Raw genomic sequence first — 72089 nt, 5'->3', positions numbered from 1 at the left:
CCCCTTTCAAAACAAACAAATCTACACAATATATTCCAAAAACTAACTAAGCCGCATTACTTTCATAAGAAAAGTAGCAGCCGTACTGATCGCACTGCCATCTATGTTGTCATCCTTCTCGGGAACCAGCTTCTTGGGTCGTTTTCCACACTACGTTATTCAAGGCGCTGTACTACGACTCTGCATTGGACAGAAAGGAAAATTGTATTTTCATTGCCACTATATCTGAGACTAATTGTGAGCAGAGTAGAAATTAAGGAGAACCGAATGTATGTTTCAGAAGAGTGCCGAGAGGACGCACCGGCATTACCACTAATTGCAGCAGTGGCGTTATTGGACAGTTAAAATTAATTATGCAAAGATGAGAAGGGAGTTAATATCTCTGTTTGATTGATTGATTGATTGATTGATTGATTGATTTATTCAACTTTACTTCGCTGTTTGCCACTTTTGGCTAATTGCGAAGATAAGGATGAATATTAACAAGATTAGATGGACCAAAAGGGCAAACATATATGGAGGACACAACACAAGCCTCACAGAGGATTATACTGGCTATGAGTTCAGACGCAAGAGCCTCGAGAGTCTGCAAAAGCAGTCCAGGGTGTACTACTACGTGGAAGGGAGGTTGACATTTGTTTCAAAGAAATCTTCAAGATTTTAGTGAATGTCGTATTCTTAAGATTACTTATAGCTTACCTTTCATATAAAATTTATCTCTCACCTTCTGTGTATTCAAGTCTTCAATGACGCAATATAAGTCGCACGTTGACACCACGTAACATTGATGATGTGGCGAGTGAGGTGTGTTTTTTAAAAAAAATACATGATAGTATTAATTAATCTCAAACGAGAGATGCTCCTTTCGCCACTCGCTACTGTTATCGGTGCTGTTAGCCCCAATCCCCACTTTTTAACTTAAACTGCAAACATGGACGTCCGCAGGATTTTTTCCAGGGAGGGGCAAGGAAGGTATTTTTTTCCAGGGGGGGGCCAACATGACATATTTTCCCCAAAAATAGTGTGCATCCTTCAAAAAACATTGCTAAATTTGAATTTATCATGTTCGGGCAATAATTAACACACATTATTGAGGCTGAAATTAAATTATATGTGTGAAATATGTAATTTTTGGTTGACTTTCGTTTTCCAGGGGGGGGCCACGGCCCCCCCTTGCCCCCCCCCTTCCGGACGCCCATGACTGCAAATATAATACTTGGATGCAACTTGCACGTACTACCGCTTCAAACGGTAATGACTTTACTTGAAACTTGTTGGCACGTTGGCAGAGTGGTTAAATTTCACAAAATATGCAAACATCTCTTCTCTGGGAGGGGTTTCGGGGAATGAAATTAAAGGGTCTCCATATCTTTATTTCTATTTCAACTGCAGAAGTCTTTCACAAAAGGGGAATGGAATATGTCGACCCAGGACAAGTTTCCTTACCACAGTCTATTCTATTCTTTTCATCTTTTCTCAATTTAGGTACATCGTAAAATCCACGAGCGCGGGATGCGAAACACGTCAAATTTGGTGTCTCGGCTTCAACACAAAGGCTCTGTCCGAAAGGTACGAAGTACGTACTTGAAGCATGGTTTTGGCGGAAGTGACGTCACCTAGTACAGTTCGAAAGCGCCAAGTACACGAGTACGCAAGTGCATATCTCGCAGTGCAGATGGAAGCTGACTCGGTCACGTGATTTCCGCACTCGTTGTTCGTTTGTTTAAAATCGCGGAGGTAGAAGGTCAGCAACACAGGTTAAATATACGTTATGGGTTAGCAAGTTGTTGGTTAAAGTGCTTCTAATGTGTGGAATTGTATGTGTACGAACATTTGAAAATGCAACGTGATTTCTATGGTGAAAAACAAGTGTTTATAACGTGGGGAAAACAACGAGTACTCAGCTTTATCTACTGATTGTATTTGGCGCTGCAGTCGAAGTGCAATTCGAAAGACTTTCACTTCCAGTCCACGACTTCAAGACTGTACTCCAAGACCATACCCGGAGGATGATCGCTTCAAGTACGGTCTTGCACCTTTGGGACACGGCCAAAGAATCACGTTATGGTGTCTGTACTCTCTCGAATAACGGTTTATGACAGGATATCGTAGAAAGTTGTTACTTCGAAAAATTTCTTTTCGCAGCACCTTTTTAAACTTCGGTTGCCTTTTTGTATAATACGTAAGCTGATTACAGATGGAGTTAATGAATGTTAAATTTATGTCTTTTCTTCTATTCTAATGGGATCGCGTTTGCAAAGAACCATATTTAGACGGAAGCATTTCCTTTAACATATTTGCTACCATAAATACTATGTAAATGATTCCAATTGAAACAACTAAAATATTCTCTCATACGTGCACTGTTTACGTTGTAAAGTATGTATTTAAGCAGCGCCATTGCTTTGTACCTAAAAGACAACATTTTTAAACGTTATTCCTCTCGGTTGATTAGTTACCGACTTTTAAAAATGCTAAGAGATACATTGTTTACATCTCACGCGGCCGCCATTACATCTGCACTCGTGACCCAGAGGTTGCTTCTGATTGGTTATGCTACGAAAAATGCTACAGAAATAGGACCGATCCTATACTTGAGAAATGTCATGAAATATGCCACGCCATCTGAAATGCCATAAGATTTTTCAATGACGTGCGGTGAGGTCGACACTTGGGATAGCAATCAGTGGTGTTCTCAAGGGGGGTTGATGGGGGTCAACTCCCCACCTTTAGGGCCCAGTATTTCTAAAAAAAAAAAAATAACGTAAAAGGCGGGAAAATATTGCAAATTGACTACTAAAAGAAAGTGCATGTAACCCCCCACCTTTCGAAAATAAAAAAAAAAATTGATTTGACTACTAAGCCAGAAATTCCGTGTTCGAACCCCGACCTGGGGCATGGGTGTTCTTTGTGTATGTCCCTTCATCAATTTTATGGCATCATCTTCGCGATTAGCCAAAAGTGACAGAGGAGCCAAGTAAAATGAACCAAATCAAACAATCAATTAATGATTTGATTGGATTTTTGTTACTTTGCGTTGCTTTTTGCCACGTTTGGTTAATCGCGAAGATGATACGATAAAATTGATGAAGGGACATACACAAATAACACCCATGCCCCAGATCGGGGTTCGAACCCGAAACTCCTAGTGTTGTAGCGGGCTGTGATAACCACTCCAACACGGTTGATTGATTTGGTGTTTTATGTCCAATTTATGCACAGAAAGGCTAATCGGGACTGGACCTACAGTTTAAATTGGGATCCGAACCACTATGTCTCTCCACCGGGTACCGATCCGGGACCACTTGCACTCCCCCACGGAGGTTGGCCGACAACAAAGACGAGAGGAAAGCGCTAACCATTCGGATACGTCGGTATCGGAAAGTAAACTGCATTTTTCCTCAGTGGTATTTTTCAATTGGATTTGTGAAACACCATATTTGTATATGATTAATGTTTTTTTTTCTTAAATTGCTTAACTAGATATCCCTAATTCCTCCATCTCACGATGTCGTTACTGAAGGATCCGGGTTCGAGTCCTGGCCTGTGCATGAGTGTTCCTTTTGTATCCACCATTCATCTGTTTAGTTGAATCTACGTTCATCGTCATGGCAGAAATTAGGTAAAGTGATGGAAGAGCAACGTTTAAAAAATTACAAATAATTTCTTCCCAGTGCATCTGGCAGGGCACTGCAAAATCAGGAGTCCAGAGTTCTCTATCTCTGTTCATAATTGTACCTCATGACTTCCATAAGCTCATTAGCTACTTTTTATCGCGATTAAATCTATATAGCTAGAAAAAGTAATGAGAGGTGGCAAAAATTCAATATCTTAAAGGGGGATAAACTGGTAACAAAATACACTTTTTGTAGTTTCTTCAATAATATTCATTTGGCTGCTTAAGTTCTTGGATACATTTTTCATTCCAAATTATTTCATTATTCACTGAAGAGTACAACACATAGGAACAATAATTCGCGCTCGTCATGGGTTCGGATACCAACCTGGACATGGATGTTCTTTGTGAGGCCCCTTCATCAATTTCATCATAACATTACTCATCATCATTTCCGCGATAACCAAATGTGGCAGAAAAGCGAAGGAAAATAAACCAAACCAACAACAATAATAAGAACTTTGTTCTCTTGCCCAAATAAATATAGAACATTCATATTTATGACCGTTTAGCTTACTTGTTTTTTTTTTTATTGGAGGCCAAGAGATTAGCACATTTAAATAAAGCACTACTTAGACGAGAGCGAGAGAGAGCGTGAGCAAATATTTGTTATTTAATCATTATACCTTACATATTTGAAAAAAATGAAAGAAAGCATAACATTTCCAAGTATTTTTGTCTGCACATAATACGTTCCCATTTCATAAGCAATAAAACTATAATTTTACATTTCACATTATACATACATATTATACAATGTGTAAAAAGTTGTGGTGTAAATACAGAGAATATAAGTACTGCAGAAATTTCTCCCCTGAGCTCTTTAGAGGATTTACAAAGGAATCGAAGGGAAACCAATCCCCTTTCAGTTCCTATACGAGATAGACTGAGGTTCCATAAACCACGACCTTTCAATCATTGCAGCGGGTCGAGGGAGGTAGAGGCAGAAATCTTCCCTTTCCCTTCTGACGGCCGTTTCTACCTGGAACTGGTGAGGCGGAGGAAAAGCCAACTAGAGTAGCTCCTTCCAGCCTTGCAGCTGATCTCACCGAGGGACGAGAAGCGCGTGAAAAAAATATGTATTGTATGTGAACTGTGGCTTCAACAAGACAATAAATATTGTGATTTGAAAATAATTAGAGGTGTGAGATTAATTGATCTATCTCTGCTAGACTAGCTACTCCTCAGTGCACGTCACTGCTTTACACGGTAGCATTTTGGTCATGGCATAAATGTGGGCCTAACAAAAGAGTTGAATATTAATAAAACACTCAACCATATTACATAAATATTTCGGAAACGCAAGGCCCAGTGCCGTGGCGGGCGTCATTCTCCTCGAACGGCGATCCTGCTAACGAAACCCTTGAGCCTGACGAGCACGGCGACAGATTTAGCAACTCAGAAGGACATATATGCTAGCAGCTAGTGTTGCCCACGGGACGAGACGGGACAGGCTTTTAAAAATTCGAGACGAGACGAGATTGATCATGTGTCCCGAGACAAACGAATATTTTCGAGACGAGACAGCATTTCACAGCATTTCCACGAGACGAGACAGGCCAATGTCTCGTCTCGTGGGCAACACTACTAACAGCACCAAACCTGATCTGCCTAACCTACTCACTTAGGCATCTAATAGAAGAAATAAACATGTGAATAGGATGTAGGCAGTCTAGGTTTAGTCCTGTTATAGGTCGTTTCTACTCTTACGGCGGCCGATCCTCATGCTGGCAAGTGAAGTGGGGAGCGGGGAAGCGACCAATTTAGCACGATAAGAAACACAGCAGCCTGTAGAACGAGGCGCGCATAGTACTTCTTACCGCCGCGTCGTAACTCTCGGCGCAACCGCTGTTATCTGGTTGGTCTGCGGCGTAACCCCGCTCCTCACTGCCCTTGCCAGAATGAGGACCGGCCGCCGTAAGAGTAGAAAACACCTATAATGCAGCATGCACATCAGACAATAAATACGTGACGTCATAACAGCCACTGCTGGCAGTATATCAATCCGAAGAAATTTTCAGCTAAAAATGCAGGACTCAGGACTCGAACCCGGGTCTCTAGCATACGGTGCCATTGCTCAAACCACTGAGCTACCGAGCCGGCCTGAAAATTTCCACGTAGTGCATCTCCTGTGTATGCCTAATCTACAAAAATCTACAATATCAATCCGAAGTTGCTAAAGCTGTTTCTAGCTGCTCGTTTGCGTCTGGACTCAAACTCAGTGTATTCCTCTGTTGTGGCTTATGTTGTGTCAAGTCCATGCGAGAGGAGCTAGCAGAAAAGTGAAGTGAAGTAAAACAAAGCAAAAACCTAAGAGACATATACCAGAGAGTGCATACACATATGAGAAACAGAATTAATACGAAGCAGAAAATAACTGAAGAGGAATATTTAAAGAATGGCGGAGATTGGAAAGAGGGAAGACACGAGCAGGTAAAGAATGCTACAAAATGAATGAATAAGCAGATCTAAACGGAAACAAAAACAAAGACATAGAGGAAAGAGAAAGAAATGCAAAGGAAATCTGGACTGTGAAAGAGTTATTTAATCATAACTTACATAATGACACCTGCCCATCCTACTAAATAATATTAGCTCCTTTCCACCCGGTCAAGCCCGACCCTGTGGCCGAGTGGTTAGCACATCGCACTGCGACGCCAAGGGTCCCGGGTTCGAATCCCGGTCGGGCTTGGTTGTTTGTGAATGTCCATTCATCAATTTCATCACTCATCCCCATCTTCGCAAATTAGCCAAGAGGCACAAAATGCGAAGTAAAATAAAACTAAATCAATCAATCAATCAATCAACCACCCGGTCAAAATGTTCTAGCGCCACCCATGACTTCCGCTTCGACTGCAAGATGATCTTTCCTTCCCCCGATGGAAAGAAAAGATCGGAGAGAACGATCCTCTGCAGCTGGAGCCCAAATTTTGGTCATCTTGAACCCCAAATACATCCCACCCCCGACAGAAAATTCCGGATAAAACCCTGCGCTGAAGCGTACACACTGTAATGGGGCTGTTCATTGCCAAACTTTTCATGTGGCGGCGCCAACCCTATTGTGTACCTAAAGAATTTCGTTCGTCATTTGGTTGCCCTAAGCTTTACATTGGAGCGCGATGGAATGACAATTCAAACGTTATTTTCAACGAAGATAAGAATCTCGTGTAATTCGATAATACAAAAATGGGTTTAGGAAAGCTTTAAGATTATGTAGCAAGACATAAGTTTCCGGAAATTACATTCTCCTGAACGTAAGAATTAATATATTATGCACAAAGAGCACTAAACTTGATGTAATTTGGGTCGTCCCTAGCTGCCACAGGTCGATAATACAAGAATTTACACTACGCTTTATGTTTTTATTTCTGGTTGCGAGTATGTGTAATTCAACTGCGGGAGTAGGGCGTCCTCGCCTTGTAATCAAGGGGTCCCGGGTTCGATACCCGGTGGAAGCACAAGTGGTTCGGATCCCACTTTAAACTGCAGGTCCAGTCCAGATTAGCCTTACTGTGCATAAAGTGGAAATAAAACACCAAATCAATAAATCAATCAAATCAACGGCGGGAGTAAGAATATATTTATTATTATTCACTATGCCCTATCCGATAACTCAGTAACGGAGGGTATATGGCAGTGACGTGCACTGAGGAGTAGCTAGTCTAGCAGAGATAGATTAACCAATCTCACATCTATAATTATTTTCAAATCACAATATTTATTGTCTTGTTAAAGCCACAGTTCATATGCAACACTTTCTTTTTCACGCGCTTCTCGTCCATCGGTGTGATCCGCGGGCAAAACTGGCCTAGCTCGCTCTTCTTCCGCCATACCAGTTCCAGGTAGAAACGGTCGCCCGAAGGAAAAGGGAAGATTTCTGCTTCTACCTCCCTTGTCCCCTCACCCCCGCTGCAATGGTTGAAAGCCCGTGGTTTCAGGTCCCCCAGTCTATCTCCTATAGGACAGATAGGGGATTGATTTCGCTTGATTCTTTGTAAGTCCTCTAAAGAACTTAAGGGAAAATTTTCAGCAGTACTTACGTATGTTGTCTGTATTTACAGAACCTTATGGGATGTTGTTTTATTATTTATGAAATGGGAACGTGTTATGTGCAGACAATAATGTTTTGCTTTCTTTACTTTTTTATTTTTTTCTCAAATATGGAATATATAATGATTAAATTACAAATACTTGCTCAGGCTTTCTTTCGCTCTCGTTTTAGTAGTGTTTTATTTAAATATACTAATCTTTTGGCCTCCAACGGATGTATTTATTTGGGCAAGAGAACGCACGTTCGTATTGTTGTTGGTTTGGTTTATTTTAATTCGCTTTTCTACCACATTTGGTTATCTCGAAAATGAGGATGAGTGATGATATGATGAAATTGATGAAGGGACCTCGAACAATCCAGGCCGGGATTTGAACCTGTGATGAGCGCGCATTCTTGTTCCTGTGGTGTACTCTGCAGTGAATAATGAAATAATTTGAAATGAAAAATGTATCTCAGAACTCAAGAAGCCAAATGAATATTATTGATGAAACTACAAAATAGTGTGTTTTGTTACCTGTTTTGTTTCTGTGCATGAAGTGGACTTAAAACACCAAATCAACCAACCGTGGGGGAGTGGTTATCACAGCGCGCTACAACACTAGGAGTTCCGGGTTCGAACCCCGACCTGGGCATGGGTGTTCTTTGTGTTTGTCCCTTCATTAATTTATCGTATCATATTTGCAATTAACCAAATATGAGAAAAGTAACAAAAGTAACAAAAATCAAGTCAAATCATTGATCAATTGCTTGATTTGGTTTATTTTACTTCGCTTCTCCGCCACTTTTGGCTAATCGCGAAGATGATACAATATAATTGATGAAGGGATACATTCAAAGAATAATTATGGTCAAGCCGAGATTAGAACCCAGGATCTCTGGCTTAGTAGTCAAATCAAATCTTTTTTATTTTCGAATGGGGGTGGAGGTTACGTGTACTTTTTTTAGTACTCATTCATCATTTTGCAATATTTTCCTGTTATTGACGTTCTATTTTTAGGAATACTGTGTCCTAAAGGGGGGAGGTGTATGACCCACACCAGCCCCACCCCCTTGAGCACGCCACTGATTTTTACTCCAAGTGTCGACGTCACCGCACGTCACTGATATTAACGAATGTTTTCATTGTATTAAGCAGACATTTTCCCTTTGTATTTTCGTCCTTTCTTTGGGTAACAACAATTTTAAAATTAGAATTCCTGTAAATGAGAAAGCCCTAGAGGTTGCGATACAAGAAACAGAAAATAAAATATTTTTTGTAGTAATTATTCTTCGCGATATATATGTATATATAGAGAGGACCATATTTACTAACCATGCGGAAAAAAAAGTATGATATCACGTAAAAAAAAGAGTCGGTTATTAATAACAACTGTAAAAATAAAAGTACAGGCACGCTGAATTATTATGTATTATTCTTTACCGGATTCACTAGAATAAAGTACTTAATTTTTGAAAATTGCAAGTGACGTAAACAAGTGCTGTACAAATTTTAAGTTTTTCTTAGTTCCAATATATTTTCTGTTCTTGACGATCGTCTATTCAAATATCTTACTTTTATAGCACTGATTATTCATTTATCATGTTCAGACATAATTTCTGAGGTTAAGATGAAATTAAACTTACAATTTAATGTAATTCAGCATAATTTTCCCCATGTATGTAAATGGGAGAACAATTGCCCATCGAAAGTGTGGGAACACAACGGGGGTGCTGCCACCTACAATACTTTGCTTTGACCAGGCCCATTGTTCGTCGCAAGTGTAATTTACCTAGGTATTTGATGTTTCTGCGATAGACCGACTCCCAACCGATCATGCATGTACCCGTATGACCACATTGATACGTTGATTGATTGATTTGCTTTATTTTACTTCGCTTTTTGTGCCACTTTTGGCTAATTTGCGAAGATGGGGATGAGTGATGATATGATTAAATTGATGAATGGACACTCACAAACATCCATGCCCCAGTGGCGACTCGTGGCTTTTTCGGAGTGTAGGAAGAAGTTATGGTAAACCGAGGAAGACTTAAACTTACATTCACACGTCTTGCTTGTACTACCCATTGCATTTAGAATGTTAGCTGCAGGCCCATGCTCAAGGTGTGGCAAGGGGATCTTGCTCCTCACTTTGAACTACAAAATATTTAAATGTGAACCTATAAAAATCGACGAAAATAACATAGACGATATATCATATTTTGCAAGAATTTATATTTTCTTTCCCCTCCCTGTCATGTGGATTGACGATAATAAAAAGTGTTGCTTAATCTTCGAAACTATGCTAAATGCTTCTAAGTTGTGGTAGGATTTATTATTATTATTTTTTCGGATAACTGTAATTCTGCATCTGCTTTTTTAGAGTTTTGAACTTGCGCTACTTATTTTTAACAGTTATGTAATAGTGTAAATCCCCCCCCCCCAAATGTTCAAAATTGTGCAACAAACGACATGGGTTCAACATCGAACATAAAAAGGTTTAAGAAAATTGTTTACCCCAACTTTCTACCGATTTCCTACCATAAAATCTCCTGACGAACTAAATCGGGCAGGATGAAGAAATGACAGAGGATGGATCAAGGCATGGTTGTAAAAAAGCATTCCGCTGGATCGGCATACTCCCTTTCGTTTGAAACATGTCCACTGGTGAATTAGAAATAAGATTTGGACATAATTTTATTTTTATTTCTTGAAAACATATTCCTTTGAATTCAATTTCCCTCTCCCAGGGATTGGCGTTAGCAGATTATGCTAGAAACGGTGCTAAGTGCCAACTGCTGTGTGAGTTTTACTCACACAGCTGCAAAAGGGAAATAATTATGTAAAAGTGTATTTTGGTGTATGTGCTCTGGCCTAGGTTGCTTTTTGCTTGGTAGCCCGGGAAGTCAACGGTTGGGTTTTCTCAACGGCTTCCCCTTTTTGAAAGGCAACAATAGGACCGTGCCCCGGTGGTTGGGGGGGGGTCGTTTGTCGGAGATATAAATACCGGTTCCGACTTGTTACGGTCTCTCATACTGATCATTACCAGTGCGTAATTAGAGATCGGTTAGTTCATTGAAATCTCCAGCCTAATTATTGCCTATTTTTGTGGGAGCAGGAAAAGGTTTATTATCCATTTTGCCTTGACTCATCTCACTGAACAGGTCGCTAGGTGCCGTGGCTTGCCGCGAGTTGATAGCTTCCTGGAGATGAGGCCTTGCTCGAAAAGGTTTATTATCCACACAGAGTGAGCGCCGTAGTGTAGGGACCTCTGCGTGATAAACTGCGGGTGAGGGTTAGCGCTATGGTAAATAGTGCGCTCGTAGCTCTAATAAAGTTGTACTGCACTTAATACGAGGACGGCGTAGGGACCTCTGCGTGATAAACTGCGGGGGCGGGTTAGCGCTATGGTAAATAGTGCGCTCGTAGAGTAAAGTCTTGATAAGTGCAATTCTCTGTGTTATGGGGCAAAAGGCAGCCGGGAGCAGTTGATGATGGATTTGTTATGGAACGATGTATATACGGCGAAATAAATGAATGGCTTATTGCAGAAAGGGACCTGAGTCACATTTTTGAGGTATCGGAGTTAATTTTTTCATCTCCACTGTGTCTAGCAGCATACTGCAGGGGGGTGCATTGAGGGTTGCAAAATTAACTATTCATTATGTTGAATATTTGAGCCAACAACGGCAAATTTCTTTCTTACACTATTAATATTATACGATTTTTCATTGTTTTTCTCAGAATTGTGCAAAAGTGACTCAGGTCCCTTTCTGCAATAAGCCATTCAAATGTATAACCGTAAATAAACAGAAAAATACGCTTATACAATACGGCGCACTGGTGGAATCCCGGCCTGGGCATGGGTGTTCTTTGTGAGTGCCCTTTCATAACTTTCACCATATCATCCTCATCTTCGCGATTAGCCAAACGTGACAGAAAAGCGAAATAAAATGAACCAAATCAAGCAACGATACGGTGTCCACATGCAGCGTAAGAAACACACTTATAATGTTTGGAAAATCGAAAACAACACATTTTAAATTAAAAAAATTGTTACATCATTTCCGATAGATACATGATGGAGCTCCATGCAATGTGCGAAGTTACATCGGACAGGAGGAACATCGTTTCATTGTGATAGTTAGGACAAAATTGGCCCAAAGTTATGAAAAAATAGAGGGACGAGGCCAGAAAGAAAGAAGGCGCGACAAACCGAGGAAGCTTTAAAAGTGATTACACTTTCAAATAGTTTTTGTTATCTATCTTTAGCGTCATACACATTTCCATTTGGAATTTAAATAAAAAGAAATATTAGGTTTGGAAGTTACATGAATAATAGTACTTTTACCTATTGTGACTGCTTTGTTGTTGTCTTTAAGATGCTAATATGACTAGTGCCACGAAGACATTCATAATGGGGACTTCCGGTTAATACATGGAATTGTTTACATCGTATTTTAGAATACTGTTACCAGGTGTATTTTCCTTCAACAGTTTTGTGAATATGCTTAACAGATTTAGAAATGCATTGTTTAATGTAGTTGGAGGAATCGAGCCTATCCCTGAACTTAGGGATTCAGAAACTCGAACCGATGACAAGACGTTGAGCCCCAAATTTCCATATACAAGACCTCACTTCTTGCAGTTTCATACAGATGAAGAAATTCAAGTGTCCGCGGACCATCATCTGCGTCCCATCATCGTACCAAGAGATATATCAAAATTGCCATGGAATAGCGGATATGCTGAGTAAGATATTTTCAGTATCTTGTAAAATGCATTGAATCTTCAGTTTATATTGCACTCTCTACTCTAGCATCTTGCAGAAGTTACTGAAACTATTGAATTATTTTCAGTATGTTCTAAAAATGCCTCGATATCTAAAGTTTAGCTAAACATTTGCACATCAAAATTTGATTTATGTTGCTGTTGTTTTTTGAGTTGCTGTAGAAAGCTGGAAAAGCGGTTTTATTATTTATAATCCACCCTATGGATATGTCACAGTTGATTCCAGGGAATCTGAAATTAAAAGAAGAACACCCTCTTTGAAAAGAGAAACGTAGCATATGCATTTTCATGTGTACTGTACGTTTTCTACAAGTATAAAGAATATCAATGTATTTTCGAATACCATCAATGATTTAACCTTATATCGCCCTTGTTGAGGTTTTGAAATGTCACAATAAGGGGGGGGGGTGATTCATATACACTAAATAATGCCGGATTATACATGTAACCATACTCTCACGCACACTATGATTTTTTTCCAAATCTGCTTAAAGGTGTATGCATACAAGACAACGAACTAATAATCAGGAATCATCATCGGTATTAATTTACTATTCCACGAACAGATTTCTTCATTTTTACACAAGAAACTGCTTACGGTAATAAGTTCCTGTAACATTGTCTAACATCTGGAAGGTGTTTTCTGTCATGTGGGAATGTATCATAGCAGAAATTCATTATTTTTGTTGAAAATTAATTCTCCGACACACAATAGCCTTTGTCGCATACACCTTCATAGATTATTGCGCATCGTGCTTGTTTTGTCGATTGCAGGGTTTCCAACCACGACATTGTTTTCCGAAAAGATGACGTGTCGTGGATGCGTGGTGAAATTCATACCGGGTGTGGAAGACCAGTGGATTTTGTAATTGGGTACTTGAAAAATGGGTAACCCCACAAACCATTGATGGATAGCCCCAAAAACCATTCACGCATATCCCCACGAACCATTTCCAACAAGGTTAGGTTAGGTTAGGCAAGCATAGTTAAAATTTTGTTCGTAAAATAATGCGAAGAAGCTTAAAAAAAATCCACTTCACGAGTATTTTTTGAGTTACGAAGGTTGGAAACACTGCATCAACAAAACACAAGCTCGATTGGCGATGATCTACGAAGGTGTACGCACCATACTGTGTCTTACACAAGTGAAACGACGCAAATAAAGAAGTACTTGTAATGTGAAAATTTGAAATTACTTTCATCAAAAAAATGTGAATACACCTTCAAGGATGTTCCGCGAAGCAGATAGGTAAGTACGAATGTTAAAAGTGACGAAACTAAGAAGTTACATGTGTTTGTGGAATAGTAAATTTTTACCGTGCAATAGTCCTACTTAGTAACAAATAACACAATTAAAAGGTTCATCTCACTAAACATTACTGTTGTTTTTATTACCAAAGACTATTGTACTGTACAGTATGTTACATGTTCGAGAGTGTTCAGTACTAAAACAAAGAATGCTTAGAGTGGGCAAGGAGACAAACGTACGATGTGTACAAACAATCAACTCAGTGGGTGGCAGACATGGACGTCCGCAGGATTTTTTCCAGGGAGGGGTAAGGGTGGTATTTTTTCCCAGGGGGTGGCAAACAAGGCACATTTTCCCCAATAATAGTGTTGTTCCCTCAAAAAAACATGGCTTAAATTTGAATTTATCATATTCATGCAATAATTAACGCACATGATTGTGGTTTGAAATGAAATTATATGTGTGAAATATATAATTTTTGGTTTACTTTCACTTTCCAGGAAGGGGCTATGCCCCCCCTTCCGGATGCCCATGGTGGCACACTATAACCATGCATTCACAATTATCTCGCAAGCGATGTGTGCAAACAATCAACTCAGTGGCGGATCGTAACCAATATTCGCAATTGTATCGGAAATGGTTCGTTTGTGACACCATGTTTACTGAGACATTTTTGCTTCTACTATCAGTACTTTTCACCATTTTAGTTTGCACTACCACTTTTGGTACACCCTGTATTCATGTCTATACACACACACTACATCAACTGGTAACACTTCCGTATAGTGGAAACTGATTTCTTCATTTTTACAGAAGAAACTACTTACGGAAATCACTTTCTGTATCATCGTTGAAGTTCCTCAATGTGTTTTCTTTCACCGTGTAATATTTTTTAGCATGAAATATTTTTTTTCTATAAAAATATCTCTCCGACATGCAATTCCTCTTGCTTCCATTTGCTTCTATACGTCAGGGATGGTCCATGTGTTTCATGACGTAACCTCCTGTCAATGTTTCCAAACACGCCCTTTTGTTGCAAGTTTTTTTTTATTTTTTGAAAATTCAAATCGTGCTTACCTAACCTAACCTTACCGGAAATGGTTTGTGGGACTAACGCCAGTGGTTTGTGAGGCTAACGAGGTATTTGCATAATTTCAAATCTGGCACGAAATTAGGTAATTTTCGGTGAAGAAGGTTGGAAACACTGTATACACACTCCAAATCGACAAAACGCTTCCACAACGTGCGATGAACCAGTACGCTATCGCCACATTGGTAAAACTTCGGTATGGTCCCAACAGATTTCTTCATTTTTACACAAGAAACTACTTACGGAAATGAGTTTCTGTAGCATTTAGAAGTTCGTGGAGGTATTTTCTTTCATCGTGGCATCTATTTCACTGGGAAATCATGTTTTTGAACAGAAATATCTCTCCGACGCACAATTGTCGTTCCTTTCATTTCCTTGCACTACGTGAACCAAATGTTGCAAATGTTTGATGACGTAATTCCCTGTCAGTGTTTCCAACCATGCCGTTTTTTTCAAGAAGATGACAATTTTAACTATGTTTGCCTAACGTAACCGAATCTAACCTAACCTTGCCTTGCATGGTTTGTGGGGCTATCCGTGCATGGTTCGTGGGGATTTTTCGGTTGACAAGGTTGGAAACACTGCATACCCAATGATGATGTACCATGCTAGTCAAGCTGTCTCTCCATATTGTGTCTTACGGAAGCGAAATAAGGAACAACAATAATCACTCCTCATGTCACAAATTGAAATTATTTTGGTGAAAAAAGCAAAATACCACCTTGAAGAATCTTTCGGAATGCAGAATAGGTAAGTATAAATGTTAAAATTGATGAAAGAAACGAGTGAGAGGTGTTGGGACCATACCGAAGTTTTACTGCCACATTCTGTGTTACAGAACCGGAAAAAGGAAAAACAGTGAGTACTCGTAGATTTAAAAAATAGACATTATTTTCATTAGAAATTCATTATTACACCTAAAGAAATGTTCCGCAATTTAGAATTGTACGTTAGCAATGTAAAAAAGTGCGAAAGGAATGATTTCTAGGTGTTTCCACTATACGGAACTAGTACCCATCAACTAAGTGATTACTTACTGTGTTTTTTGTAGAAAATGATTTTCCCCTTTCCGTATACTTCTATATGCATATTAGTTTGCAAGCTATCAATTGTTTACTGTTGTCTTGGATATGACATCTCGAGATGCTTTTATTGTTAGGTAATTCAGGTGTAGAGCTCTTAGAATTAAAGTAACAGTAACAGTTCCGAATGTTTAACAATTTTTCACAAGTTTTATAGCAATATTAGGAGGTGCTTAAGAACACTGGAAATGATTGTGGGACTAAGTTCGAAGCTTGGAGAAACTAATTAGCACAGTTAAAGCTTAAGTAGGTATTAGTTACAGCAGAAATTATGATTTGAAATGTAGCTTGCATGAATAGGCGTTCTTGGTTTCCGATCGACTCGGGACACAAGTTTTTTGCAGATTTTCATGCGAGGCTCAAAGCGGGTTTTGTGTTCAAAGACCAAATACAGTAAAACCTGTCTATCCCGGAACATGATGGTTCCGAGCAAAATTTTCCATCTTATACAGGGTTGACTTTAAATACCGTATAGAGCGCTGCAGGAAATAATAGGAAGACAGATTTACATTTCACATTACTTATAATGTAGAGTACTAATGCATGTACGTACATGAATAAAAATGCGATACATTCATCAATTTCATCATATCATTACTCATCCCCATCTTCGCAAATTATCCAAAAGTGGCACAAAAAGCGAAGTAAAATGGACACTCACAAACATCCATGCCCATGCCATGATTCGAACCCGAGACCCCTGGCATCCTAGCGTGATGTGCATAGAGAGAAAGAGAAAGATTGAAAGATGGAATAAGAGAGGTGAAGAAAGATTGAGATAAAAGTGAAGAAAAATAAAAAAAAAACAAAGAGAGATAACAAGAAAAATAGAAAGATGATGAAAGAACAGAGGAGAAATAGACGTAGAAAGGTGGAGAAAGAGGGTAAGAGATGAAAGAAAGAAACGGAATCGTAACAGCTAGAGTATTGTAGCACATTCTTTCATACCGACAATGTTACCGATAAGCGAGTGACAACAGAGGCGTGTTCCACTTACAGTATTGTTTACTTGCGAGCGAAAAAAATAAAGGAAGAAATTTCAGTCTTATTGAGAATAAAAACATCTTGTTGGTCTTTAAATGGTGTTCCGTTTCCGCGTTAAGGATGTTTCCACTTTAAGCAGGTTATTTTCAGGTATAAAATCGGTCTGTTCTGGGTACTTTTTTTTCCGTATTTACAGGTTTCCTTCTTATAGAGGTTCCGGGATATGCAGTTTTTACTGTATTACTAAACATTCAAGGGTATACGCTTATGTCCTGGTGCCTTTAAATAAACCAGGACGTCAGTTGCTCTGAATTGATGGGTTCCCCTGCTTTTCCTTTCTTTAAATTCTTTATTGATAATATACAATTACATATATACTACAAAAGAAAATAAAAAAAATAAAACAATGTTATACACATAATTTGGTAACGATATATTTTATGTTATAATAGTTAAATGTGTGTTAATATTAAGACTTATTTTGGCATCCAGAACAAGTCATCTCTGTCAGCATGAGGATAGTATGGAATTTGGTTAATTATTGTATGCAAGTTATTTTATGTTATGTTTTTATATTTTATTCTTGGGGGGTTGCGAGTAAGTAAGTGAAATAAACCATTCAGAGATCCAGAACAGTTGTAAATATGTTGTGAATGAATATATAGGTACTAGGTCCGGTGATGAGGTAATTGTTTATTAGTTGGGTTGTGTGAATAGAAATTTGTTTGGTTTACACTTTGCAATAGGGTGTTTGATCCACTCTGGTTTCCAGACTAGGTCATATTTCTAATATTCCGTGTTTGTTTATTTATTTTATTTAGTACATGGAGATGAGTTTTGTGGATATACAAGAACACAAATGTAAGGATACATAAGTAATATGACAGATACATACATGTTAACATACAACAATGTATACTTATAGAATTAATATAATTGTGGAATTAACTTCATTTTTGGCTGTTTGATGTAAAAAAAAGAATATATCTATATTGTTACAAATAATATTAATGGAATCCAATAAGGTGGAAATAGAACTAAGTCGAATGACATTATTATGATTATTTTTAGAATGAAAATTAAATTGAAAGTGAGACTTGAATTGAAAATTAAAATTAAAGTGGTAAATTTAACAAGAATTATAATGATTTTGATTATATTTATTTAACACAAATTCATAGATTTCATTTATTCTAGTTTCATGTTTTTATTTAAAAATTTCATAACCTGATCTGATTCAGGCCTCCTGGGGAACCACTGGTATCCAGCGGTATTCTAGTCTGTCAGTTCGATATTTCTTCATTTACGGTTTCTGATTTTCAAGAGTTAAGCAAGAAACTGTCTACTCTCTCGGGTACTTCTTCCTCCTCTTCCGATCCTTGTTCTTGCGAGGTTGGAGATGGCTCCAGGGGAAGGATCTGGCTCCTACGTCTTGTCGATCTTCTGGGTATGGGTACTTGAGGTGGAGGGGGTGGCGGCATCTGTTGTATCCTCATCTGCCGTCTGTATCGTTGTAATTCCGCTTCGGAAACCAAGTCGGCGAGTTTGTTTAACTTTTGTTTATGCTAACCTCGCAGCAATCGGAAAGTGTTGGTGCCGGCAGAGCTCACCTAGCCTGCACAATTCTCTCATTGGACGTAGGACAGAAGAATACCCTATGTTCTGGCGTGTCTATCTCATCTTGCCATGTGGGACATCTATCTGTTTCCCGCTTACCAAACTTCTTGAAATAGGTGCCATAGGGGCCATGTCCCATGAGGAAGTGCACCCGGCCTCTTGATTGTAGTAAGTCTTTCTGGATCACTTTTTCCCGTGTACTTGGAATGAACTGATGAAGTCTTCTGCCACTGTCCGATGAATTCCATGCCTTGTGCTATTCCAGGTTGACCTTTTTTATTTCTTGGAATGTAGGATAAAAGTTACCCGTTAAGTCAATTATGTCCCTTTTATGCCCTCTTTTAAAATGGTAGGACAGGACCCTTTGTTTTATTTCGTAATCCACTGGCAAGAGGCTCATAATAATAAATAAGGCATGTGTTGGGATGGTTTTGAAGGCACCAGTTAGTCTGAGGATCACTTTCCTCTGTGAGGAACTTAGCTTCTGTACGTATGTTGATTTACTAAGTGATTTGGCCCATGCGGATGCTCCAAACGCAATGACTGAGTTATATATGGAAATTAGGTATGTTAATCATAGAAGCCACAAAGAAACAGCCATGCCCAGGTCAGGAGTCTACCTGGGATATTTGGTGGTGAGTAGGGATCGTACCAAGAAGAGCCAGAGATCGGGCTGTAAAATTCAAGACAAGACCAAGAGAGGCTGTAAAAATCAAGAGAAGACTGAAGTGAACAGTTATAATAATTGAGATTAGAATGAGAGCATTCCCTTCAAAATAGAACTCTGAAAAGTATAGAAGAGACTGACATGTGTCCGAGACTCTCGATTTCATTTGAAACTTTAGTAAAATAATGAAAAAAATCATGTAGAATCTACTTTACTATGCGATTTCCTCGGATAAATAACACATTTTGTGCATAATAATTGCAATGATAATATTCATGGTAATTGTGAATCTCTGGCCGTATTTTTGAAAGTTGGTTTCATCGAAACTATGTGTAAAAAAAAAAGCATTATTAATAAAATAAATTTATCTTAATAACCTCAATATGCTGTGAAAGTTTGTGCTGTGATCTGTTGTACAGGGTGTGCGAAAAGTCACCCGACTGAGACTTTGAACATACGTAACTTTTGTACAAAAAGCGATAGAGGCATGAATCTTACACTGGGTATTAACTTTTTCCTATGTGTATATTTTTGAAACATTAAACAAGAAAATCATGTTCTACATGAACATATGCAGAAAAAATTACTAAGGTGTAAAAAAAGTTTTTGTACAAAGTAAAAACAAGCATGAGTAAATAGACAGATGTGGGGTCGCTTGCTATAATTTTCGATGTGTATCAATTGTCTTGGTGAGTTTTTAATCAAACTGGTAAAACAACACTACATTTTTACTAATTTTATGCATTACAGATGATTTATAGAGTTAATTATGACATATTCATAAAAAGTATGTTTTTTCAAAATTGCGAGATGTGCTTGCAACATTGGTCATGTCAAAAGCTAATCTACTTATCTTTTTGCACAAAAAATTTCAACTCTTTTATTTCATCTGGTCATTGAATGAATAACATAGCCAGATTTCCGGCACACCTGGTACTGCCCTCTAACATGACGAATGTAATTGTAATTTATGTTGCCAGTATATCTCGCAATTTTTTTAAAAAACATACATATTTATGAATATGTCTTAATTTACCCTAAAACTTCTTTTACAAGTTTGATAAATACCCACCAAAACCATTGATACACATCGAAAATCATTGCAAGCGACTCCACAGCTCACTTTTATTCATGTTTGTTTTCACTACATACAAAAATACACTAAAGTTGCTGACCAAGGCAGTTTATTAAAAATTAAAAACACTTTACACGTAACATTTCCACCCTATATCAGCATCTCCTCAGACAAAGAACTAAACTAGAAGAACTTTAGATTAGTTCTTCATCTCAGGAAGACCCTTATATAGGATGGAAACTTTGGAATTTGATGTCATGGATTTGATTAATTTTTGGTATACATGCTTCTTATCATCTGTGTCCCTCATGGAAACATAGTCTTTCTTGCCAGACATTTGCCCGCTAACTTCATCACTGCAGTAAAAACCTTTAACTAATGAGGCTGTTTCTTCTGGTAAAGTTTTACCAGGTCTCCCTTCTTTTGGACGAGTTTTTTTTGCTTTCCTTGCTATGTAATTACTAACACCAAACTCCTTTTCAATTTTTCCTCATGACCAACTTTTGGGCAAAATAGACAAAATCATGAACCTTTCATTTTTATTTGCAGTTTTAAATCTCTATTTAAGTTGCTCAAAGATTTCTGATTCTGAATTGCTACAGTGGCATTTTTCTTCATCTTTATCACCTTCTGCATTAAAAAGGGATTCTTATTTTCTTTATCTTTTATCTGCAATACCTTTTCAAACTCTTCAGTTTCTTCTTACTCACTGGCATTCAAGTAGTTGCGCCCTGTATCAACATCCATATATTCTGAATCTTGGTTCTTCTTTATCATCTGGCTCAGAAGGATTTTCTGTTTTTGGAATGATAGCATGCTTTTCCTTCCCCAACTGCAGTCTACAGGAAGTGCAAATTTTCATGTTTTCTTCAATTCCGTAATTTAAAGAAATCATCCAAGCTGCCACATTCCTCAGATCTTTACTACACCAGTGTCCCTTTTTCTTCAAAGGATTACAACAGTAAATGGACTACTTCTTGCCATCCATATCAAGATTTTTTTAAAAAATGAAGACACTAATTTTCACTGCAGGAAAGGGATGACACACTGGAGCTTTAACTGTCTCTCACTCATGATTCCAAAGAGATACGACCTTGAAATTTTGACTCAACCTTCAGTAGATGTGTACCAATATGTGTAAATTTTTTGCAAAAAACCAAGCATGTTGTATATTAAATGAAAACCCTCTTCATAAGCTTTAAAATGAGATAATGCCCAGCCTTGTAGTTGAAACAGGTCTCTTATAAATTGTATTTAAAGCTCCACCAGTGAGCAGTTTTGGGGCAATTTTGTCAGTTTTCAAATTTCAATAACTCACAAACCAGCAACATGAAAAATAAAAAAAAATTTTTTTTTTCTATATTTCAGATGTTAAGAAACATGTATACCAAAATTTAGCCAATTCCATGACATCAAAGGTTTACGCACTGGTTGCTTTTACATGGAATTACCCCTAGGTCAGCAACTTTAGTGTATTTAATATGGGAACCTCTTGTTCACCAGGTATCTCGATCGAGATAACTTTGACATGTTCGTACTTTTTACATCATAATGTCACTATTATTTGCTGGAATTGCGATTTTCTTCTTTTATATTGTTGTTAACACATATATTGCACCATAAGGACTCTTGCATGTCATGGTGTTCCAAAAAAAAAAAAAAAGGCAGGAAAATGGCAGCTTCTTTTGTCAGCTTTTTCTGAAGAAAGAAAGCATTGTGGCCACCAAAGGCTGGAATTTATGTTCCACTACAATAATGCAGTTGAACCTTGATTTGGGAATCTTTTGCTGGTCGGTAGCAGGAGGTTGCCAAGTACTTTCAGTTTTGGCAAAAAGGGGGGAAGTAAGGGGTGGAGGAAGGAGGGTGCATAACAAAGGAAAGGATCAAAATGCAGGAGGAGAGAGAAATCCTTATACTCGAGTACAGGTGTTCGTCACGTGACTGCAATGTGACCGGCAACGTCCAAAAATAAACTGAAAACACACTTCTAAGAAATTCCGTGGTTCTGAGTCACTCACAATCGTGGTTGTGCAGCGAAAAGTTATTGTAATGCGTGGCTGTGCATTGACACAGTGTCAGTGGCGCACAGACATGTCGTTTGGGGGTACAAGTCTTGTTCTATTACTCATATGATAATAGTGCAATTATTTTCTTGTTCCAAATATGCCTGCGATCATTTCCATGTGTATTTTGACAATGTCTTGTACTTTGTTTTCCAGGGGGGGTGGGGGCATTTTTCTTCATAACTATTGGAATTTTCCGGTTCCTCTCCCCCCATATATATACTCAATGTGCATAAATTGTATATAGTCCGAATCTATGGTTCATTCCACATGTAACGATATATCATTCGTCTGTCTAGGACAATTAGCCTCCGATCTACAGTCATCTTAATAAAACTCTGCATTTTGCTAAAAATTGGCCCCGGTCCCGGATGGCTTACATGTCAAAATGGGCTCGGTAATCAAAAGGTTAATTGTGTTGCATACAAAAACTTTTTCTGCATACTGTACGTTTATGAGACTGCATTAATTTAGAATAGATAAAGAAACTTTCTATTTTATTTTAGGGCTGTAAATGCAGGGAAATCTGTATGGAATGAAGATCAGGCATGCTTTAGACAATACATACTGTATAGACCAGAAGGAAGGTCAAAGGGACCAAGAATGACTCCATCAGATACCTCCGATAATAATCCTGCTTCATCATTATCTTACACATATTTTGGATTATTTGATGGACATGCAGGAATTGGAGCTGCAATTGAAGCAGCACAGCAACTCCATCACATTATTCATGTAAGTTATATTGTAAGTCTCTTGAATGTGAATCTTAGAATACTTGTAAGTACCATATTTACTCATATATAATGCCCCCTTTTTTTGAAAATTTTTGGTCCCAAAAACTGTGGTGCATGTCATACACAGAATAATTCAGACAGCCAACATCAAACCATGCATGTTTTCACTTTGTCACTGTGTATGACATATATCAACAGATGTAAATACAAATTACTAGGTTGGATTTCTTTAGTAATAATAGTTTTTAAGAGAAACGCTGTGGAAGTAGAATGGCCATTTTCCATGATTTTCACTTTGTAATGGAATGTTTTGCAACACCGAGAAAAGCAGCACCAAGCTGGCAGAATTTGAGCATGCACCTCTCATCACTTGGGATGTGTATCAGCAGTATTTGTCAGTTGAGAAATGCTAGAATATAAATTCCTGAGCACTGCAAATCCATAACATAATTTTGATCTCGCTTTCTTCTACTACAGAATAAACAAGGTGGTCACAGAAGTGAAAGCTTTGGGATGCTAAACACAGTGGAGCAAGTGGGGGAGGTGACTCATTGTATACACAAGGTGATATTCTCCTCTTGGTCCACATAGTAACAGGTGACTCATTGAATTGGCACGATGTCATTCACTCTTGATCGGCAGGCATAGCAATAGCTTTACAACCTACAACTAAGAAAGCTATTTCTTGAACCTTAAATGCACTGCACATTATTTATGAGATATAATTGTTTCTCACTTTTCCTCATCAAAAACCAGAGTGCTCATTATACACCCACGTGCATTATACTTGCATAAATACAGTAAATTGCTCTTGCTCAGTAATCACAAGTCATGATCTCATGACCCAGGAGCATTAGGGAGAAGTATGTGGCATATGATGATGTTGCTGAAATGCGTAGAATATGTTTGCTTATTTCCTGGAATTTTCTAGCTTATTCAGAAAAAAGAATTGATTTTTAGTGGTGCCCCAGGGTCACTGAAGATTTCATATTGAAAATCAGCATTTACTCACCGAAAATTATAACTTTTTATTTATTTTCCTGAACTGAAACACAGAATACCCTGTTTCCTAAGTAAACAAGTGCAAAAAATAGATATTTGAATACAACCATAAAGTTGTGCTACCGAAATACATAAAATAAACTACCCAAGTACCCATTAGTACCCAAAATATGTAACAATGTTAAACTTTTACACTTACATATAGCCCAATATCATAATACTAATTACTTTTACAACTTATATTCTTTCTTAGTGTGAAATGTTTTCATCAATGCTCTTGACTTGATAGTTGAAAAGATAAATCCATCTCTGGAGTATATACCATCACCACAGAGGTCACAAAAGTTGTCAAATTATTTGAGGGTTTATCAGTCGATACATACAACCTTAGCAGTCTTGCAGCTGTTGTTAGCCACCTAGAATGTTTTAATGGGCCTGGTTTGTGATTCGCTAATTCATCACTGCAGTGTCCATTTGTTACACTAATACACCAATTATAGAGATACCTCTGATCAGTACTTAAGTCTTCAAATTCAACATTCCCAACAAGCTGACAAGAAGAAGGAACATTTATTGGATCGAATTGCACAAGAGGTTGTTTTTCGCAAGTTTGTAGAGCTTTTCTTATTTCCCAAGAAAAATATTTTGGACCAGTTGTGAATCCATCAATTTTCTGAAAGAGATGGCGCAGTGGGAGTTCATTTATATGCAGCAAACAAATAAGCCACTGGAGGGGTCTACCAAGTTCTTTTTTGAGTAAAACAATAACTCCTCCTTTGTTTCCTGTATTCACAATTGTACCATCTCATCCAAAAGCTAAAAGATCGTCCATACTTCCTTCCTTCCTAGCACAGAAGCTCAAGATCTCATTTTTTATAGTGATACAGTGACGTGTCTTATATACTTGGAATTTGGCTCCTGGACTAAAGTCACATGCTATTCTGTTACGTTGCGACCATAATTCTTCACTCCTCTCTTCTCATTAATTCTTTTCTGGTCCTTCCTGCCATCAAAATACAATCCAGTCAGAGTATCCAAACTATCAGCAGCTGTTTAACTGACTTTACTTCTTTTTCCCTTCTAACCTTGTTCCCATCTATCACTTTAGAAACATCTGCATCACTAATAACACCTACATCTTGAAGAACTGCACTAGCAATTTTAGCTGCACTTCTGTCAGATATGCGATGTCTGTCACACTCTCTAGCAAAATTGTTAAGAGGCAACCACATTTGAGTTTCGTTTGAGGTTAATGAGGAATTCGCTGAAGTGGAGGGCATTTCCGATTTGGTTTTAAGTACTTTACTCGTGTTGCTGTCAGTATCTCAACCTTCTTCCTCCAGTTCACTTGATGGACTCTATTGAGGACTACTAGATGCAGCATTGACACTACAGCTTGACAAATGTTTCTGAAGTCTTGCTTCTTCCATAGCTTTTCTTGCTTGCTTCTTCTCCAATTCGTTGGATTTTTTAAATCAGTTTTTCCAATGAACATTTTTCTCGTTGTTCTTTGATCCAAAAGAAATTCTCTTTCTTGAATAGGTACTTTCTTCTCTCTAGAACAAACACAGGTTGAAAAGTCTTTACACTTGCAACACGATATATCAAATAATGTAGAGTTAGCATGTGAGCAATACAATGCAATTTTTTCTTCTAGTTTTCTTCATTTTGTCTACGCTTAAAGGGCTTTAAGAGATTTCGATAGCGTTCGTGAAATGCAACGACTTGCTGATGTGACACTGATGGCAATGAAGCTTTCATCAAAATTCCTACCACTTGGTGAGAAACACTTTCACTAATTTCTTAAACATGAGGTTCCTGAGTTTTTCTCATTTTGCTTTTAAAGGCGGATATGAAGATATAATTTCATCACATCCAGAATTCTCCATGTATCTTTCAATACGCTAAAATAAGTGGAAATATGAAAACTTCGGAGGCCTTGGGGCACCAGAAGAAATTGACCTACAGAGCTGATTTTTTTTTTATTTGACTATCTGATACCAAAATTCAACTTTCTTGACTACAGGCATTTCGGAATTCAAGAAAAAAGAAATTCACTCCACCCTACTGTATATGCATTTCTCGATATTGAGTCATTCTCTCCAAATTTATTAATATCTAGGAAGAACTGTATTGATATTTATGACAACAGGGATCTTCAGTAATTTTCAAGAGCGTAGGAGTCCTGAATCAAACACACTTTGGGAGCCTCAGAGGCAGGAAACGGCAAAGGAAGATGATGATGTAACTGATATTACTCTTGTCAATCAACAGTGGTTGTAATATTACAGATTTCATTTTGTGTGTAAAATTGAAGACAATGACTTCTGCTAAAATTGAAGAAATTATATAACTGTCAGTATAGGCTCTTGTAAAAAAAAATGTATATCACCTTTTTATGTCTTGAGTAATCAGCATGATGAGAATGAATGTTCAATTGATGAAGCAACAAACACGATGAACGTTCATGCCTTACTAGTAAGAATTTGAACCTAGGGCCTTTGACTTTGTAGCGCATTACCGTAACCACTTTGCCACAAGGTTTTGTCTTTTGTTTATGTGAAGATGTCAAACCTAAATTGAATTTCCTGTACTTAGCTATGTAATTAACAACCTAAACATAATTCTAATTACTAGAATTGGATTTGCTCAGTATATGAGTTGCAGAAGTGTAAAGGGTGTTTCTCTCTCTCTCTTGTAAAGAGCATGTAAATGCCAACTTATCTGAATCACAGCACACTCTCAAAGCTGTGTTGTTGAAACGTTCTAGTTGTTGGAACCACAGACAGTCAATGGCAGATTGGTTCGACCAAATAAAATGTAAGTGATGCTTGGTCCAAATATTTTGTTAACATTGATCAACATACTGTGAATATTGTGGATTTTGTTGGTAATCAAATAGTAACTTGCTACTACCTTACAAAAACATCCTGCATTTGATTTCCATCAACTTAGGCATGTATTGAGCCATGACTGCTTTACTGCTACTGGAGTGTAGAGTTGTGCTAATGTTAGTTGAAGTGCATTGTATATAGAAGAGTGGAACATATAAGCTGTTTCTTCACATATTCTGTTTTCAAATTTCTGCTATTCCTTAAATATTGTAAAATTATTTGGGCAGTATAACCATGGTAATATGATATTTGTTCTCTGCTCTGTGCCAAAATTACACAAACCTGCGTAGTTGGTTGCTATTCAGATGATGATGTTGCATTTCTGTACTTGATAGATGTGGTCATAATTAAGAACATGTAAGATTATTGCTGATGTCAAAGGATGTGAGGCGTGGAAATGCCCTGCGACTTGGCTCATCCTGTTAACTTATTCAACTTATATTTCATTGTGAGTGTAAGGCATGTTGCTGTCTCCTTGGATGTGTTACTGCATTCTGAATGTAATGGGAGATGAAGGGACCACATGGCTTGTGGCACATAAACAAAGAAAATGACATACATTTATTTCAAGTTAGGATCTTGGGGGCATCAGCTGATAGAACCACATGTACCCAGCAGCTGCATGCATAAAGTAACTATTTCAGACACCTTCTTACTTGCTTTTTACATTAATACATTTGCTAATAAAAGCAACTCTGACATGTGACCGAAAGAAACGAGGCATGGACTTCAACCCTTGAGTAATCTATCTGGGCCAAGGGATGAAATTAGTGGGATAATACTTTAAAAGCCCCACAAAAATATTTCCTATATTCAGGATAATTTATATTTTTATCAAATAATTTATGTTAAAATGATGGAAGTAAAATGAATAAGATGTTTGCTAATGTATGTCAATCAATTTTTAAATATATTTATTCAAATGTCAAAATGTTCAAGTTTTATGCATGGGAAAATATTCAGTGTATCTTCAGAGAGAGAGAAAGAGAGAGACAAGTAATGTAAGTTATTCAAGTTATGAAATATTTGTCCTTTTGAAATTTATTTTGTGGAGATCTGTAGATAATATAGTGATTTTTAAATGGTATCATAATGATATAAGTTGCAATTACAGTTCTTTTTGGAAAGTTCCATCCATTCTGAAATTTTTTTTGTATTTGTCATGTGAATCTTTGTAGTCAGGTGAGCCTGATAACTCCTTTTTTTGAGTCTGGCTCAGTGACTATCTCAGTTGCAAACACAACAAGGAATGTATGCTGAGAATAGATATAATAGTTTAGAAAAGAATATTCTATGTGTACAACAGGTACACTTTCTGAGTAACACAGTGTTTCACTAGAATAATTTAATTGTTGAAAAGATTCTCTTAGGTTATCGACCAGGTGAGTTATGGAAAGCTTTCGAGAGCTAACATCACTCTCAATTCACCTGGTCAATAGCTCGAGAGAATCTTTTCATCATTCATCGCCAGGAAAGCTTCAAGACTTACTTTCAATAATTTAATTGTCTTAACCTGTAACTAATAATTTTGCAGTTTAATGCTGCAATTTAATATTGTGTTATTTTCATGGGATTCTAAGTTATTTAGTGTAGATCAGCGATTCTCAAACTGTGCTTTCCATGAAAAATCCCTTGTCACACCTTCATACTTGCAAAGTTGCCTCAGTGACTAGTTTTGAGCATCCTGACTCCCTGATGCAACTTAGCAGGCAAAAGAACACAAGACCTATCGTATCTGCCAAAAATGTGAGCTTGTTGCAACATTTTGAAGTTCTATGGTACCGCTCCTGAAATAATAAACTGTCACGGAGTGGCGTTTCACTCACGCTGTTTTTTGATGCTCGATTGTTGGAATTTAAAACACATGATTATACCACAACATTTACTCCAGTTCCTTACCATTTCTTCAGTTCAATTGACTTCAGTTGGTTTATGGAAAGTGTTGTATCCTAAGTCAGGTTGAACAACAGGTGTGGTGTTGAACATTTGCCATGGACCATGGTTCAAGACTGGAACATTGAAACTCCCACCAAAGGCAGGTCCTTCCACAGTGGATGTTTCAGAGCCAGTGCCAGGCCCTTCAAAACCAAAAGATGAGAAAACCCAAGACTTCACAATAGAAGAATGTACAAGTGATACATACACTGGGAAGGAGGAACAAAGTGCTGCTGGAAGCAAAACTCCCGACTTTGCCATTAAGAAACATAAATATGATGAAGGAAGAAACAAGTGCACTTGTCACATTGAGGTTCTGAATTCTCATTGGTTGTAAAAATACAATTTTCTCTTGACTAGTCTGACGAGCATGGAAAAAATGTTGGGGCTATGTGGCCTCATTTTTGGGTGAAAAGGGCTCTGCAGTTTGAAAAGTTTGAGAACCGCTGGTGTAGATAATGGGTGCACAATTTTATCTTCACAGCTAAAGTGAAATTTAGTCATGAAAGAAAATTAACTATTACAAATAACAAAGTTTGAAGTTAGTTAAGAAAAAATAAAAATACTTAAAATTCTAAAGCATAGTTTACAATATCATGATGTAATTTTTCGAAATGGTTGGGAATATTTGCAAAAGAAACAAAAATTGAGTAAAATAAACATAAGCCATATAACTCTATCATTTAATATACGAGGGCTATTTTTTTCTACCTCTGATGGCACCGCCAGGTGGCCTGTGAAGCACTAGGAAGCGAGGTATCACGCAGCATGATTGCTGTCCCCCCCCTGCCACTGCCACTACCACCACCACTGCCAAGGCCAACGCTTCAGTTGAAGCTGAGCGATGTGCACGTAGAGATGTCTGCTAGAATTGACTCTCCCGCCAAGTGCGAGGTGCGTATGTGATGCGATTTCTACAGACAGAGGGGCACAATCAATGCAGCTTCATTCAGTGAGACAATGTGCAGACTATGCACAGCCATCCAGAACAAACAGAGAGGCATGCTGTCTTCAGGCATTGTCTTGCTTCATGACAATGCCCGACTGCTTGGTGCTGCATCAACCCAAGACTTCCTTCAATGATTCCACTGGAAGCCCACACTGAGTGACTTGCACCTTTTCCTGGCGATAAAGAAGTGGTTAGAATGATGGCGCTTTCACACCAACGAGGAGCTTTGAGACACTGTGCAGACCTGGCTCAACAGACAGGCGGCACCTTTTTTTTGCAGAGGGTATTGGAAAGCTACTGCATCGGTATGATAAATGTCTGAATCTTCTTGGTGATTACGTTGAAAAGTAGATTATACATGTATGTAACTTTTGTCAATAAACCCATTTTGAGGTTTTGATTTAATGCCCTATAGGAGGTTAAAAAAAAATAGCCCTCGTAATATTTGGTGCTGTGGTACATTTTGTTTTCATAGTATGACTAAAATACATGTATCATACAACCTCACCTCTTCTTTTCCTGTGACTGACTAATTCAGATTTGAAAGTAAAATTATTCCAGAAGTGTGGTTACGTATCCAATAAATAGAATCACAAAGGAAAGGTTGGCACCCATGCATCCACATTACCCCCTAAATAAGTATGGGTAATATTTTGTACCAAAGATCCAACTGGTTGCTCCTCTCTCTAACCATCCCTTTGAAAATGGTCTGTGTTCCTGCTGTGAAGTTTTGGGATAAAAAAATATTTATGTATGTGCTCCATGATGAAGGGAATATTAAGAAAGAACCTACACAACTGTTTCCCAGCTGTTATGAACAGCAATTTGAATTTTGTTCTATGAGTAAAGCACTGGGTAAGTGTAGGAAATTAGACAAAATAATTTATTTGGACATATTGAGTGCATGATGATGCTACAATATATTATGCACTTTTTGTAAATGGTTGCCGTATTTATTGAGGCGTTTGTCATAGTGATAAGAGTTTTGTAGTACTTTCTTTCTTGAAGAAACTCTCTGCCAAACCTTTCAGCATTAAAGAGGAAAACAATGTTGGAAACTGTGTGTGCAATTCAGAAATTGTGAGTTGCCTGTTTTCCTGAATTTCTGCATTCCTTTTTTTCTTCAAACTAACTATATCCAAAGAGAGCATTATCCATTTCTTCCATCATCATGCACAGTGGTACTCCCTCCCTTAAGGGCATGCATTCGTTTGGCTGTGAACTGGGGCGCCTGCCCCCCATGCCCCACTATGATGCCATCACTAGTTCCGGCCCACATAGACCAACTTTTGCCATGATTATACATTTTACACGTGGCGTGATATTGTTTATAAAGCCTGCATCACCCCACCCCCTCTTATATCCCCAGCTACTTTTTTAGCGCCATGTTGGCATGAAATTGACATAATATTGTTATCAGGGAATCCTTTATTTTCGATTTCATATGACCATCGGTGGATCATTGAGATGGGTGATGTCACTGGATCTAGATGGTGAAATCTAAACATAAATTGTCATCAATTTAGAGTTAACAGTAATAGCAACACCCCACCCCTTTGACAACTAACATTACCCTGGAAAGCACTTTATCCAGCCTTTGTAAATCTAGCTAGCTCATTGAAAGTCAGTTTTAACTCCATTTAAGGTGAAATTTAGCTCTTTTATGTGCATCAGGTTTGGCAATACTGCCAGGATGGCCGTAGGAGGCAAGGAGAAATGCATTGGGCTTATGGGAGCATTATTTGATCTCTTGGGAATATCAAACTTCTGATCAGGGACATAGCTAGGTTGATCAGTTTGGGGGGCCCCAAACGTAAGATTTTTTCTATCAAACTATTATAAATTAACAAACTATGTATACACCATATAGGCCTGTACTGTATACATACATTATATTATATATGTATGTATATATATAGTCTTGTAAAGAAAAGGTGCAAGGGCCTCCCCAGTGGTGCATGGTAGCATCGTCGCCTTGTAATAAAGGGGTTCCGGGTTCGATACCCGGTGGATGCTCATAGTGGTTCGGATCCCACTTTACACTGTAGAACCAGTCCTGATTAGCATTACTGTGTATAAAGTGGACTTAAAACACCAACTCAATCAATCAATCAATAAATTGGAAAGGAACATCATTTTCTTCTGTAGCACCCAACATTCTACGGATGTACTCTCGTGAAATCCACAGCCATTATTCAGGAAACTAAATGCAGAATGAACTCATTAGCTTAATTGCTGATACACCAAGAACAATGTTATTAGTCTTTAGATTTGAAAATTTGCTGGAAGAAAATTGAGAAGTAGATAAAATCCTTTTTTGTGGTTTTAGATATAAAGTGCAGGAACCAGGTTTACAAGTATTGGCAACAGTGCAAATATGAAATGTGTGCGTAATGAGTTCAAGCTAGGCATCTCATGTATACAGTTCATGCCGGAATCGAATCCAGTATCACTTGGTTCAAGGCGACCGGGTTAAGCACTATTCTAAAGGGCGGGCCCGAGTCTTCTATGGCATCTGATTGTTCACTTGGGAAATGATGACGATAAGAAATTATATGCACACGTCTCATTTCTTAAAATTAATCTTATTTGTGTGTGGAGAACTGAACATATGATGGCACTGGATAAGACAAAGTTCCCACATGCTCAAATAATTATGCTCTCATCTTTGGTTCGACAGGTTCAGCAACCTGCCCGAGTTCGATTCCCGATGGAGGCACATAGTTGTTTGGATCTCACTTTAAACTGTAGGTCCAGTCCTGATTAGCCTTACTGTGCATAAAGTGGACTTGAAACACCAGTTCAATTAATCAATCAATCGAAAGGTTCAATTTCGATCCCTGGTGGTCAGGCCGGTAGCCATAATTTGATTTCAGAAGGGGCTTATCCCTTATCGGTAGCCGCCATCTAAAGACGAAAAGGTTGGGGGGAGGAGTAAATGTGCTGAAGATGAATTTATATATGGTATATTGCAATTTACCATATACAAGATGTTTAATTCTATTAATGAAGTAAATTTAATTACTACTACACATTATTAAATTCAGATATTTGTAGGATATCGGAATTGGACTGCAGTCCCCGAGTCCTATGTGCCTGCTTGTATTAGTTCCAAAATTTCTGTGCTGTTCCAACATCATGAGGACAATTTGGGAAGTACTTGAAAGTGATATGGAAGCAAATTCTGTTCTCGAAACTATGGGACTCGATGAGATGACCACGCACAACCGAATGAAAGAACTCTTCGCAGGCCTTGTCCCTCAATATTAATTTTAGTGACTAATTGTAAGTTTTTCTCGGCCTCCTCGATGACGCAGTGGTAGCATCGCCACCTTGTAATCAAGGGGTCCCGGGTTTGATACCCAGTGGAGGCAAATAGTGGTTCGGATCCCCGATTAGCCTTACTGTGCATACAGTGGACTTAAAACACAAACTCGATAATTGGAAGGTTTTAGAAGAACTAAACATGACTTTTTATGCATCGTACAACTTTGCTTCTTTTCACCCTACTTTTACAGTTCTTCTTCCTAAGAATTCCATTAAGAACATGCTACGAAACCAGAGGTCCAAGGTTCGGACATTGGACAGGTGTGGTTGTATCATGTCTGTCCCATCGCCATTCCTTCGGCTCATCATTCATCCTCATCGTCGCATTTAACCCAAGAGGTAGAAAAGCGGAGCAATATAGAAATATATAAATGATTGATTTGGTTTATTTTACTTTGCTTTTCCGACACTTCTTAGCTAATCGTGAAGATGAAGATGAAAATGAGTGATGTGAAATTGATGAGAGAACCATCATAAAGAACACACACGCCCAGTCCGGGATTCGAACCCAAGACCCCTGCATCGTAGTGCAGATTGTTAACCACAGCACAACAAATAAAAACAGAAAATGCTTGATAAGTTATTTACTTCTCCATAACTCATGATTATATTATATAACTATTATTCGCTGTATGACTAGGGATTAATTATATGTATATGTCTAATCAACCTTGCCACCTAAGCAGCAGCAGCTTCCGCATTTGCAGGTGGAGGCTAAATGAAGAAAAATCACAGAAAGTCAGAAAGATATACAAATTTTGTGGCATAATACTTATAGAGAATGGAGACGGCTGTAAAAACAATTGCTACATACCTAGTTTCCTTCCTTAATTGAAACGTGGTTTATTCTTCATTATACATGAGATCGAACCCAGGATCTTGCGTGGTAGTCAGACTCTCTTTTAGAATGCCAATATGTTGGATATTTGGCCGATCCTGATTCATTGTCTTTAGAGGAAGACAATCTGGCAGCTTCTCATTTGACATTTTACTCGCGATGTAGGAAAACGAGATCACAAACACTTCGTGATGATATCTTCTCGTGTTTACAGAAGTTTACCACCGCTCGGACCACAAATCCTACTTCAAACTATCTGACAGATATCAACTGCCCACCAAATCAACAGATGAACCGACCGCTTCGATGTTTCTCCGAATTTTCAGAAAGTGGCCTTTCCCCTCGTTTGCAGGGCAGGTCATTAGCAGGAGGGTTGAGTGCATGTGAGAGGAACCGCAATGTCATTCATCCCCGTGCCGAAAAAGGGATAAGCAATAGAATTCTGTTCTTGGAATTTGAAACGCATGGGGATATATTTTCTGAACCATAAAATAATTAACCCAGAAATTTCTAGCCACCTGTAGCTAAATCTTCCTGTTTGTGTTGTCCTTTCGGCACCCATGGTGCCATTTCAGGGCCAGATGAAGAGAAAGTGCGGGTTTTGTGGGGATCCTGGATCTGGTGTGCAGCAGGAAGGAAAAGTGCATTTTCAGTAGGTATCAGACTTCCCTGACCGGTGCAGACCAGAAAACCATTAACTACATCCCCTCCCAATACATCTGTTTGTCTTCAACAAGCAAGAAACATGGAAATAAGAAACAAATGCCTTGCTTGGGTTTGTGCTACTGAAAATTGAAGAAGTGTTTCAAACTGCAAGCAAAATTTACTGAAGAATTATTTTGCAATATTTGTCATCAAAGTAAAATTTCCAGCAAATACAGAACAGTTTGCTGGGGGTCAGTGCCCCCGCGTGCTCCCCCCTAACGATGTCCCTGCTTCTGATGGAATTGAAAAAAAGATATCAACGGGAAGAAGGCAGTTTGAAGATGCATTTCACCACCGGAAAAGTTGAAACTTCCATTTGATTAGCCGTAACTTGATGTTGAAGTTGATTCCCCATAAGGAATACATGGGATTCTGAAAATTCTTATTCATCATATTTTTCTAACATCTTGTCCAGCTTAATAATCAACCTAAAAAGATGCTTCTACTTGCAACGTGGAGAGAAATTCATATTCTTGGGTACACCTAGGTTTTTTGTAGTAGCAATGCCCATTCGGCCGAGGTTGAAATAAATGCACAATTGGTGTGTAACTGTAACTTCTCCCCTTAAGCCAGCCTCTGTGGTGGAGGCACTACGATGCTAGGGGTCCTGGGTTTGAATCCCAGGCTGGATATTGGTGTTTTTGCGAGTGTCCATCAATTTCATCATAACACCATTAATCTTCATCCTTGCAATTAGCCAAAAGTGGCAGAAAAGTACAGTAAAATCAACCAAATCAATCGATCAACCTCCCTCCCTTAAAATTCTGTCACCATTTCATCACATTTCCTTCATTCATTACACCTAAACAATTTTCTTGTAATTTTCTGCTGCACTCACATTTTTTGCATGTAAAAATCTTACCATTGACTGCTCATTACAGGTGATGGAATTGTTATTTTCATGTCCATTATAAAGGAACACTACTATAGAACAATATTACACACACATATCCACGTAATACCAAGCAACTACACATGCCAAGTGAGTGCTACCGTTGGCCTAGGCAACCACTATGAACATTAATTTTCTTAGTTTTTGGCTGTGCCTCGTATACTAGAATCTTTAAGTTATGTAGGAGAAAGGTGCATGGGATTAGGCTTGTCAACTTGTAAGATTAATTTTTTATTGTTTTATAGATCATTTACAATTTTGTTGTATAACTGTTAATCATTTCTTTCACAGGAGAAACTAATTGATATTTTTGATCATCTGCTTCCACCTCTGGAAGGAGAAACCATTTCAACTTCCTCCAAAGGAACAGCTATGTATTTTCCTGACAAGGAAGTTTCAAAGGAGTCACTAATTGTAGGAGCACTAGAATCTGCATTTTGGGATATGGTAAGCCATTGTTTACTTTTAACATTCTTTAAATTTTAGTTGATATAATGAGGGGGCTGAATCTATAAGTGACGCACTTTCAGAAGTACAATCAAGACTTTTTTTTTTATTACTCCGCCAAGAGTCAGAAACTGACAGTTAAAGGTCTGAGAGTTTGGTTTCCATTGGGAGCATATGCCAGTGAATCAGGCCTTGCTTAATGTGAGCTTGAAGCAGCTTTTAAACTTTCCAAGATACACTGTTATTTTATTTACCATAGAGTCCCAGTAATTCGAGGTGGACGGGACCAGGATTACCTCAAATTACAAAAACCTTGGACTATATGGAATAACCTATGAAAAGTCAAAAGAGGCAAAAAAAGAGTATTGTTATGAATGTTTGTACTTACATTGTCTAGTATAGCACTAACAATGATGCTATGAGAAAATATAGTTAAACAATATTGAACTTATACTTTAGAAAATGGTCATGTGTTTTGTGCTTCAGGACGTTGCATTGTTTCTGAACAGCAATTTCACACCATTGACTGAATAATAAATTATTAGTAGGTATTGCCTCGGTCTGTTGTTCTACATAGCATATTTCCATTTCCAACACTTTATTATTATTATTATGTATAATGGGGCATTTCAGTCACCACACATCCATTTGATAGATTGATAAATTATGTAAATTATACAAATTTTCATTCAGTATTATTCATAAATATTCACCATTTATCATTTGTTGGGGAGTGTTAATGTGTGTCTATTTAATTACAGTATTCCACAATTTCTACATTGTGATGTTTCCTTGTTTTGTTTCTTGTGGTGTTTTAGCAACTCAGATATTTTCTTCAAATACAAAAGCTTCACTGTATGTACACCTTAAAACCTACCACTAGTGTAACTAATGAAGCAGAGAATTATTAATTCTAGTTATTAATTAACTATTAATTTATTGTAGGAAAAATTGAGAATTAAATAGAAAAATTTACATATATTTTACAGATTTGAGTTTATGTTTTACTGTACAGAATTTTGATAACTTGATGCATAGAATTAGAACTTGGTGAAAGTCTTTGGATGTATTGTATAATATCTGTAAAGATGTGTAGTGCAATCACTTTAATTTAATTCATAAAATGTATGTATGCAGTAGAAAGTAAAACAGGGTTACAATAACAATATTTCCTCAGTGTTTGTTTTTTATTTTACTTTCCAGGATGAACTTATAGCAGAGGACAAGCGAAAATATAAAGTTAAAGGTGGATGCACAGCACTAGTAGCACTATTTATTTTAGGGAAATTGTATATTGCAAATGCAGGGGACTCAAGAGCTGTACTATGCAGGAATAATCGTGCCTTTCCACTGTCAAATGATTTTACTCCTGAAACAGAAAGACAGAGAATTCGGCAACTGGTAAACATTATATTATATATATATATTCTATTTGTATTCAGAGTACTGAAATTGTAATTTAATTTTGTTCAATAATGGTAAGTGTTTGAGCAAAGTTATGAATAGATTTTCATGAGATCCAAGATATGCCAGGTAGCTTTTCATAAGGTGATGCTTAGTCAGTGCAACCAAACCCCATCAACTTGTAAGTTGGTTGTGGTTGGGTAGACTGTCTGATCTTCATTTCAAACTTTAAAAGTACAAAGGCAAATTTTACTCTTTTTAGCTCAATTACTTTCACCCAATATCGAGTGAAACAAAAGTTGAAAATCTTGATATGTCAGTTGTTTATACTGGGTGAATCACCTAAAACTTGCACCCCAAATATTTCAGAAATGGAAGGTGCTATTGATGTGCTATTTTCACAGAAATGAAGTGTAACCAAGGGCTCATAATTGTAACCCATACACAGATTTTTATAATTATTAGAATGTGTGTTTATTTTAGAAAGTTACATTTTTTCAAATGGAACAATGCCTATTGACAGTAACAAAATAAAACTAGAGTAAATCAGAATGTCAATGGTGTTTCTTTCAGGATTCTAGTACAAGTAGTTTTTGAGCTATCGTAGTTTGAAAATTGTACAGACCGGCAGTGGTCTGCTCCATTCAACTGCTTAGTTACAAGGCTGTGATGTTTGTATGTTCGTTTCCTTTACAATCCACTGCATTGCGATTTCCTTGTCAGTTGCGTGCCCCAAAAATCATGAAAAGTAAGTCATTTGTGGGCAAATACAAGCACCTACTTTAAAATGACCATGGTTGTATACACGCACACTTAGGTGTTCAAAATGCATAACTGAAGTTTTTCTTCTTGTTGGGATCAAACTTTTTGAATGTGTAACTTGAAAATATAATAGTATACAATCTGATGGGAATTGGCAGGAACCACCAGGAAAGAAAAAAGTACTATTGTAAAACATTTATACCATGTACGCTTTTAGAAGGAACATGAGTTCAGCCAATACACAACCAGTGATATTGCGCTGTTGCCAAACTAACTGCTAGCAGAAGGAAAAGACAGCTAATATTCAACTATGTAATTAATATATACAGGGTGTCGCAAAACAACTTCAACAACGCTTGGGTGCTGGTAGATATCATAAAAACAATTAACTTTTTTCTCATAAACTTTACCTTGAAAGCTCTTATGTTCGGCACTGCAAGTGCTTGAAATCTATCCTGTATGTATGCAACCCAACACAGCAAATGACTGCTCTGACATAACTTCCAGGGGCGCTCGGCAGGTTTGCCACTAGCGTCACTTACCCATCTTACCTGAGCAAAATACAAAGGAATGATGATACTTGCGATGTTGTAAGAAGTATTTGCAGTACTTCTCAAACTGACCAAGACAAACGATTTCCAATAAATGAGGACTGATATTCAAGAGTAGTCATTCTAAATAATCTCCATTTTATTTCGCCTGTAATGCAATATCAATTACCACAAGAGAGGCTTGAGGAAGATGATGAAATCGACAAATGAAGAACAAATGCTAACATAATGTGCTATCTGCATCATTGCAAACACGCAGACTGTAACAATTTATTTGGAAAATTTCAACCTTTCAGTACAATGTACAGGGTGAGGCAAAAGTCTGGCACCACCCTTTTAATTTGAAAATGACTTGATGGAAGGCGATGAAATTTCAGATTAGGGTACATCTTGGATTTTCAAATGGGAAGGGTGTCATGTAGCATATCATTTTACATGTGCGTTTTATCAGAAATAAGAATATGCAGTAATTTTTCCCCTAACTTGTTTGGTGAGGATATTTTCACAGTTGAAGTTCACATTTGGCATCCTACAAGATTACTTTGCCAACCCTGTCCCTGATAGATATAAATTTCTATTACAGACATTCTGGACCTTTTATTATTAAAGTGTTACACATCGTGCTATGATGCCAGGGGTCCCGGGTTTGAATCCCAGCCTGGGCATGGATGTTTGTGAGTGTCCATTCATCAATTTCATCATATCATCATACTCACCCCCATCTTCGCAAGTTAGCCAAAAGTGGCAATCAATCAAATTATTAAAGTGTTACATAAAAGGTATGCATTGTGTGTGAATGTACAATGGGAGGGAGGGTGGCTCTGAATGAATTTAGATGAGCATGAGTACTCTTTCATTCCCCCTTGCCTTTTCAATTTTTATATTGTGACAATTTGAGAAATTGCTTCTGAAAGAATAGGATGCATCTGTTGTACCTACACTCTGTCTCAGTTATCACTGGAGCAGGCAAATTAAAACAAGTCTCTGCACAAGTAGTAATGCAAGGTGGCTCGACTTATGAACATGAGAGAGGAACAGGAAGGAGGGGGGTGACTGCAGTTACCAGACTTCCCAGCAGCATGTACTGCTTTGCTCTGAACACTCGATTCCCCCTCCCCCTTCTCTGCCACTATGCATGGCCTTGTTGCAGAGATGCCTGGAACGGGGTATAGTCAATAGAAATTCTGTTGTATTGTAAATTTTCTTTAGGTAATCTGGTATTCATTATTGTTCTTTGTACACTTGTCACATACCAATCAACGGTGGAGGCACATAGTGGTTTTGATCCCACTTTAAACTGTAGGTCCAGTTCCGATTAGCCATACTGTGCATAAAGTGGACTTATAACACCAACTCAATCAATCAATCACATACTAATCAAATTTGGTATAACCTGTCCTTTTCTTTGTACTTCAAACAATGAGTACCAGGTGTGCCGGTTAATAATTCTTAATTGATCCGAAAGAAAACAAGTGTATCTGGGGAGAAAGGTAACAAATGCTTTATTCAAAGTATGCGCCATCGCTAGCTATACATTTTGCCCATCTGTCGGTCAAATTGTTGATACCCTACCAGAAAAATTGTTCACATTTTGAGGTGATCCAGTCAGCAAGCCATTGTTCGACATCTTTGTAATTGTTGAAGTGTTGCTGGGAAAGTGAGTGAGACATCAATGAAAACAAGTGGTAGTCCAAAGGGGCTAAGTCTGGTGCATATGGCAGGTGGGGCAAGAATTCCCAGCCAAGTGCAGAAATGGTGTGTCTGACGCCTTTCGCTGTGTGTGATGAGGCGTTGTCATGCTGCAAAATCACTTTTCCGTCTCTTGTCGCCCAATCTGGATCTTTCCCATGGCGCATGAAGACGATCAGATATGGTATGACGACCAACATTTAACTTCTCTGCCAATTGTTGTTGTGTTTGCATATCGTCTTCGTCCAACAGTGCTTGCAATTTGGCATCTTGGAATTTTTTCGGCTGGCCCGGACAATCTTTGTCTTTCAAGTTGAAATCACCACTTTTGAATCGTCGAAACCAATGCACACACGCGTCTTGCATTAGGACATTGTCACCGTATGTTTCCACAAGGATACAATGGCTTTCACTCATGTTTTTCTTTTGATTGAACAAGAAAAGCAGGACGTGCCGCACATGCGCTTTATTTGGTTTGAAGGTCGGCATGTTTACAACACAAACCCAATATCATGATCACTCGCACTCGGTTGCACATCCACGGAGTTTTTGACAGGTACTGTCCTGGCAACACACTGACATAACAGTTGAGACTGTGCACCAACCCTTGCTTCCAGCACCATCCAGCGACGAATTATTAACCGGCACACCTGGTATAACTCTGTATATTTGTTAGTTTAAGCATTTTTGTAACTTTATTATAAATGTATTATGTACAGTAATATATGTGTTAAAGGAGTCCTTAAGTTTGAATTACCTTTCAGGCAGCACAGAAACCAGAGTTACTTGGTGGAGAATATACGCATCTTGATTACTGGAGAAAACCAAACAGGAAAGATTTGGGAAGGAGGATATTGTATCGTGATGCACACATGACTGGTTGGGCATACAAAACAGTTACAATGGATGATTTAAAAATTCCTGTGGTACATGGTGAAGGAAAAAGGGTAAGAAACATTAAGTTATTTCCATCCACATGTATTGCGTGAAGTATGATTGTAATTTCTTCTGAGTTTACAGGATTGTCTCTTACTTATAATTTGGATACTGATGATATGAATAGTCTGTTAATTATGGATATTGATAGATTAATCATGACTTTATCATTATTGACCAATAAGAGCATGTTGGTCTATCACAAAACTTGTCAATAACACTGGGTAACTTCCATCCTGCATGAGAGAAGTAAACATGTTTTCTTATCTAATTTCAAATGTGCCATGCGAATTTTGTCAACAAATACCATTTCACATACACGTGATGTCATCTGGGATGCATGTGTCACGTGGAAATTTTTCAGTTGTGATGTGGCAACACTGCAGAAGTTTCAGCTCCAATATGTCATGTCTGTCACCTGGAATAGCAATTTCAGTGTACAAGGATTGGAGTGGAGACATTTCTGCAATATTTTGTGATTTTGCTGTTTTTTGTAAAGGTATAATTCACGCACCCTGGTTTTGTAAACTAAATTTGTAATATTTGTTTGTTTTCCAGTAAAACTCATCAGAACCATGGTCACATTCGTGAGTTAAGGCAGTGAAAAGATCATTTTCTTTACTTCGTTATACTCTTCATAATTCTTCATGAATTGTCTACCATTTCATATCAAATCAGTGTTTATTATTCACATAAGTATGTCAGTACTTTATTGTTAAGTCCCACACTGCGGCCATGTGCTCTAAGGCATCAGGCTTTGGGCTCTGGCTACAGGATGCATGCAGGTTGGAGTCTCCTGCGGAGAAGCGTAAAAACTTTTCTCCTGAGATTTCAGCCAGTATATGGGACTGTTGGCCACCCACCATCATGAGAGAATTGAGAAGCTACGAACGAGTAGCATAAGCCAGTCATGGAAACCTACAAGGAGGACTCTGTTTTTTTTTTGTGCTGACCACACGTTACCTCGTAACTGGTTGGGTGATCCCCCACATTAGCAGGTGGGAGTGTATCTGGCAGTTGGTAGGTAGGGCCTGGCCTTCACGGGCTAGTTGCGCCACTGGTTATTCTTTTACTTTATTGTTAAAGATTTCATATTGGTTGCCTGTCCCCCTCTCCCCCCTTTTATGTCATTAATGTAGTGTCCATTTCAGTGCATCTGTTTATGTTGTAAATGATGTCAGATTATCCCAGACTTTTTCTGGTAGAAAATAATACTTTTAGCACCAGTGCTGTAACTTTGAATATGAAAATATAGATTGTCTCATTTTTATAAATGCAACAATTTTAGTCAAAATATTTCAAATGGATCAGAGGCACTGAGGAGTAGCAAGTCTAGCAGTGATAGATGAATGCAGGCCAGGTATAGAGGCTAAAGGGAGGGGAAGATTTTACTCCCTTATCTCGAACCCGTCGACCAGTACAATGGTTAAAAGTTTGTGGTTTCAGGTATCCCAGTCTATTGCCTATGTTATGTAGAATGATGGAAGATTTGTTTCCCACGTCCAATATTTGCACCACAAATTTTACACATATTGTATTTATGTATAATGGCATATGGCTTCTAGTCTTTATTATTTATGAAATGAGAAAGTAAGTATTTTGTGCACAGATGAATTACTGGAAACGGTTCTTTTTTCTGCAGTAAGAAATGCAGGTAATTATAATAATATACAGTAGAGCGTCGATTATCCGAACGTCGGTCAACCGAACGACCGCTTAACCGAACTGTGTACTCGCTCACTTTCAGATATCTGTAATGAAAAAAGTACGTGACTTAGCTGCTCGTAAGTGTGTAGGCTTGCTTAGACAGACCAAAATAAAGGATTTTTTTAAACGTTAATTTTGTGTACTGTGTGTATTGTTCATGCAAAATGCGTATGTAATATGTACATATTTTTGTTTAATAAACTGTACCACATACTATATATTCCTACTAAAGTTGCCTTTGTACGTTACTTTGTAATACATACTTAAAGAGATGCCTGTTTTTATGAATAAATTTACTGTACAGTACTTCTTTTTGGCAAATAAACATGTACAGTTCGATTATCCGAACAAACCAGTTTTCCGAACACCCATGTCCCCCAATTACTTCGGATAAACGACGCTCTACTGTATATATAAAAAAAGAAAAACTCCTGTTTTCATTTTAGCAGTAAAACAATCTGAAATATACATATGCATGGTGGTGGTGGTGGAAAGGGGGGGGGAGGCGGTTATTGCACTTTGTCTGTAGACAAAGTACAGTGAAAGAAAGGGGCAAATGAAACAAAACCTTTTATCAGTTTTCTCGCTGTACTGATTTACATTTTTTTGCCATTTCACATAATTTTTCTGGTTTTTAAACTTTAATTGTGATGTGACAATAAAAATGGCTTATGAACTCATCATGGTAGTGCTCATAAAGATTCATACTTTACTCTGAATTTGAATTCAAGACCTTTCTTCCACTTGCTTCAAAGAGCGCTTTCTTAAAATTCTCTGTCTATGTGTGTGCATAGGCCCAACCAGAAAGTTTTTAACAGCTCAGGCTGCTGAAAAATAATTACAATTATTGTTTAAAAAAATAAAGCCCAAGCGGGGATTTATGACCATCAGTTTGTATTTATTTATTTAGTATCTATTTAATTGTGATGGTGAGGACTGATCTACCATAACATTAGATGCAAATCGTGCTTATTTTTTTTTTAAGTGAAACTTCATAGAGGATGGATTCAGGTGTTTGCACACATGGATACAGATAAATCAAATTTAGATGTTGTGCTAAATTATCACTGCCACAAAATATCTAAATTCTTCCATTTGTATTGACTATTTGGTGGTGGTGGGGTGGGGGGAGGGGGGGTGCAGGCTGCATGATGCTTTAAAAATTACCCATAATCAGTTGCTACCCCAAGTGTCAAGGTCACCACACGTCACTAATCAGAAGTATTGTTACCGAAAACATTTGACCATTATGTGGTGTCAAATAAGGTTATCTGATAGAGAATTGGCATTGTAATTTTAGCTTAAGATTGTTAGCAAAAAATAAACTTGTAAATTTGATATTTTGTTGCTTAGGAAAATTTTAATTAGTTGAGTATACAGTGTTGGTGAAGTGTTGATTGGGAAACTGCAGCCATTTCAACAGGATGTCCATTGATTAGAATTTCTTTGAATTCTGGGAACTGCACAGGATTTATTGGCAAGTTATACAAAATGCAAATAACACATTAGATTACTGTATTCTATAACATAGAACAAAAAGTAGCAGTGCTGCAATTTTATCAAAACTAGATAAAACTAACAGTCATAAATGTTCTAAGATAGATGTTTAGGATTTGTTCAAGAGGCTAGAAGAAAATACTTTACACAAAAGTTTCCTTATGAAACATGGATATTTTTTTTTTTGTGCTCACAAATTAAGTTAAGCTTACCAATCTTGTGTTTTAACACTATTTATTTAAAAACTAACTTCATGCACACTGTGGCTAGTGGCTTTGCACTCAAGAGTTTAAAGTGGGGCTGGCAATTGTGGTGGGTGTTGTACTGAAGTTGACACTATAAAATGGGAGAAGGAGCCAGCCAACCAATATGAAATCTTTAACAATAATCTATTGACATAAAATTTACTTATGTGAATAATGCACATGCTGTGAGGCCAGTGGTCCTAGATTGAATTTGTTCCCTTGTCTGTTTCGTCAATTCCCATTAATCATTGCAGTTAATCTAAGAATAGTAGAAGAGTGGTATGAAATATCCAAAATACTGGTACAAGTTTAAATTGAAATCTGACCCACTGCAAAAGTGCTCATTGATAATCCAGCCCAAAACCCTTTGCTTATAAAGTGATGACAATAACAACTACACTGCTCCACAAAACTTAAGGAACACCAAGGGAACAGAGTTCCTGTTTATGGATGACAATGCTCGCCTGCTCTTCGAAAATATTGTGTTGCTATTCCTGGAAACAGAAGACATCACCTGTATTGAGTAGCCTGCATGCTTGCCGGACCTCAATCCTATCGAGTATATTTGGGATGCTCTTAGGCGATGACTTGCACACTATAATCCACCACCACAGGGTCTTCCTGAACTGAGGAAAATCCTCTTACAGGAGTGGCCCCGTATCCCTCCAGTGTTGATTACCAATCTCATTCAGAACATGGAGGCCAGATGTTGTGCCTATTTGTCCGTTTAAGGTGGTCACACACCTTATTGATGGGCTGAGCACACTCATACTCCAGTTCCATCTGCTGGGGTCTCGTGCTTTTCGGATTTGGGGACACCCTGTATACCATTCTGCAATGTTGCTGCTCATTTTCATTGCATGTTGCATATATACCTTATTGGTGTTCATAAACCCTGGTGAAACCTGTTTTTCTGTATGTTTCCTTCTGTTCCATTGGCGTTTCCTTAAGTTTTGTGGAGCAGTGTATCAGAGATGTCCAGACAACACATGTGTAGTGTAATTCTCTTAAACTTTTATTTAGTCTGAGCTCTGAAGTAAGTCCATTAAGCATGCAGCAACATTTTGTTAAAATTATTCTCTTTTAATGATTAACCACATTCTTGTAATTTTTACAAAATTTTCCAAAATAATTCTCTGAATTACATACATGGATTTTCGTATTTCTGCGTTGCACAATTGAATATTTTTTCTGATTAATTTTGAAGACTCACTGCCTTCATTCACTAAGAGTACGGCATCTGGAGCAGAGATGGTAGCACTTCATTTCTTTGTTCATTCCCAGATGGCAGTAGTTGCATTTCCTCCTGTTTGGTGGCACTGGTGTCACCTGCTGTGCTTTGTGCTTTCTGTCATCAGGTTGTGTTGCCGCATGTGGTGGTTGGGCCATTTGCTGTGTTGTGTTGCTCAGTGTGGTTAGTTGCTGTTCTTTGTGTGGGTGGAGGGAGGTTGAGTGGGGGGAAAGCATTTTTTTTTTTTGAAGGACGGGATGCCAGTTGGCCCTCAAATCCTTTAACATCAGACAGGCACACAAACCTGTATCCCAAATTGGAAGACTCTTACCCAACTTCAAGAGATACTCCCTACCCAAACTTGCATCTCCTGGTGTCTACAAGCCCACATGCCAATATCATGACAGCTACATCAGCAGAATCATCCACACTGTTCAAGAAAAGATCGATGAACATACAAAAGATGCCAAGAATGACACACCAGGATCAGGCCTTTCACAACACCTACACACCACAAACCACTCCATCTCCAGAGACCTGCACAAGATCCAGAAGAAACCAGTCTACAAGGTATTGTGCCTAAAATAATATGCAACACGTGCGTCAAGCCAGGTGTTGGACGTTGCGCAGCGAGCTTCCCTGTGGACATTGCGCAAGCGAGTTGTCCTGAACAAGAATTCACAGGCCTCAATGCCTGCCTGGTTTTTCTCTTTACCCAGGTACTAAGAAGTCACGTGAGACACGATGTAGTGCCTGCAGTCAGATACAAGCACCACTGTCAGTGTAGCCAATGCCCATTATATTTCACTTCGCATGGAGACATTTGAATTTACATTAGTCGCATGGGCCTTAAGGTTGTACACTGACTACCACATATTCTCCACATTTGTTTTGAAGGTCTTGAAATAGGTTTGTGTGTTTTGTTCATTTTATGTCACTTTTCTGGTCTTGAAATCGTAAATCTTCTCTCAGTTTCATTTTTATGTCGTTTGTTTGTTGAAATGTGTAGGCCAGCACTACCTGCTATTTGCCCCTGTCTGAAGATACAAGCTAACAATTATATTTTGTGTTGTGTTACTATCCATGTGGTCTGTAGAACTAGATAACTCACAACAACATGAGCAAATGATGATTTATTGAAATAGTTGGCAATATGCAAAAACCTTTAAATACTGATTTCATGATGCGTTTTATGGACCCCCCCATGCTTTAGTGTTCAGCATCACATGATGTCAGCAATGTAATGGTTGAAAATGTACTTCATTTCACCTAAATTGAGGATAAAATTCCATTCAGAATGAAATTTCCAAAAACAAATGAAGATATCTTTGTGCCGTAGAGGGGATATCTTGACCAACTAATTTGGATATGGAATTTGCAAAATTACACCAGAGAGAAAATCTGTAGCTACAGTTTTCAAAGTTCTTCAAAAAATAGTTTAATGTAGAACAATCACCAGCCACAATGTTTCAAAAATGTATTTACGATGGCACTTTTAGCTAAACTTGGTTTGTACTCCTTTACAGGTGTCAGTAATACAAATGTTTTCTACCACGGAATAAATCTCTGGAATTTCAAATTGATAAATGTGATGAACATTTCAAGTTCTCCTTGATCTCCTTGAACAGTTTTGAATCTAAACAGTGACTGCATGACTCATCTGTCTGGAGCCGGTGAATAACCGGAATGAGCATTCGATGTAGATGGGTCTTGGAAGGCGTGCTAGTTACCCATGGGCTTTCGATGCTTGACAGTTCAAAACCCAAACGCACAGTTCTTACATGCTGACTCCTATGTGGGACGAGGAGGAAAGCCCGACTCATCAACTAGGGAGGCATAGTAGGTGAATCGGGCCAATGTTCCCCCTCCCTCCACCCATGCTAAGTATAGGAACTACACCACACCAAGCAACATAATGCAGCAGACGACACAAGCCAGGAAACACACACCAGCACTGCCAAACTGGAGGAAATGCTACCACAGCCCAGGAACGAACAAAGATGTGATGTGCTACCATCTCTGCCCCAGATGCCATACCCTTAGTGAATGAAGGCAGTGAGCCTTCGAAATTTATCGGGGGAAAAAACTATCCAATCGTGCGAAGCAGAAACATGAAACTTCACGCACATAATACTTAAACCACGTTTACCACATCCATCATGAATTCTCTGAATGTTTGTGACAATAGTTCTACAGCAGTATGTAATATTAATTGGACATTATCCATTGTCTAGTGCTCTTTAATTATACTTATTCTAACACTACTTTTCTAGAGAGCTCCTCTTCTCTCATCTTCAGTTGAACAAATTTGTTTTCAAGAGAAGAGGTGCTCTCTAGAGGTGTAAAATAAATGTAGTTAAAAGCACGAGACAATGGATAATGTCCAATTAACATTGCATTCTAATTTTCCAAACTAATGAACACTTGAGATAATTTACCCTTCCGATCTGAAGTTGAATCCTATTGTGACACTAGGATAGACACTCTCAAGCTTGAAGAAACATCAGAGAAAAATACTTTAAACAATAACATTACATATGAGGGGCATGCAGAAAGTAATGAGCAATAATTTTTCATGACCCGAGTTTTGGTTTTATTAAAGAAAAACATACTGCATCATAATCTACATTTGTCCCATCTTTCTGGAAGCTTGAAAATACCCTTAAGGTAGAAGTCTTCCAGCTGCTCACAGACACTGATGCACTGCTCAGTTATCCAGGGAGGAAATTGGGAAAATGTGGCAAATAGACACTCTAACACTTTGTTTGTTAAACTATGTATTTTGCAAATTTTAGTCGCATATTTAGAGGTTACAAACTAATGAAAATAGGGTGGGAACTTTTGTATGGAGGATATCAAACTTCTTGTGTTTTTTCGCTGCACTTTGTGGTCTGCCGTCAATAAACGTGGGACCCAGCAGCAACAAATTTTTTGAACCTTGCAATCATTTCCTGCACTGCACTGTCTCCTATCTCAAGTATTGCTGCAATTGTATCCACAGTCTGTGTTCTTTCCATGTTGTGTTCCGTGGAGGCAGTTCGTGGGCGACCACTCTGATGCTGATGTTTGATGCTCGTGTTTCCATCTTTAAAATGTTTTACCCATCTTCTAACACTGCTAACACTCACGCATACATCTCCGTACGCACGCTGAAGTCTATTCTGAATTTCAGCAGCAAGAGTTCCCTCTTGAACGAGGAATTCAGTCACAGCACATTGTCAAAATGAAACATCACTGTCAGCCATTTTGAAACAACTGCCTGCGCTCACGTGATCAAAGCTAATGATGTCACACTACCTTGACACATTCAGTAAAGCATGTATTTTGTGATGATTTATTTCGTTTGCATGATCTGATAAATTCTGATTTTTGAAAAATTGTTGCTCATTACTTTCAGTATGCCCCTTGTAATTTGAAAGGTAAATTTTGCATTTGCAAGATAATGAGTGTCTTGCATCTTTATTTACATTTTTAATGATACTGTGGGTGAATTCTAACTTTACAAATAATAATAATAATAATAATGATAATAATGTGTGGCATTTGTTGTTCATTTTTAACCATGGAAATCTTGTCTCTTGCAGAGTAGAGTACTATCTACCATTGGTGTTACTCGTGGTTTTGGAGACCATGATTTGAAAGCTTTGAACTCAAACATTCCAATAAAACCATTCCTTTCTTCACAACCTGAAGTAAGTATACTTGTTGTTTCGAAGAATAAGAATTTTTTTGTCATATATATATATATGGACAGTTTCCTAATGTTTGTTCATTGGTATTAATTTAGTGGAATGTTAAAGGTCAGTGAAAATTTCATATCAATCCATTCCTAGTTCATACTAGAATGGTAGGTGATGGGTACTGAACATATGAGACTCCTAGCTTGTCAAGAGTACAGTGATCTGTACCTGTGTAGAGAATGTCCATAAAAGTGTCTTAATTTCACTTAATGCGAAAGGCATTAGGAAACAATATGAATACATGTAGATACTAGGTTTAGTATGTGTCTCATACTTTTTCATTGGACATATTTGCTATATATTCCATATAAATTCTCTCTAGGATCATGGACCACAATGGAGCAATTTGTTGGTGAAAGTGATTAAATTTGTGGCTGAACAGGAGTGAGCTTTGCATAATGGTCACTGAAGTGCTTCAGCAGACTAGAGTGCAAAATCATCTTTCATGAGGCTTATATTGTAGGTTTGTTGGACATTGGCACTGGATGGTGAATACAAGGATGCACATTTTGTGCAAGTACTGTCTTTTGTGGCTAATTAATTTCCCATTCAGTGGGCAATTCAGTGTCAATGTCATTTCTGTGCAACTTTATGTTAAGCACCACAGACACTTTATCAGATTATGCATTGTTTTTGTACTGAGTAGGATGGACGATATCGGAAATTTAATATTGCAATATATCATCAAGACAATATTGTCACATGATACAGTATGATATTTTTTCCATATCGTGATATCGGCGATATATCATCTCCATGAAATTTATCGCCAAATATCATGACAATATATTGCTGACATGATATATATTGCTAAAATATAATGACAATATACCGTGCGTCCATTTCGATCTGCAGCCGAGAGATCGGGAGAAGCGTGGCGGGCGGCGCTGGCGGAGATGCCGACATTTGCGGCCTGTAATGCTCGCTTATTTTTACGGACATATCCAGACATTTATATAAATATTGCAAAACGAGCACTAACCTGGGTTATAATTCATCATCTGTAATTCATGCAAGTTCTGCAATTATATACACAAAAAAATACGCTTTAGAAGTGACGATAAGAGTCACAGATAATAAAACATTTTAATCATAGTTTTGACCAGCAACGTCCTGCTTAAGTTTATATCCTTGAAAGAGTTTTGTGTCGATGGGGATCGTTTGGAGTTTTCGAATGTGCAACACTGTATCAAGATTACGCTGCCGACGAAACCATTAAAAGTCAATGGTTTTCGTGAGCTTCCTCGATGAACTCGATGAAATTGGGGCAGCGTTAGAAAGTTATCCAAACAAACCTCTACGCCGTGTTTCACAGGAGATGGGAGTGTCAAAATCATCAGCACATACAGCCACTAAGCTACTAAAATTAAAACCATACTCTTATAACACAGGTTAGTGCTCATTTTGCAATATTTATATAAATGTCTGCATATGTCCATAAAAATAAGCGGGCATTTCAGGCCGCAAATGTCGGCATCTCCGCCAGCGCCGCCCGCCACGCTTCTCCCGATCTCTCGGCTGCAGATCGAAATGGACGCACGGTATTACCAACATGACATATCACCAAATATTGTGATGATATATCACCGATACGATATATATTGCCAAATATTGTGACAATATATCAGCAAATATCGTAATGATATATTGCCGACACAATATATATTGCCAAAATATCGTGACAATACATCGTCTAGTTGATATTGCCTGGACGACATTTTTTCAATATTGCAATGTATTGTCTGGACGATATATCGCCCAACACTAGTGCTGAGTGGTATGGTAAGAAGTTTCTCTAGTCTTGGCTTTATAATCTTGGGTGCTTTGTATGGGTGATGCAGTTGAATTTTAGTTACAGTATTTGTTGCTGACTGTTGCTCTTTGTAACCATTGGAGAGACCTACCTCAGCAACAAGGGCAAGGTTGTCTTGAATTGAGCTACACATGAAGATCCTATGGTAGTACATGAACCATACCTTGGCTATTGTGTTAATGCTGTCACATTAAGAAAATCATATACAATGGAACCTCGACTTTACATTTTTCATATAATTTTTCCATGGGACCAAACTGAATAAACTTAAAATACAGAAAACTGTAAAATCCGGAAAAAAATTATAACATATTGATTTTTTTTGGGACCATGAAGACTGAATATACAGTGTGTCCCATGTAACTTGACAAATCGAAATATTGTGAGAAATATGCATCGAACAAAAAAAATGTTCCATATGAAAGTATAATAGTATTGTGGGCCCAAGTCACCTACGCTACAATGAACCCACCCTGCCACCCTCAGGGGAGGAGGGAGGGGCAGGGGGCAACCTTGAAATGTTAAAAGGAAATCTCAATTTTTTATTGCAGATTCAAATTCGACATCCAAAAATACGTAAGTTTTGTCCGAGCCATTTTGTTCCATTCATGATAGATAGATGACGCCGTAAGCGCAACGTGTTGGTTGTGTCTTGCAAATGCAGTGGCTGGCAAGTGTGTGAGGAAGGATACTGTGGCCTAGAAGCATTGTGCTCTTGCTTTCAGTAGTCAGTGATTGTATGGTCAGTGCAGTGTGACCGCAAAGAGTCGAACGACACAGTTAAGTGGGGTATTCAACATCATGGATTATCTAGCCATAGAAGAAGAAAATGAAATTATCCTTGTTTATGGTGAAGGCAGAAGGAACATCGATGATTCTGTGACCCTTTATGTGAAACATTTTCCTGACAGGCTACGATCACGTGCTTCCTTTGTTCGAGTTGTCAAACAGTTTCATGCCGAAGGAAGTGTACAACCTAAGATAAGGGTTCGTAGAGCAACTGCCACTGGAGAGCAAAAGCAAATTGCAGTCCTAGCCACGGTGGCTCATAATCCCCAGGTGAGTACATGAGTAATATCATCGCAGTCAGGAATTTATCGCAGTAGTGTTTGGAGAATATTGAAATGTCACAAATTTCGTCCCTGTCACGTGTCCATGCATCAGGAACTTGATGGCAATGATTTTCACAATTGAGTGGTGTTTTGTGAATGGGCATGTGAACAAATACTAGTTGACCAGCAGTTCTTTCATAAAGTACTTTTCTCTGATGAGTCAACCTTCACAAATCACAATCAGGTTAATCATCACAATATGCATTATTGGAGTGTGGGAAACCCACATTCATTGCATGAAGTTGACTGTCAACATTTTTGGTTGGTTAACGTGTGGTGTGGAATCATAGGCAACAAACTAATTGGTCCCTATGTTATTGACGGTACTTTGGACGGGCACAAATATCGAATGTTTTTGCATGAGGAATTACCAACATTGCTTGACAATGTAAACCTTGCACTGTGACAACACATGCAGTTCCAACATGATGGTTGTCCAGCACATAATACAATAGTAGCATGGGAAGAATTAAACTGCATGTACAATGGTCGTTGGGTCGGTAGAGGCAGTCTAGTGCATTGGCCTGCCAGATCGCCAGACCTTACGTTGTTGGATTTCTTTTTGTGGGGATATCAGAAGGAACATGTTTATCAAGATGTGCCAACAACCCGTGCAAACATGATCAAACGAATGAGAAATGCTTGTGCACACATTGATGCAGATACACTTCTGCGTTGTGTTCAATCATTTGAACAATGGATCAACAAATGCATTGAAGTTCAAGGACATCCTTTTGAGCATTGCATGGAATAATTGCATCTAGCACCCCGATGGTGAGAGGCAAGGACTCACCCAAAACATGTACCCAGATGGTGAGAGTCAAACAGACAGCACCATCTATCTATCATGAATGGAACAAAATGGGTCCGACAAAACGTACGTATTTTCAGACGTTAAATTCGAATCTGCAATACAAAATAGGGGTTCCCTTTTAAAATTTCAAGGTTGCCCCCCCCCCCTTCCCCCAGGGGTGGTGTGGTGGGTTCATTGTAGCGTAGGTGACTTGGGCCCACAATACTATTATACTTTCATATGGAACATTTTTCGTTCGATGCATATTTCTCGCGATATTTCGATTTGTCAAGTTACATGGGGCACCCTGTATAACAGTGAACATAAAGTCTAGGTTTCACTGTACTTCATAACTTTCAGGCTTTTTGTGACCATTTTGAACAGATTAAAAAATAATTTAATATGTATTAGAGGATTACTAATTTATTTCTTTGAGACTTAGTTGTAATGGTTCTATTAATTTTGGTGGCCTCCTGCCACCATCAGTATGTGAAGTTGTTGTTTCACTGCTGAGTGGGCTTCTTGTGTATGTTGTTTCTCTGCATGCCACTAGGAGCGCTGGTGTGGTCAGTTCATCTGCTACATTTGTTGCTTGTGCTGACTTTCAGTTGTTGGAATAGCGGGAGCCAAATGTTATATGCCTGCCCGCTGTCAATGTTTAACTCATGCAAAGGGTGCATAATTGTATTCATCTCCTTGATCTTCGTGCCAGTCAGTGTGTGTGATGTATGTCTGGCTGAAACTTTTTTTTGACTGTGTGCCTCTTAAATTTGAGGTGCTTGGCTAGTCCGTTAGTTGGCTGGGATTTTTTTGGCATCTGTAAAGTGCTGTTGTATATGTTCACTGATGGTTGTAATGGATCTGCCAATGTAATGTGAATTTCACTCACATTGGGTATCATTCACTCCCTGGTTGTCTAGGGGAGAGAGGAAATATTGTTTGTGTTTGTTGAGTGCACTGGCTATTTTGGTCACTGATGTGTGTACTAATTTAATATCAAACTGCCTCAGGGCCTTGTCAAGATGGTTGGATGTGGTAAGGGAAGGCAATCCATTTCATTTTATTGCTGCTTGTTTGCTGGTGATGGTTTGGATGTCGGATCTGCATCGCTGATGTACTGTGTAAGCATTCTTTAGTACTATGTCTGTGATAGTAACTTCATCACTTACACAGTAGGAGAAAGCTCTTGTTAAAAGTTAAGCCACACATTATCTTTCTGTTTAGGAGGATGATTAGAGGGAGAGTGAATATACTGGTTCCCTGCCCCTGGTTTTCTGTATACTGTGGTGGTGAATTTGTTGTCCCTTCTTTTGATGGATCTAAAAAATATATGCTGCTTTGGTTTTCCGGTTCTATGGTGAAGTTTAAAGTGGGATGTATATTGCCTAGTTTCTCCATCAGTAACACCTTGTTGTTTTTGTATGTGACAATGGTATCAGCATATCTATCATATCTTATGTATTGGAGTTCTGGTGCTCAAAGGATGTCTTTTTCAGCCAAGTGCATAACAATATGGGCTATGGATGCTGAAAAAGGTTTCTATGAAATAGTTGTGCTCGAATTGGAAATAATTGCGTCCATGGCAGATTTCAAGTAACTTTGAGATCTCTAATAATTCCTGGTTTGCTATTTTATTGATAGTAAGCCATTTTTGTACTGAGGTGAGGGCTAGGTATATTGGGATGGAATTATACATGTCTACGGTGTCAATGCTAGCAAGTTTAACTTGGTTGGCTTGTACATAGTGTATTTATTATAACACCATGTCTTTCATTCCCCAAACGTGAATTAAAAATTATTGTTACTTCTTTTTTCAGGTTCAAGTAGTAGATGTTGAAAATGAGGATATTACTGAATCAGATGTTCTCATAATGGGCACAGATGGATTATGGGATGTGACAAGTAATGAAAAAGCAGCTGAAATAGTGCAGAGAAGTTTGGAACACTTTCCTGCTCATGATCAGACAAGGCTGAAATACAGGTTATTATTTTTTAGTACTTGGTTTATTCACTCTTGTGTTCCCACACAGCAAGGGGCTAGTGGTAACATCTGGTAGCCTAAAGTTATGGTAATCACTTCATGGAAAACTGCGTTAGAGATATGTGGGAACTTGCCAGAAAGCTCTGAAATTATGAAACTGTTGTTCTGTTCAACCCATTTATCAATCTTCTGAACCCTTTAATCATTTACCATGGTCATTTGACATCTGTGTGCCCATTTGTGAACATATGCACCATTCTTGCACCACCTTAACTCATTACAGTCTCTCAATAAACTTTACAAAGTTGATGGATTTCAGCAGCTTTACAGTGTTTGATTAAGAGAAATCTTATCACTGAGCATACCTTACAGCTGGTTGGATTGTCAATTACAACATGCAGTTTGAATGGTAGTTGTTTACTGAGTAAGGTTGGCACAATGTTTATTTTCCACAGCCGAATGTGTACTGACCCAGACTACACCATTGACAAACATGGTGCCGTTACCCCCCCCCCCCCCCCACTTCACCTACCTGGTGAAAACTGAAGTTGCTTTCCAAATATCCCTTGTATTATGGAAGGACTTGACAATCTTATGCAGTTTCTTCATTTGAGCCTTTTTTGAGGATGTTTCTAAATCCCCAAAACGATGTTCCCATTTGTGCACGATTCCCTGGAAAATATTGTTAGGGATGCAGTGGGAAGATTCAACAAGACTGATAGAACAGTTAAAAAAATAGCTTTAACCTTTAGTGGAGGGAGCTTCTCTTGCCTGTAAGCCTCTTGACATAGGAAGTTTTCAAGCACACACTTTTCAGATGTGCAGTGATGCACAAACAAAAATTGTGAAAGGAATACTATTTGCCATAGACAGTTGCAGTTGTTTTTTCTTCTTCTTAAAGTATCTTGCTCTTGTGGGAAGGGAAATTATAGTATCCTGCCCCCAACAATAAACTTAAACACATTTTGGGGGATTTTTAAAAAGGATTTTATGCAGATTATTTTTAAAGATAGTAATAATTTTTGGTACGTAAGTTCAAGTAGATTACATGGCCATTGCTACTTATGAATAGATGGCAAAACTACTTTTTTCCTATTATGTAAGACAATTTTTTTTATGATAAACTGGAACAGTTTTCAACTATACTTAGCATGATTGTAGGTACGTAGTAGTGCTACATTTTGGAATTTTTCCATTCACTTCAGGTTGGTGTGGACCCACAAGCAGGTCCTCAAAAATTAATTTTAAAGTAAATTGCCCTTTTCTAACTGTACTTGTATTGAAATGTAATGCCAACAGTGTACTCCTTGGGAAAGTCTAGCCATTCCACCAAAAATAAAACAAACAGCTGAAATATCATCTCTGAATTTTAAGAATTGACATGTTAATGCTGCCACATAGTCCTGGGACAGGTGTAATCCCAGCCAGCTGTTGAGGGTTAGATTGATGTTAGAGAAACATATATGCCCCATGACTATTCATGTAATTTCTCCAATACTAGTTTTTATTTGTCATTTATATACACATGAAGGTAGGACATACTGGAATTACAATGCAATATGAGTTGTTTCTTTAAGCACAAGCCAATGCTAAACTGTCATGAGAGTGCAAATGCTTTAATAGTTTATTTTTTCCCTGCATGAAGGCATTTATTTAGATGTTCTTTTTCAATTCCATACAAAGTAAATGTGTTGCACCTTGTGTTTGTATGTAATCTGTGATAATGAGCTTTACATATATTTGTTGAAAGCTCTTCAGTAAGTCCACATGTGTTGAATCACTGTCTCTGATTCTATCGAAATCAGTCAGATACCAAAGCATTTCATAAGTGGTGGATCTGTTTTTTTCTAATTAGATAAAGGCTGTTTTATAGTTAAAACATGTTCAGTATAGCTGACTGTAGTATATCAAAATAGAATATAATTATATAATACCGATTCTACAGAATACTTGAAAAGTCCACTCTGAATTATTTTGAAGAATCAATTTTACCTTACAGGTACACATCTGCAGCACAAGATCTAGTGATGCATTCCAGAGGTAAACTTATGGAAAGGTATTGGAGAACATCTGAAGGGAGAGCAGCTACCATAGATGATATATCAGTATTTGTAATTCCATTAGTTCCTTACAAGAAAGAGCATTTAGAATGGGCACAACAATATGAGGCTGTGCGTGGAATCTACGAGTCTCCTAATGAAGATGGACCTGGTTTTGGAAAACTTTCACTCAAATCGTCACCATCATTGTTAGCACCATCTGCCTGCAAAGCTGCAGACAAGCCTGTCAAGATAGAAGCAGATGACAAAATTACTTCAGATGGGGTAAATTCTCATACAGAGAAAAATAACCCAGATGAATTGAGGAAATCAAGTGGTGACAGTTCCGAACCTACAAGTCAGTTATCGGTAAATAGCACACAAGACATATCAGTAATCCCTTCAAGACAGACAGATTGGCAGACCGTACCAGATATTTTGAAAAATTCAGACCAAAGTTTCATTGAAAAATATCCCAATGAGTTAAAAGAAAGTGATCCCAATGTACAGACTGATATTTTACAACAGGGTAGAAGAAATTCAGATATCAATGAAGAGTCGTTTGCTGTTTTAAACTTGAAAGACGGGGGCGATGGTCATGGCGATTCCAGTGGATCTCAAACACAATGACAAAATATATTTGCTCAAATATTCCATTGGTGTAAATATTCCAGTGATACCATAGGAGTGATGGCACCATATTTTGTAACATTGACAAGTATGTACAATTTCAGTGGATTTTGAAAGAGACTTGTTTCAACAGCAAGTAATATTGGGTGTGTTTGTACCAAAGATGAACTGATAATAGTTGGGTTACCTTTTCCCTCATCTAGTTTGCACTTTAATTTAATGCATTTTCTGAAATTTTATTTTTTAATTTATTATTTACAATGATGCAGTGATATAGTTACATAATCAGTTACTGTATGTGTGATTCAGATAATTTTGTTGTCCAAGGCAAGATGTTTATGATTTATCATTTTTTATGATAATCTTTTCTGCCCATCTTTTGGGTTACTTTATACACATATTTTTTACATATATTTATGACAATATGTTTACAAACATGGCAAATGTTTAAATAAGAAAATAAGTTACTCATTTGTAATGCTTTTTCACATGTATGTGCATAATTACATATAAAATGTCCCATTGATAAGTCATGAAGGATATTCCTACCTTACAGTAATTTTGTTTGTCTTCAAAATTTTGTATATATTCAAACCCACAATCAATAATCAAGTGCTGGACCAAGGCAATCTTTAAACCTTCATTAAAAACCAGATAAAATGAGGAATTGGAATATCTCTTTTCCAGCTTTTCCACAGGTAAAACTATTAATAGTATCACTATTTGCCTTCTCCCTCCCCTCTGACACTCATATAGTACACTAGAACATGAAGTGACCGCTGGTTTTAATACAGGTTTAAGATTTAACTTGTCCATCACCTGATGAAGACTTTGGAGACTGAAAATACTATTCAAGATGGTTCATAATAATGTGCTAAGGGTACGATCTATCTATATTATTTATATATATATATAAAATTAACATATAAATTTGTCACAAATATTGTCCAAATGCACTTAGTTTAAGAACATAGCATTGCTTCATTCACAATATTTTCTGTTATCTTGGTCTCAAAAGTGTTAGCATTAGTCAGGTCTTTATCTGACTATTGCATTACTTTGCTGCTTAGATACACTTGTGTTAATGATTATTAAATTAAATATTTTGTAAAATGTCATATGTTAAATACTTCTTGTTCATCAAGTGACTTGGAAAGTGTGTAAATAAGGAAAGCAAGAGCTGATAATTTCTATCATTGACTGAATGAAATATTTTGGATGTATAGATATGTACATTTCTGGAAAGACTATATCACTAAAGAAAATAAAAATGAAAAATGCATTTTTTTATTCATGTTCTAGCCACAGAAGAATCAATTTGGTAATCCCAGTATCATCAATATTTTTTTTTATAATGGTAGATAAGTATTTTCATACATACATAACTAATATAAAATACCATTTAACATTACCTAAACAAATATTACAAGGTGCATTCAATAAATAACCAGAAAAGTAGTAGGAAAAAATCTAAAATACGACCATGATTTTTATATGTTTGTTATTTTGTGAAGGCATCTGTAAGCTATTCATAGCTGGGGCTGGCACACCTGCCTCACGTATGGGACACTGGGAAACAGTTACACAAGATGGCGGCACCCTTACAGGAGTGCTCCAATATGGAGCAGTGAAGAATTGTGAGATTTTTGTTGAGTGAAGGCGTGAAACCGATAGAAATTCATTGCCGCATGACTGTTCAGTACGGTGACAACTGTATGAGTCGATCACAAGTTGATGTTCAAATAGGGCATAACCAGTGTTGAAGATTCTCCGCATCCAGGTCGCTCTGTCACTGCAGTCACAAAGCAACATTGCTCAAGTGGAGGACTTGCCAAAAAGGTCATGTTAACTTTGTTTTGGGACCACAAGGGGCCAATTCTTGAACATTGCATGCCCAGAGGTCATAATGTAAACGGTACCACCTACTCCAACCTTTTGCGCGAAAAACTGAAACCAACCAATCTGCAGAAATGACGTGGTCTGGTGTCCACTGGTGTGCTTTTGCTCCATGACAATGCGAGACTACACACTGCCAATGTCACATTGTCTACCAGGTGTGCCGGTTAATAATTCTTAATTTCGTCGCTGGATGGCGCTGGAAGTAAGGGTTGGTGCACAGTCTCAACTGTTATGTCAGTGTGTTGCCAGGACAGTACCTGTCAAAATGCCGTGGATGTTCAACCGAGTGCGAGTGATCATGAAATTGGGTTTGTGTGGGAACCATGTTGACCTTCAAACCAAATAAAGAGCATGTGCGGCACATCCTGCTTTTCTTGTTCAGTCAAAAGAAAAACGCAAGTGAAAGCCATCGTATCCTTGTGGAAACATATGGTGACAATGTCCTAATGCAAGACGCGTGTGTGCATTGGTTTTGACAATTCAAAAGTGGTGATTTCGACTTAAAAGACAAAGATCACCCGGGCCAGCCGAAAAATTCCAAAACGCCGAATTGCAAGTACTGTTGGATGAAGACGATACACAAATGCAACAACAACTGGCAGAGAAGTTAAATGTTGGTCGCCAAACCATATCTGATCGTCTTCATGCCATGGGAAAGATCCAGAAGGCAGGAAAATGGGTCCCACATAATCTGAACGACAGACAAATGGAAAAGCGAAAAACGGTGTGTGAATTGTTGCTTTCTCGGCATGAAAGAAAGTCTTTCTTGCATCAGATAGTGACTCGGGACAAAAAATGGATCTACTTCAAGAACCCAAAATGCAAAAAGTCATGGGTTGATCCAGGACAATATTAACATCGACCACAAAACCGAATTGCTTTGGAAGGAAGACAATGCTGTGCATTTGGTGGGATCAGAAGGGTGTGGTGAAACAGTGAATGCCGTTCGCTACCATCAACAACTCATCAATTTGAACCATGCATTGATCGAAAAGCTCCCAGATTGGGCAACAAGACACGGAAAAGTGATTTTGCAGTACGACAACGCCTCATCACACACAGCGAAAGGCATCAGAGACACCATTTCTGCACTTGGCTGGGAATTCTTGAACCACCCGCCATACTCACGAGACAGCCCCTTCGGACTACCACTTGTTTTCATTGATGTCTCACTCACTTTCCCAGCAACACTTCAACAATTACGAACATGTCGAACAATGGTTTGCTGACTGTATGACCTCAAAATGTGAACAATTTTTCTGGAAGGGCATCCACAATTTGACGGACAGATGGGCACATTGTATAGCTAGCGATGGTGCATACTTTGAATAAAGCATTTGTTACCTTTCTCCCCAGATACACTTGTTTTCTTTTGAATCAATTAAGTATTATTAACTGGCACACCTGGTACCATCAAGGACCTAAAGTTTGAGTGCCTAGACCACCCTCCATACTTGCCTGATCTCGCACCTTCTGATTTCCACACCTTTGGCCCACTGAAAGATGCACTAAGTGGATCGAGGTTCCAGAATGACAACAAAGTCCAGGTTACAACACATTTTTGGTTCTATACTGAATGAGCCTTGTATGTATTTGTTTTTCTGATTCACTGTCACCATACACATCTCACTTTTCACAATGTAGCCTCTTAGCCAGTACCATGAACTCTGGTATAGTCAAGTCCGTATCGATACCCATATTTGGTACTGAAGATCAGGGTGATAAAATCCATAATCCTCTGGCTCTGAGTAAGCAAATAATCTGTACTTTTTTGCAGACATAAAATACATTGCCATTTACTTTAAACATACCAACCCTTTTCAACAAGTGGAGTGATCATTTACTTGATGGCTTTTTCTTCATTTTGCACATTGATCAACCACTTAACATGCACATGTTTACACCAATACTTTCATTAGAACACTCCTTATAACAAGAAAAATTGTGTATTAATCCATTGCAGTTATTCTGAATGTCATATCATCAACAACAATTTTTTTTCTCCAGCGATGCCATGCCACATGCCTCCAGCTCATTGAACTGCATACGTAGCTGCAATATCTCAACTATGCTGGAGAACGTTTGTCCTGGTATACCGAATGGCACAAGTAGTAGTAGTATATGAATTGCCTATCACCATCCACCTCGATGATGGCGTAGTATTAACGTTGTCATGTAATGAAGGCTGGCCCCCGTGGCGAAGTGGTTAGCACATTGCACTATAATGCAAGGGGTCCCAGGTTCGAATCCCGGCCTGGATATGGATGTTTGTGAGTGTCCATTCATCAATTTCATCACATCACTCATCCCCATCTTCGCAAATTAACCAAAAGTGGCCAAAAAAAGCTAAGTAAAATAAGCAAATCAATCAATCAAGGGATCCTGGGTTCAATACCCAGTGGAGGCACAAGAAATAGTGGTTCAGATCCCACTAAACTGTAGGTCCAGTCCCAATTAGCTTTTCTGTGCATAAAGTGGACTTAACAATTCAAATTACATCACCATTCTCATTTTGTGTGTGTGTGTGTAATCTGATGGTCATAGATTGAAATGAAAACATCTCAGCAGAGGACATCTGGTTTAGCATCAGCAGAATTCTATTCCTTAAAAAATGCTGGACGTACAAGAAGGAAAGAAACGAAGATAGTGATTGCAATTGACTGTGCAGTTCCTTCTGTTGGGTGGTCTTATCATGTACTGGGGAGTAGCATTCACTGAAGAGAGGCAGGGCAAGCACCATTGTGTAAATTTTCCAAAGTTCTAGAATATTTCCATGTATTTGTTGCTTTCTGCATGCTCTACGAGAGGATGAAGTGTTTTTTAAAATCTGAAGCCATAGTTCTACTTCACTTAGAATGTTTTCGTACCTACGACTGTCCTGGTTCTCCACCGAAGAGAGACTCGATGCTCTGATCGTTTGCCCTTGCCTGTGCTTCCAACGTACCCACTTGTGGACTTAGGTTGTTTTCCCACATTTCACTGTTAAGTTTATGCAGGCCTCTGGTCAGCTGAAACACGATGAGGCCATCGCTTCTGCCTTCCTGATTCCAAGTGTCTGGGAGAGTTGAAAACTCTACTTTATAGTTCATTTATCTTACTTGTCCACAGAATGGGCAACAGAAGTCTCTTAAAAACATTTGAATCTGTTACATTTAATATTTATGCAATCAAAGTCTTAGTAGATTTTGCTATTCTTTTTAATTTGATAAAAAATAAAGCCATGTATTCATCAATACGAGTTGCTTAGTTCCAATGACAGGGGCTGAGAGTATGCAAAACACTACGTAGGAAAGATCAGGAAGGAAACTGTAGCCTCAGAGTGACTTTTACTTTAAATTTTCTTCTATTATTTTAAAAATAGTGCTACAATCTTGCAACGCCTAACACAAATACAGTTGACACACATGAAGAAAATAAAATTCCTAGAGAAATATTACAGTGAAAAATGGCACTCGTGTTCACCTCTGATTGAAGCTCTGGCAAACAATGGAAATTTTCCATGTGTATAAAATCGTGAATAAATTAAATATTTTTCTCAGATGAATTTTCAGCAGTGATAGAACAATTGTATTTACATTTACATATTTCGGCAGTTGAATTATTAATAGGTTTTGCTCTCGAAGTTTAAATTCCTAGGTCTGGGATGTTTGTTCGAGTCTCTGGGAAAAGACTAGAAAATTTAATTTATCCTAGCTGAGGGAACGGTATTCCCTATTCGAATACTATATTCAATGAGTATATTTAAGTTGATCTGTACCTATCAAAAGGAAATATGTAATAAATCGATTATTATATAATAAAACAGCAATAACCGCTACACAATCGTAATGGTTCTTAGGTGCTTTTAAATCATTTGTATTTCATATGTATTAATAATATCATAATGGTAACTGTGAAAAGATTCAGGCACTTGGCTAATCCCAAATGTCACTTCATGGCCCTGGTACTGGAAGATCTTATCAGCCATCACGTGAGTAATTCCATACATTGACAGGAACTCTGGAGACAGCACATGTTTTTGTTTTGTTTTCTATCAGTTTTTTCCATTCACTATATGAGGGCCATTTTATGAACAAAGTTGTCATATTCACAGTTGAGGGGAATGGACAGCAACTGACACATGGGGAGCAGGTATTTTAGACAGTGAGTGGAAAATAATTTGCCCTTTCGAAGGACTCCTGCAATAGCACTGTCAGAACTACAGATTTACCTCCCATGGAAAAAGATTGGATACCTCCATGTAGAGTTGCAAAAAAGCCAGCTAATTTGGCTTTTTACTAATTGCAGCTAACCTATTTCACTTGTAGTGTCAGTCAAGGGTTTAAAGGTTTGTAATGTCATATTTTGGAACCAGCTAAATAATTTTACATGATGTAGCAGCCAGAAGACGCACATTGGCCATTTCTTCTGCAGGGTGTTCGAAAAGTCATGCAACCGAGAATATGAACGTACGTAACTTTTGTACAAAAAGCAATAGACATGAACCTTGCAACTTCGTAATTTCGAAAAAACATACTTTTATGAATATGCCATAAATAACACCATAAATCGCTTTATATTGTAATGATAGATTCACTACAAGATCCTTTTTATTATTGGTTTTTATGTATGTTCAATGTTATTTGTTTTTAGGTACAGCTATACTTCTTTTTTATGCAGTTTCCAATGTAACTTGCTGTAGGGATGGCCTAAGTGACGGTGAAAGCCAGCTTGAAGAAGGCAGCTAGTTTTAAAATCTTGTCCTTTCAACCTGAAGGGTGTTGGAAAAAGTTCCGTTTACTGTTTTTTTTTTTTCCGAATCGCCTATATAAGGGAATCGATTGAGTAACAGGTGTTGGCATTCTTTGGAAGGTTCTTCAGTGCCAGTAGAGTGGTGGAGCTAGTCAAATGGCTAGCGGACATGGATCAGCCATTTGATTTCAACGAATTGGGTGACAAGCTAAAGCTTAGTTTCTGTGGACATTTGTTATTTTTCTTAGAGAAACGTCGTATCCGAGGGAATTAAGAGACACATTTAATTTCAAGTACAGCGCATAATTAGTTGTTGTAATTTCAACCAAGTTTAGTCTATTTTTGCGTGGCAATTTTCGTTATAGACAAGGAACGGAGGGAATTCGAGAAACATGTCATGTATACTAGTGACAAGCGAGATACATTTTTTAACTAGTACTGCTGGTCTAGGCCAGCATACGAACCTCTCATATATATATATATATTGCAGTGTTTCAATTAAAGGCAATTCTCATTATAATCAATAAAGCGAAGAAATTAGAGAAACATGTCATGTATGCTAATCAACGAAATAAATAGTATTTTCATATATTTTTAAACTGAACGTCTGGGTATCATTGAGATAAATGAACTGAGTTTTCCCTAATATCCATGGTAAAGAATATGGTAGTTATTCTATGACTTTATATTCGATTGAACCGTTTTTGTTAATTAATGAAATGTTATGCTAATTATTTTGCCTGGGGAAGTAACGAAAACAAGTAACAGGTCAAGCCAAGGCAGGTTACTCTCCTCAGAAGAGAAATAGAGCATAACAATATAATGAATTTACCATGCTCTGGTCTCTCAACCGTTGAGAACCACTACACAAGGCTTGCTCCATGACCATATTTAGCAGCTATTACATCAAATTACATGAGACACTTGCAAGCCAAAATTTGTTATGCTAAATAAAAATGTAAAGGGGTTTGATACTAGATTTTTTATTTTAGATATAGTTCAAGAAAAAACGTTATTACTGAGAGTACATTTGATAAGTGTGTTAAAAGATGTAGCAATATTTTTTCTTTTCTTTTCTTTCTTTGCTTTATATGCACATTCCTATACCAAATTCAAACATTGAAAATTATATATATATCTACTATTAGATTCTATTTACAAAATATATTCAAAACAACTCTAAGTTATGTGGGTGTGTATGGATATACTTAATAAGCCTACTGAAATATGATGATAACACTTGGCTAAAACCACAGATAAACATATTATAAATGAAAGCATCCATTCCAAAAAGCCTGCATTTTTGCAAGTACTGCTTATGTCTATTTATGAATTCCATGCTAGTTGTAGTTTACATTTAGATAAGAGTGTCTTTTTACAGTAGAGAGATAAATGAAAGCTGTGGAACACGAGAAATGCAGTCAAGTAATGTATTTTCATCGATTTGAAACACTTTGGGGGGAAAAAACTTTTTTTCTGCAGCTTTTTTCACCAACCACTTCCAACTCTACTTCCATGTTAAAAGCATAATTTTAATATATTTGATTCCAGCGCCATCACCTGGAAATTGTTGAACTACATATTCTTCATCTCCCTTTGGAAAAGATTGGATACTACACGTTAAAACCGTGATTTTATTATAATTGATTCCAGCGCTATCATCGGGAAATGGCTGAACTACACAACACTTACCTGTTACCTCCCTTGGGAAAAGATTGAACACCTCCATGTTAAAAGCGTGGTTATAATATATTTGATTTCAGCACCATCATCGGGAAATGGCTGAAATCATTCCCCCCCCCCCTCTGGGAAAGGATACATACCTCCAAAGGGAGGTACACGATTTGTAGTTCTGCTACTTCCCGATGATGGCACTGAAATCAAATATTATAAAATCTCGCTTTTAAGATGAAGTATCCAATCTTTCCTAGAGGACATGGACGTAGGCAGGAAAAAATTTCGGGGGGGAAGGTTCATTCATAATTGTTCCCATGGGCGTCGCCAGAAATTTGAATAATAGAAATAATAACAATAATTGTACAATAATAATTAAAATTTCATAATAATAAAACAAGTTTATTCCATAATAATAATACTAATAATAATTATTATTATATCATTGTTATATCCTTGAGGGGGCTTACTCAATCCAGCAGATGAGTGAATATCCAGCACAAGTTTCTTTTTTTTTTTATGTTTCATACAGTGTGTACTGAAATGCACAATTATTATACTTCGTCATTAAACTTTAGATACCTTCAAGAGAAAAGCTTTAAAAGTTAGATGGAAATTTTAGTCATAAAGTTTTTTTTGTTTGACTTTAAAATTAAATTTTTGGAATTTTGAAAAGTGTGGAACCAGTTATTCTTTTTAAAAACTTAGCCTGGTGCATGGATTGTAACCTCAATCGCGAACGTAATGCGCTACAAAACTGGAGATCCTAGGTTTGAACTCCTATCAAGGGGGATTTTCGACGTTATCGGACAGGGAATTTAAAAGCTGGAAAGGGAATTTTGGGACAATCATAAGGGAATCTTCAGTCTATATTCCTTGTGACGCAGGAGCAACACTGGAAAGATGACAGCAGAAGCAGGGTTGGCAAAATTTGTGTTTTTTTTAAAAAGAACAAAACAAACTGTTTTTTTTGTTTAAAACATGTTTTTTTTGTTTTAAACATAGTTTTAAACATGAGTTAAAAAAAACATGTTTTAAACATGTTTTAAACAAAACAAAGTCAACCTTTTCCCAGTAAATTATAGTTAAAGTCGTTAAATAAAGAAAATACTCTTTTTTATGAGTACCGTGGCGACAAGGACAGTTTATTTCCCTTTGGAGATAAGGTTTACCATACTGGAGGGTAGGGGTGTGCGGGACAGAATTTTTTGGGTCGGGACGGGAAATTCTTTAAATCCCGACATTCCGGACGGGGAAAATTCTCAATTTCCCGAAAAAGTCGGAAAATTTTCGGGACGGGATGTGTTCGAAATTTCACAAAGCTCTTGAAATCTCGAATTCTACACGTAATTTCCATCTTAAGTGCTTGTTTTTTGCATTCTGGTACAAAACCTAACAATTTCCGATAAGTTCCAGACATTTACAATGCAGACAACTTCTAGAATTGACGACGTTTTAAAATGACCATTCGGAATTTCCAGACTGCTTGGAATCCCGAAAAGTCGGGAAGTCATTTTCGGAAGTCGGGATCGGGACGGAAATTTTCTTTCCCGATCCCGGTCCCGAATTTTCGGGATCCCGCACACCTCTACTGCAGGGACAAAAGTTGTGGGTAATAGCCCCCCTTTTTCCGCCTCTACTGAAGTAGGTTAGGATTTATATTCATCTAAATTTCAAGTAAAATAAATATTATAGAATTACTATCCTCGCCCTGGAAAAATCAGGGTGAAATATTTCCTGCTGCCTGAACAGTTTATATAGCAGAAAACAACCTGCAGTGTCATAATAGATTCTCCAGATCAATTTATCTTTCCAAGTACAAAATTATGTTACCAAAAGTAACCATCTGCGCTTCATTCAGTTATACAAACCAATGAATCGTATCGCAAGAGAAATAAAAATCACGTCATGATCAAAATCACGCATTGTGTATTCAGATATTAGTTTCCAGCTTCCACCAGTCTGAAACTTACAGGACGGTAGGAAACAAAGAACTGAGAAGTTTCGATTTCTACAGTATAGCACGGGTCTTTCTTGTCGCACAACAGTTTTGCTACCTTGTGCATACATAGCTAGGCTGCCTAACCTAACTACATAGGCATTTAGCCTTAATTTAAAAACTTTCTCCCGTGACGTCAGAACATAAGGTGCTCAAGTGTTGTGCGATAAGTGAGACCTGTAATGCACGGATTAATTGACACAGATTCAATGAAAAGAACAGGGTTGCAAAACAAAAAAATTATCACAGACTATAAAATATCTACCTCCGAAATGTGTTTTAAACACTTTTGTTTTAAACATGCCAACCCTGAGCAGAAGTGATAATGGAGGGGTCGCGGGGGGGTTACGATTCTGAGAATAAATCCTGTTTCACTCAAGTTTCAGAATTCCAAATGTATGAAAATTCTAGCTCGATCGTTTCAACATTGTCTCCATGTATTTTTGTGATGCTTCGGAAAAAAAATTGAAAATTTGTTACAGATTTTGGTTTCTGAACTTCCATTAATCCAACATGTCAGAAGTTTCGGGGGGGGGTGTTGAACCCTAGAAACCCCCCCTCTAAATACGGCCATTCTAGAGGAGGTAAATAATCCGTAGTTCAGCCATTTCCCGATGATGGCGCAAAAATCAAACATATTAAAATCATGCTTCTAAAATGGAGGTATAGAATAAATATATTAAAATTACGCTTTTAACATGGAGGTAGCCAATCTTTTCTCAAGGAAAGGTAAATAATCTCTAGTTCTGCCATTTCCGGATGATAGAATTAGAAATGTCCCAAAAAAATAATAAAACAGTTGTGCTGAATAATCATTTATGTGGTGGATCGAGTTGAAAAGTCTCCCCTAGCACAAAATAATAATAATAATAATAGTGATAATGATAATAAATTGGATTATTAGTCACGAGAATAATTCGTATATTATTTTGTATTCAGCGAAAGACGTTCCTACTAATTGCTCCTTGCACTGAAATATAGGATAATTTGATTTCGATTCTACAGAACCGGATGTCAAGCCCACGCTCGTCACCATGTAGTTTACGTAGATTGCATCGTGTACACATATTACATGGTCTACTTGTGTACTAACATCCTTTTGTTCTTCATGCGTATACGCAGATCGCCATTCCCATGTTTATGTGCAGGGACAAATTCAAAGGCAGAGGAAATAGCAGATTTTCTGTTCTGTTCTTTCGAAAGATTACAACGTGAAGAAAGACGAAGCATATAGTCCTTCCGCCCAAGGCGCCTACTGTAATCCTCAAGTAGCAATGTCCGATTCCTTGCCAAATGCCCACAGCCGTCAAAGATTAATGTAGTCTTAATCGCTAGTCATGGCTGCGAATAACTAACAAGAAATATTGCACGTAAGAAATCTTTTCTCCATCAAACCTCATGCCAGAAGGGTGGAACAGGTCTCTGCACAAGATCTAGTTCGCCACTCACAAGGAGAAGCAAATGCCACGAGCAGGAAGCGAAGCTTGAAATAAATAACCGAGAGGTGGTGTGGTTTGGGCGAATGACTGGTGTTCCGACCGTCCAGGACGGTAGAAACTTTTTTCAAGAACTTCGAGCATTCTGTCATAACGTTTTCCAGACTGTTGTGAAGCTAAAGTTTCTGGGGATGAGAGGTCTCACGTAAATGGCCTCGTGGCGTAGTGGTTAGCGCAGATGGTCCGTATTTCAGAGGTTCAAGGATCGATCCCAGCAGGGAGTGGAAGTAATTTTCAAGCACATGTTTTATTTTATTTTCCAAGATGACGGCTGAAAGCGAAAAATTTGACATCGTGGGGCAGGGGTTGCGCACTTGCTTCGTGTTCCAGAGGTCCAAAGATCGATCCCCGTCGCAGCTGCAATAAATTTTCAAGTAACAAAGTCAAGTCAAGTCAAATTAATTATTTCGTAGAAATACATATATTTTTCTTTTATGAGGCCAAGTGAGTATTTGGAGGGGACAGTGGCTTGGGAAGGCTATAGCTCCGGATCTCGATCTGCAAAGGGGCATCCAGTAGGAAAACATTGCTATGAAATAGTCCAGAAAAGGGGCGAAATTATTTTTTTAAATGGCTCAAGAATACAAACATATAAGTCGACATTTGACAAGTTTAGTCTAAAACTTACAACTGAAATCGTACGTGTGTGTGTAAGGGGTGGCTACGTGAGGTAACACAGCGGAATATGATTCACAATATTAAAATTAAAATAAATATGTGGGAACAATAGAAATCAAAATATGTTGTAGCTAGTGACGGCGCAATAGTAAAGATGGAGGGGTAAATCATATTTTCCAGGGGCAATCATGTTTATTATTCCGTTACATATGACACAAAATGCATATTTTGGCTAAAACAGCATTTATTTATTTATTTTTGTCGTTTTACTGGGGGCAGATAAGAGAGACAGAGAGAGAGAGAGAGAGAGAGAGAGAGAGAGAGAGAGAGAGAGAGAGAGAGAGAGAGAGAGAGAGAGAGAGAGAGAGAGAGAGAGAGAGAGAAATTATCGAACGAAAATAGGGGGGCGTTCCTGCCCCCCCCCCCCATGTAGTGTGGTCACTGCCTATAGCTATGCTGGAGAAGAATGCACCAATTAATACGCTATTAAATAAAACAGATACTTTTAAAACTTTTAATCAAATTATTTGTGAACTATGATTTAAATTTAGAGAGAGCACATACCTGTTTAATTTAATTTGGATGAGTTAACTTCTGAAGTTTGCCATTTCCGAGTCTTCTTCCGGTGTAACTGCACTGCCCTTTGAGCCCTAGCTGCTGCGTTCAGGTGGCGGAACGAGCAGAATACTAATTAAAACAAATATGTGACAAATATATATATATAAAAAAAAACAACGTGTTGAAGCTATTGACGGCGCCAAAGAAAAGACAGAAGAGAAACGTGGAGAGTGCAGTGATATTTTACGGGAAGCAGCAGGCACGTATCCAGGAATTCCTTTGGGGGGAGGGGGCTGAACACCATTTTTTAAAAAGGTATCACAATTGTATGTTTAAACTTAGCCAGTGGTGGCAATTGGGTTCCAAAATGTGGGTGGGGGGGCAAGGGGACAAGCATTAAGAGGCCATAGTGTGATAGTGTGGAGGCAAAAGAATGGGGAGCAACTATCTCCTAAATCGTCGCCACTGTTTAAGGCTGTCATTTTAATCAGAACGTGAAATCGGGACATTTTCTACCACTCAACTCCTCTATTTCCATGCATTAACATTGTGTGCCGGAACCATCTCAGTATGTGGGTTTATCCATTTCTTCTCATCATTCATCAAAACATCTGTGCACCAGAAATGTTTTTACGAAGGTGTTACACATGCACGGAATGCACAATCCACTCGACAACGCGAGATTCAAACTGTGCGCTGGGAACTGGACGCAGACAGTTCACGATTATTTCTCTCTCATTCGAGCCTGAACACCACTTATGTGTCTTGTCCTCCCATGTTTGCAGCTCTTATAAAAGCCGAAACCCACCAAATTGTTCATATTCAGGCCTAAGCACTCGCAAGTGTTCAAAATTGTCTATTGAGTGTGTGTCGAACCCAGTAGCCTTAAACAAAAGTCTTTTTTTATGCCATGAAATTCTCGGACTGCATACACAA

The 72089-nt window shown here is 38.0% G+C and overlaps 1 protein-coding gene across 1 annotated transcript; it reads left to right on the top strand.

Annotated features, from left to right (window-relative positions):
* Window positions 1-12113: 12113 nt before the first annotated feature.
* On the top strand, window positions 12114-59428 carry LOC145984016 (protein phosphatase 1H). Its single transcript, XM_083117325.1, has 8 exons — window positions 12114-12456; window positions 22829-23057; window positions 35893-36048; window positions 37252-37449; window positions 41219-41401; window positions 49655-49762; window positions 55346-55509; window positions 57509-59428. Exons 1-8 carry the CDS (start codon window positions 12143-12145, stop codon window positions 58176-58178), a joined length of 2022 nt encoding a protein of 673 aa, XP_082973451.1. The 5' UTR covers window positions 12114-12142; the 3' UTR covers window positions 58179-59428.
* Window positions 59429-72089: the final 12661 nt, after the last annotated feature.

This window comes from Lepisma saccharinum, chromosome 2 (genome assembly GCF_977018435.1).
Source record: "Lepisma saccharinum chromosome 2, izLepSacc3.1, whole genome shotgun sequence".
Taxonomy (NCBI): domain Eukaryota; kingdom Metazoa; phylum Arthropoda; class Insecta; order Zygentoma; family Lepismatidae; genus Lepisma; species Lepisma saccharinum.
Note: the sequence above shows the minus strand (reverse complement) of the source record. Positions and strands in the feature narration are given on the sequence as shown.

Coding starts and splice junctions, on each gene's coding strand:
- LOC145984016 (XM_083117325.1), top strand. CDS start 12,143: ATGGAATTGTTTACATCGTATTTTAGAATACTGTTACCAGGTGTATTT. Junction 36,049..37,251: donor AATCTGCATTTTGGGATATG/GTAAGCCATTGT, acceptor TTTACTTTCCAG/GATGAACTTATAGCAGAGGA. Junction 49,763..55,345: donor TCCTTTCTTCACAACCTGAA/GTAAGTATACTT, acceptor TTCTTTTTTCAG/GTTCAAGTAGTAGATGTTGA.